Source organism: Lolium rigidum, chromosome 5 (assembly GCF_022539505.1).
Source record: "Lolium rigidum isolate FL_2022 chromosome 5, APGP_CSIRO_Lrig_0.1, whole genome shotgun sequence".
In the NCBI taxonomy this organism is placed as follows: domain Eukaryota; kingdom Viridiplantae; phylum Streptophyta; class Magnoliopsida; order Poales; family Poaceae; genus Lolium; species Lolium rigidum.
In genome coordinates this window covers 256,476,136-256,539,857 of record NC_061512.1, presented here as the reverse complement: position 1 = coordinate 256,539,857, position 63,722 = coordinate 256,476,136, and the positions used below count along the sequence as shown (strand labels likewise).

At 46.9% G+C, this 63,722-nt stretch overlaps 3 protein-coding genes across 7 annotated transcripts; all 3 read right to left on the bottom strand.

The window, feature by feature from the left end:
• Positions 1 to 9,005: 9,005 nt before the first annotated feature.
• LOC124657503 (pentatricopeptide repeat-containing protein At3g23020) lies at positions 9,006 to 12,875 on the bottom strand. Its single transcript, XM_047196046.1, has 3 exons — positions 9,941 to 12,875; positions 9,624 to 9,850; positions 9,006 to 9,304 (listed from the first exon to the last, which is right to left on the bottom strand). Exon 1 carries the CDS (start codon positions 12,873 to 12,875, stop codon positions 10,422 to 10,424), a length of 2,454 nt encoding a protein of 817 aa, XP_047052002.1. The 3' UTR covers positions 9,006 to 9,304; positions 9,624 to 9,850; positions 9,941 to 10,421.
• A 15,687-nt stretch (positions 12,876 to 28,562) lies between these two features.
• Positions 28,563 to 46,660, bottom strand: LOC124655009 (mucin-12-like). Of its 5 annotated transcripts, none has more exons than XM_047193981.1 (17): positions 45,702 to 46,660; positions 45,549 to 45,600; positions 38,314 to 44,487; positions 37,492 to 38,202; positions 37,164 to 37,394; positions 36,406 to 37,023; positions 35,870 to 36,280; positions 35,194 to 35,727; positions 34,412 to 34,978; positions 33,441 to 34,283; positions 33,060 to 33,263; positions 32,716 to 32,790; positions 32,080 to 32,568; positions 31,699 to 31,902; positions 30,708 to 31,448; positions 30,407 to 30,610; positions 28,563 to 29,733 (listed from the first exon to the last, which is right to left on the bottom strand). In XM_047193981.1, exons 1-17 carry the CDS (start codon positions 45,858 to 45,860, stop codon positions 28,787 to 28,789), a joined length of 13,164 nt encoding a protein of 4,387 aa, XP_047049937.1. In that variant the 5' UTR covers positions 45,861 to 46,660; the 3' UTR covers positions 28,563 to 28,786. The 5 variants fall into 5 exon arrangements, with proteins under 5 accessions (XP_047049937.1, XP_047049936.1, XP_047049935.1 ...); XM_047193980.1 differs by having other exon boundaries at positions 32,080 to 32,790; positions 34,412 to 34,479; positions 34,534 to 34,978; XM_047193979.1 differs by having other exon boundaries at positions 32,080 to 32,790; positions 45,702 to 45,887; positions 46,185 to 46,660.
• A 107-nt stretch (positions 46,661 to 46,767) lies between these two features.
• LOC124655010 (serine/threonine-protein kinase STY46-like) lies at positions 46,768 to 53,681 on the bottom strand. The gene is made up of 16 exons (XM_047193983.1): positions 53,294 to 53,681; positions 53,096 to 53,210; positions 52,069 to 52,157; positions 51,813 to 51,932; positions 51,554 to 51,608; positions 51,287 to 51,397; positions 51,146 to 51,199; positions 50,869 to 51,044; positions 50,680 to 50,787; positions 49,980 to 50,053; positions 49,711 to 49,886; positions 49,303 to 49,398; positions 48,081 to 48,161; positions 47,931 to 47,984; positions 47,266 to 47,400; positions 46,768 to 47,188 (listed from the first exon to the last, which is right to left on the bottom strand). Exons 1-16 carry the CDS (start codon positions 53,542 to 53,544, stop codon positions 47,108 to 47,110), a joined length of 1,776 nt encoding a protein of 591 aa, XP_047049939.1. The 5' UTR covers positions 53,545 to 53,681; the 3' UTR covers positions 46,768 to 47,107.
• Positions 53,682 to 63,722: the final 10,041 nt, after the last annotated feature.

Here is a 63,722-nt window from a genome sequence, read left to right as displayed (position 1 = left end):
GGTTTACTGTAGCTCGTCAGGACGTTGTCGACAAAGAGACGGATTTTTGTCGGTTAGCACTTCGCTGAATAAATTATCAAGACTTAGTTTTAGCTCCAGATTCCGCAAATTCAAAATCACGCATCCAACAAAATTCTTCTAATACGCTCTATTCACAAGCGAAAGTATTTTTCGGTTGCAACTAGAGAAAGTTTCAGTTGCAATCTTACTTGCGAATGGAGAAAGTCTTAGTTGCAACCCACTTGCAACAGAGACTTCCTCCCTAGTTGCAACTGGTGAGACTCAGTTGTCCACTTGGTAGTCTCAATTGCAACTCCAGCTGGAAAAAGTCTTAGTTATAACCTCACTTGCAACAGAAAAACAACCTCACTTGCAACAGAGAAAGTTATAGTTGCAACCCTACTTGTAATTGGAGAAATTCTAAGCTGCAACTCCACTTGCAACCGAGACTCTCTCCCCAGTTGTAACCCCACTCGCAACTAGAGATAGTCTCAGTTGCAACCCCTCTTGAAACTAGAGGTAATCAACGTTACAACCTCACTTGCAACTAGGACATGAAAATAGATATTCGGGGTTATCATGGATTCCAAACTATTTCTCTCTTAGTTGTAACTCCACTTGCAACTGGGCAACAACTATCACTTGCGACCCTATTTGCAACTAGGACAAAAATAGAAATTCAGGGTTAGCGTAGATTTCGGAGTATTTCTCTCTCATTTGCAAGTTCACTTGCAACTGTGAAACAACGGTCAGTTGCGGCAACACTTGCAACCAAGACAAAGAAAAATTCAGGGTTAGCACAGATTTCGAGGCATTTCTCTCTAAGTTGCAACTCCACTTGCAACTAGACAACAAATATCAGTTGCGACCCCACTTGCAATTGGGACAAAAATAGAAATTTAGAGTTAGCACGGATTCCGAAGCATTTCTCTCTCAGTTCCAACTGCACTTGCATCCGAGCAACAAATATCATTTGCGACACCACTTGCAACTGGAACAAAAATAGAAAGTAGGGGATAGCACTAATTTTGAAGCATTACTCTCTGAGTTGCAACTCCACTTGCAACTGGGCATCAAAGGTCAGTTGTGACCCCACTTGCAACTAGGACAAAGAGAAATTTAGGATTACCACGGATTCTGAACCATTTCTCTCTCTTACAACTCCACTGGCAACTAGGCAACAAAGGTCAGTTGCGACTCCACTTGCAACTGAGAGAAAAATAGAAATACGTGGTTAGCATGAATTCTGGAGCATTTCTTTCTCTGTAGCAACTCCAATTGCAACTAGGTAAGAGAGGTCCGTTGTGACCCCATGATGACGCGTAAAGCACACGCCCGTTGGGAACCCCAAGTGGAAGGTGTGATGCGTACAGCAGCAAGTTTCCCTCAGTAAGAAACCAAGGTTTATCGAACCAGTAGCAGTCAAGAAGCACGTCGAAGGTTGATGGCGGCGGGATGTAGTGCGGCGCAACACCAGGGATTCCGGCGCCAACGTGGAACCTGCACAACACAACCAAAGTACTTTGCCCCAACGAAATAGTGAGGTTGTCAATCTCACCGGCTTGCTGTAACAAAGGATTAGATGTATAGTGTGGATGATGATTGTTTGCGAGAAAACGAGTAGAACAAGTATTGCAGTAGATTGTATTCAATGTAAAAGAATGGACCGGGGTCCATAGTTCACTAGAGGTGTCTCTCCCATAAGATAAATAGCATGTTGGGTGAACAAATTACAGTTGGGCAATTGACAAATAGAGAGGGCATGACCATGCACATACATGATATGATGAGTATAGTGAGATTTAATTGGGCATTACGACAAAGTACATAGACCACTATCCAGCATGCATCTATGCCTAAAAAGTCCACCTTCAGGTTATCATCCGAACCCCTTCCAGTATTAAGTTGCAAACAACAGACAATTGCATTAAGTATGGTGCGTAATGTAATCAATAACTACATCCTCGGACATAGCATCAATGTTTTATCCCTAGTGGCAACAACACATCCACAACCTTAGAACTTTCTGTCACTGTCCCAGATTTAGTGGAGGCATGAACCCACTATCGAGCATAAATACTCCCTCTTGGAGTTAAGAGTAAAAACTTGGCCAGAGCCTCTACTAATAACGGAGAGCATGCAAGATCATAAACAACACATAGGTAATAGATTGATAATCAACATAACATAGTATTCTCTATCCATCGGATCCCAACAAACACAACATATAGCATTACAGATAGATGATCTTGATCATGTTAGGCAGCTCACAAGATCCGACAATGAAGCACATAAGGAGAAGACGACAATCTAGCTACTGCTATGGACCAATAGTCCAGGGGTGAACTACTCACTCATCACTCCGGAGGCGACCATGGCGGTGAATAGTCCTCCGGGAGATGATTCCCCTCTCCGGCAGGGTGCCGGAGGCGATCTCCTGAATCCCCCGAGATGGGATTGGCGGCGGCGGCGTCTCTGGAAGGTTTTCCGTATCGTGGCTCTCGGTACTAGGGGTTTCGCGACGAAGACTATATGTAGGCGGAAGGGCGGAGTCGGGAGAGTCACGGGGGCCCCACACGCTAGGGCCGCGCGGGCCCCCCCTGGGCCGCGCCGCCCTAGTGTGGCGGCGCCCCGTGGCCCCACTCTGTCTTCTCTTCGGTCTTCTGGAAGCTTCGTGGCAAAATAGGCCCCTGGGCGTTGATTTCGTCCAATTCCGGGAATATTTCCTCACTAGGATTTCTGAAACCAAAAACAGCAGAAAACAGCAACCGGCTCTTCGGCATCTCGTTAATAGGTTAGTGCCGGAAAATGCATAAATATGACATAAAGTATGCATAAAACATGTAGATATCATCAATAATGTGGCATGGAACATAAGAAATTATCGATACGTCGGAGACGTATCACCCCACTTTCAACTGGAACAAAGAGAAATTCGGGGTTAGCATTTCTCTCTCACTTGCAAATCCACTTGCAAATGGGCGGACATATATCGTCTACTCGAGGAACAAGAATATTGCGCCCAAAGAACTAATCTCGTTTATTCAGGGTTAAAAAAATTGTGTTTGAGAACAAGAATATTGCAGCCAAAGAACTAATCTTGTTTATTCGGTGGCAAGAAAAATTGTGTTCAAGAAACATATCTCGTTGACTCAGGGGAACAAGATATTGCGTCCAAATAATACATCTCGTATATGTAATCTCATCTATTCAAGGAACAAAAATATTGTGTCCCCAAGTTAAAGAAAAGTGACTTAACTAAATAAATAAATGTGTCTACAAAATGTTAAAGAAGCAAAATAGGAAAAAGAAAGCGAGTGAAGGAAACATATATGAAAGGGATAAAAATGAAGAACGAAAAAATTCTAAACTAAATCCTATCTAAGACTAGAAGCAAGCATACCTATGAATGAGAAAGGAATGCTCAGGTAAAAAAAAAGCAACACTCAACGAAGAAACACCGAAACCACACCTTATGTAATTAGGGTAAAAAAAATGCAACGCTCGGCCAGTCGTTAAAAGGACTTTAGTAGACTCAAAAATAGTGTAGTTATAGATAATAAAAAAATGAAATGAAAATGTTAAGGTAAACAAAGCGGCCTGCTCGGTCACTCAATGAGTGATATCGATGCGAATGAGACACGTGCTGCAGCTATTCAATTCGAGCATCACGGGAGCTGTTGCGTGGCCGTCATGCAGGAGGCAAAAAGTGTGAAAGAATTGACCACACTTGAGCCTTTTCCAATGCATATATATATATATAGTAAATATTACAATCCTAATCATAAAGGGGAAATCATACAAATAAGGACTCTACATATTACAATCCTAATCATAAATGGGAGATCATACAAATAAGAACTCTCCACGATTTAGGGGATTAGGGGATATGTCACGATACGTGACATATCTGTCTAACACTCCCCCGTAGTCACAACGGGAAGAGGACGGACGTTGAGACTGGACCGAAAATCCACAAACAACGGTGATGGGAGACCCTTCGTCAAGATGTCGGCGACATGGCGAGGCGAGGGTACATGGAGCACGCGGACCTAGCCCATGGCCACACGATCACGAACGAAGTGAAGGTCGATCTCGATGTGTTTGGTACGCTGATGTTGGACGTGGTTCGTCGACATGTAGACGGTGCTAACATTGTCACAGAACACAACCGTGGCGGGAGGCGATGGCCGATGAAGCTCGTGGAGGAGTTGGCGGATCCAACTAGCCTCGGCGACGGTGTTAGCCACAACGCGGTACTCAGCCTCGGCACTAGAGCGAGATACTGTGTGTTGCCGCTTCGAAGACCATGAGACGAGGTGTCACCGAGGTAGACGCAAAAGCCCGACGTGGAACGACGAGTGTCGGCGCAGCCAACCCAATCGGCGTCGGTGTAGGTGACCATAGAATCCAGCGATGAAGAGTGAAGCTGGAGTCCATGAGAGATCGTGCCCATGACATAGCGCAAGATGCGCTTGATGGCCGCCAGGTGTTGCTCGCGAGGGTCGTGCATGTGAAGACACACCTGCTGAATGGCGTACGCGATGTCCGGGCGCGTGAAAGTGAGGTACTAAAGAGCATCGGCGAGACTCCGGTACTCGGTCGGGTCGGTGACAGGGGAACCGGCGGTGGCGGCGAGCTTCGGTGACGTGTCGACCGGTGTCGTCACGGACTTGCAGGCGGTCATGCCGGCTTTGTCCAGAATCTCCATGGCATACTTGGCTTGCGAGAGATGCATTCCGGAGGAGTCGCGGGTGACCGCGATGCCGAGGAAGTAGTGAAGGCTGCCCATGTCCGTCATGGCGAACTCGGAGCGGAGGGAGGCCGTTATCCTATCGAGTAGGCGCGGCGAGGAGGCGGTGAGCACGATGTCGTCCACGTAGAGGAGGAGGAAGGCCGTGCCTTCCGAACACCAAAGAACGAAGAGCGAGGTGTCGGAGCGCGAACACGTGAAGCCGGTCGAGGTGATGAAGGTGGCGAAGCGTTGGTATCACGCGCGAGGAGCCTGCTTGAGACCGTATAGGGAACGGTTCAGCCGACATACGTGCTCGGGACGGGTGGAGTCGATGAAGCCGGTGGGTTGTCAACAGTAGACGACCTCGGCGAGCTTGCCGTGGAGGAAAGCGTTCTTGATGTCGAGCTGGCGAGTCTCCCACTTAAGGGAGAGCGCGAGGGAGAGGATGACATGGACCGTCGCCGGTTTAACAACCGGCTGAACGTCTCGTCGAAGTCGACACCTTGCTCCTGGGAGAAGCCACGAAGCACCCAGCGTGCTTTGTAGCGGTCGAGGGAGCCATCAGGCTTGAGCTTGTGCCGAAAGACCCACTTGCCGGAGACGATGTTGGCGTTGCGCGGAGGACGCACAAGGTCCCAAGTGTCATTGCCGAGGAGAGCGCGGTATTCCGCGGTCATGGCGTCGAGCCAGTTACGATCCTTGAGAGCCGCACATGCAGAAGTCGGAACCGTTGAGTACCTATGGATAGAAGCAAGCAGGTTAAGCCGCTCACGGGATGCGACGTGGATGTTGGAGGTGCTGCAAGTGCGATGCGCAGGCTGGGGCGCCGACGAGGGGGCACGCGGTGGTGTAGGGGCACGCGGCGGCGAGGGCGCGCGCTGCAGCGAGGTGGCGCATGGAGCGGGAGCAGCCAGAGGGACGACGAGAGGAGGAAGATCATCGTCAAGAAAATCATAGGTCGCAGCGGAGGGGAGCTGCGGTGAGGCAAAGGGAAAAGTCGACTCGTCGAAAACAATGTGGTGAGAGATGAGGATGCTATGAGTGGCAAGATCCATGCAGCGATAACCTTTATGATGCGGAGAATAGCCAAGAAAAATGCAAGCACTAGACCGTGGTGCGAGTTTGTGAGGCATGGTAGAGGTGGTGTTGGGATAACAAAGGCAACCAAAAACGCGAAGAGATGAATAGTCAAGGTGGGTTTTATAGAGAGAGAAGTAGGGAGAAGGAGCAATAATGGTTTTGGTGGGGAGGCGATTGAGGACGTGAGTGGCGTGGTGAAGACCTTCTACCCAAAAACGCGGCGGTAAACTAGCCTGAAATAAGAGAGACCGCACAATTTCGTTAACAGTACAAATGATACGCTCGGCTTTACCGTTTTGTTGGGAGGTGTATGGGCATGAGAAGTGGATGTGTATGCCATGGGCAGCCGCGAGTGAGTGGAGTTTGGCGTTGTCGAAGTCACGACCGTTATCACACTGTATGGACACAAGAGGCAAATTAAATTGCATATGAGCAAACGCGCGAAAATAGGCTAGAGTAGCGTAGGCGTCTGATTTTTGGCGTAGGGGGACGGTCCATAAAAATGAGTGAAACCATCAAGAATAGCCAAAAAATATTTATTGTCAGAAATGTTCAAGATCGGTGATGTTCAAAGATCACAATGAATTAACTCAAAAGGGCGAGTAGTCCTGGTGGTGCAAGAAGAAAAAGGCAAACGTACATGGCGTCCAAGTTGACAAGCATGACACAAAGTACTAGTTGCTTTATTACAAGGTAAAGAAATATGCTGCGAAAGATGACGATAAGCGTCATGACCGGGATGACCAAGGCGACGGTGCCAAATATCGTGGGTGGTGGCGGCAGCGTTGAGAGCACGAGGCGTCGGACGCTGAAAAGAATAAAGCTCCCCCGTACTATTGCACCGAAGAAGCTCACGTCGGGTAAGAAAGTCCTTCATAGAAAAACCAAAAGGGTCAAAATCAACAGAACAATTCAATTATTAGCCGTAGTTAACTGCTAGACAGATATAAGATTCTGAATGATGCGAGGAGTGACAAGGACATCACGAAGATGAAGAGGGCGATTAGAGAAAATAGAAGGAAGAGATGCATGCCCAGCCGTGGAGACGGGAATGGAAGAACCGTCGCCAACCGTGACATGCCGATAAATAGGGTGTGGAGAAAGAGAGGAAAGGATACCGGCGTCATTGGAGAGGTGAGCGGTAGCACGGCTGTCCATGACCCACTCTGAGGGGGTTGCTGCAGCGTCAGGTTGGTGAAGTGCTGCGCGAGGGCGGAGGAGTCCCATGATTGCGCCGTGGCAGGGGGCGCAACACCGTATCCCGCAGCGCCGTGCGGGGCGGCACCGTATGGCGCAGCGCCATGCGGGGCGACGCCGTAGTGGACGGCCGGGCGCCATACATGGCCGCACTGTAGGGGCCGGAGGGACCGGCATGGTGAGAGGCGATGTAGGCATGGGCGGGAGGGCCCGGGCGAGGTCCGGGGATGCCATGGCCGATGGCGGACTGCTGCATGGGCCACATCTGGATGGCGCCGGTCCACGGGTTGTAGGGGTTGGGCATGGGGGGAGCACCACCGGCGGGGCGGTAGCCCTTGTTCTTGCCCCTGTTCTTGCCGTAGCCGCCGTGGTGTGGGTTGGGGCGCGAGAGGGCGCCACTGCAGTCACCGCTCGCTCTGGGAGGGCCACCACCAGTGGTAGTGGGTGGAGCGGGGGCCTTGGCGATGAAGGCGGAGGCGGAGGTGTTGGGGGAGCGATGCACTACCTTCATCTCCTGTAGAGGCAGCATATTGTGGAAACTGAGGAAGGTGGGAAACGGCGTGAGGAGGGGGCGATGTCGGCGACACTATCAAAGCGCTCGTGAAGGCCCTTGATGACATTGGTGACGAGGTCCGAGTCGGAGACCGGGGTGCCGACCTCGGCCAGGGCATCGGCCGCCGCCTTCTGCATGTTGAGGTACTCGTTGACGAAGCGATCCTCCTTCTTGACGTTGCGGAATTCCTTGGCGAGGTAAACCTCGCGGGTCTTCTTGTTGTCGTTGAAGAGGCCGCGGACAGCGGTCCATACCGTGTACGCAGTGGCGGCGGGAACGTCAGCCGCGGTCGAGGTGTGCATGACGAGGTCGACGATGTCCATGGCCATGGAGCCGTAGAGCCAACGGAGGACCGTCGCATCGAGACGGAGCCATGTTGCGTCGGTCGAGGGTGTCGCACGGGTGAGGTGATCCTCGAGGGCGTAGGTGGTGACGGAGTTGTTGAAGAAGGTGCGGCACTTGGGGAAGACGTTGGACTTGAAGTCGAGGACGGCAGGGACGAGGGAGCGGACGCTCTAGATGGCGGTGGCCTGCGCCCATAGATGGGCGTCGGGGTGAGGGGTGGGAGGCTCGGACGGCGCCATCAGGAGGAGAGGAGCGACGGCCGGCGGCAGCTAGGATTTGGAAGGAGGGAGATGCGGAAGCGGGTTTAGGAAAATTAGGCTGATACCATGTGAGAGAATTGACCACACTTGAGCCTTTTCCATTGCATCCCACTCGGCCCGTACGACATTAGTGAAATAATTTAGAGGATGGGATGGGACACAGGATTGCTGATCCCATCACATTTGAAATTTTATTCTCAGCACATGGGATTGTACACGTCGGTGATCGATCGCCCCAGGCCAATGAAGAAGCAAATTTCACCTTTTTAATGGAATTCTTTCCAACCAAAATTTTGGCTCTACATTTCATCCGACGTTTTTTATTGAGTGAAATGCATCTCCGGTCCTCGAAGTTACCGGCGATGTCTAAAACAGTACTAAAACTTAAGATTTGCAATAGGAAGTTGTTCTGTATGTCCACCTACGGTACTAAATACGAGTTCCTACCGCATACCAGGTTGATCCACGATCCTGAAACTTGCCCCATGTCTAATACGGCCTGAAACAAAAATGCTATAAGCTTTGAAATTTCATATCTTTTATGTTGTTTATCCTAAATTTATAAATTGTACCTTTCTGGAATCCTTTTGAAGAGTAGAACAGAATGACACCCTTAGTTTCCAACTTTTAGAAATTTTAAGCTATCCAAATTTAAAATGAGAATTTTGAGTATTTTACATATTCAAATCCAAAATTTTACCAAATCATATATTTATTCAATTTCAAAGAAAATATTGCACTAGCCGTTCAACGAAATTACAGGTCATAGCGTTACAGCTCAGTTTCTTAGTACGACACAGGCTGAAGCTTCAGGCAACCAACTTCAGGCTAACAAAGCAACTGGACGGGAAGAAAATAACTGGGAAGTAGCATCATTACAGCTCGTCCAGAAGCATCAGGCACGCAGGCCATGTCATCCTTCATTTTCAATCACCACTTTTTCCTCCCTTGCCTTGGAGCTGTGATGCAGCCACCAGTCGCCGGGTCAGTATTTCACGAGTGCGAGGACTGGCCGTCGCCGTCCTCGGTTTCTTCAGTTGCTTGGCTGAGCTGATGCTTCCATCTTATGTTCCAGCAGTCGGATCCGAGGGAGTAGAAGAGATGGCAACCATCGTGTCGGACAAAGCATACAAGCTTCCTTTCCAAAAAGGAGAAGCCTTTGTTAAACGACAGGTAAAATGGTATGGTTATTTGTGTCATAATTAAAATCAACTATTTATTTCCACAACTTGTTGCTATTGACGTCAAAAGGTAAATGTTCATTTTTCTAATATCAACATCATGAGGTCCCATTAAGCTAAATGATATCTGTTATGACCTTCATAGTTAACCACAGGCAAGCCATCTGTGACTTGTCAGTAGATAGCTCCGATTGCCCATGCTGGGAATTTAATTGCTGAACGAAGATTTATAAGTATACTGGCCAAGCATGATTTGATTAAAGTAACCCTACCTGCATAAGAGAGTAATCTGCCCCTCCAGCCCCCAACTCCCTTGATGGTCTTGTCAATTACAGGTTGTAAGTCTTCTTTCCCGAGTTTGCTAAAATGTAAAGGAACTCCAAGATGTTTCAAGGGAAAGGACTCGCTTTGCAACCGAACATCTGAGATAAGATATTAATTTGTTCCTCAGGCACATTGATGGACACTAAACAACATTTGTAAGAATTTATTCTCATGCCTGACATTTGCAACAAAAGTAAGCCATTAACAAACTTGCTATTTACTTGTAAACAAGTACTACCAACATTACTTTGTGAGGGCAACTTACTTTACATCGAAGAACACACTTTACCTCTCCCTTGAACAGATTGTATCTCAACTGAGTTCCAAAATTCGTAGGAGTAAATTCCAGACTCATCCCCTCTTTCGATTTATAGACTGAAGGGCAGATCGCCAGTCTGATCATCCATTCTCCTGAATTCACGAAGCTTCTTTCAGCAGAATAACATCTGGGAGTTAAAAGACCTCTCTGAAAGTTTGATGCAATAAATGTAATTTAACACAACTGGAGATGTGCCGCAATCGTGTTATATTTCTGCTGTAATCTAGCAGGATACATGTCGGGATACATTTCTGAGTACTTGAAATCCATCAATTAATTAATAAGCACGTACTCATTTTGAGGATGACATGTGTGCTCTCCTTGCAAAGCACAGCACATGGATCATCACTGTGGCATATCAATGAAGATCCTGAATCAACTGAAATCTGTTATGGACTTACTTCTTCTGTTATCCCCTTCAGCTACTTCAGAAACTGTCGATGTAATAAGAATGTATCCTTGTACCAGAATCTCTAATAATGCGTCGAGAGGTAGTCCCCTCTGACCTTACAACCAACGATAATGCCCTGTTCCACTGATTCAAGCAATCCTGAGTGTGACTCCTTCTGAGAGACTCTAACTTTGCAATCTCAATACACGAAACTCCTTTCAGTAGAATAACTTTTAGTGCCTTGAAAGTTGCATCATTTGGCGGTGTGCTCGATGCCAACATCTTCTGAAATATTTTCACAGCCTCCTCCACTTTTCCAGCAGATACGTACATTTGTATCACAGAATTATAACTCAATGCTAGAGTTAGAAGCCCCAAAGCTTGCATTTCCTTAGAGATCCTGTGAGCCTCATCGTAGCGAGCAACTTTCTTGTACAAGCACACCATCATCGCATATGAAAACTCATTTGCACTTCCCCTAACCTTCAAACCTTCAAAAACCTCGCGTGCTTCGTTCACCATACAATGATCGCTGTAGAGGCCAATCATGCAGTTTGATGCATAAAGGTTGCCATCACTATCTAACGATTTCAGAAGCTTGTATGTTTCTTGCGCCTCTGCGATATACCCTGCTTTCGTGTAGAGTTTGATCAAAGAATTATAGATTGAAACGCTCTCACATAGACCAGCTTTCGTCACTAAACCAAAAAATGCTGCAGCTTGCTGGACATTTCCGAGTTCAGCATATGTATCAATTAAGGTAGAGTAAACATATGCATCCGCGTGGACCCCTGAAGTGACCATTTCTCTAAATATGCATTCAACCATGTGTAAGTTGTGATCCTTAGCAAAGCTAGTAATTACCACAGAATAAGGAACACAATCAATCGGCATTTTAGCTGCTTGCATCTTCCTGAAGTAATAGAGGGCTTTCTCTGGCAGTTTAGCGGTTGACAGGAGCTGAATGAGAGAACTGTAAGTCAAGTAGTCAGGTAGCACACCATACCTCTCCATGCCAGCAGCTATCTCACAGGCCTCATCAAGCTTGTCTGCTAACCCATATGCCTTGATCATAACATTGCACACGGAAACACTAAGCATCTTCCTCTCCACGCAACAGATAAAAGCCTTTTCTGCGAGGACTATGTGCCCTTTCTCCCCAAATGCATCAATATTTGCAGCAAAGCACTCCGAGTCCATCTGGTTACAGAACCTCTCAAACCAACGCCACGATTGCTCAAGCAGCCCAGCATTTACATACATCCTCATCACAGCTGACTGCGTGTACTCATCGATCCCCAGACCACTCTCATCCATTTCTTTAATAAGGGCTTCCGCTTTAGCGAACATTCCCCTGGTAGAGTACCCATACAACAGAGTGCGGCAGCTCACGACATCTGGTACCAGTTTTTCGGCCTTCATCTTACAAAAGTAGTACTCCGCAGCATCAATGTCATTGCTTTCTCTGTACAGCCAGATGAGTATATTGTAAGTCCTAGTGTCAGGAAGGCAGTGGAACTCCTCCATCATCCTCACCAGCGACGCCACATGCTCCATTCTACGGTGTTTACCCCAAACATGGATCAGCGTGTTGAACGTGACGACACTCGGCGCAACACCTTCCCTCAGCATCTGGTTGAACATATCCGACACTTTCTCGAGCTGCCCGGCCTTGCCATAGGTATCGATCAAGGTGTTATAAGTATACAAGCCACAGCGACCACGTCCTCCCAATTCAGAGGACCATCGCCTGAAGAACACCTCGGCCTCCTCGTACTCTCCGGCCATCTTATGCGCATGGAGGACGGTGCTCATGGTGACCTCGTCAGGCGCCAGCCCCCGCTTGCACATATCCGCGAGCCACAGCAGCGCGGCCCTCTCCCGGCCCCCTCTGCAGTACACGCCGATGAGCGTGCCGTACGTCGCGTTGTCCGGCGCCACCCCGCAGGACCGCATCTGCCGCCACAGGCCGACGACGAGGTCCCACCGCCTCGCCCGCCCGACCGCGCAGAGCACGACGTTGTAGTGGATCGCGTTCAGCTCCTGGCACCTCTCCCCGTGGAACCAGCGGAAGATCTGCATCGCCCGCCGCCAGTCCCTCTGCTCCTTGAGGAGGATGGTCCGCTCCCGGCCGCTCAGCGTGTCCCTCCACGGCCGCAGCGCCTCCCCGACGTCCCGGCACCGGGCCAGCGCGTCCAGCATCGCCGGGATCGACCCGCCGTAGCCGGCCGGCGCGCGGTTGCTCTTCCTCCCTTGGACGGTGGACTGTCTGGTGGTGGTGTTGACCCTGGGTGGAACCGCCGCCGCGCTGGGGTATGTGTCCACGGCGGTTGTTCTTAGAGGAGCCGAGACCGCGTTGGTCTGGAACGTGAGGCATTTGTCTCTGCGGCTGGCGCTGTGCGCCGAGGGGGCGAGATTCGACGGCGGGTTCAGCGGCGGCGGCGGCGGCCCGGGGGCGTGGTGGAGGAAGCAGTCGCACGGGCTCAGCATCCCGCCCGGTGCGGAGCTTATCCGCCCTGAAAAATAGCCTGACGTCAGCGCTGCTGGGCATTTCGGTCCGGAGGTCGGGGAGGCCACCAGCGAGGATGAGAAATTGAGAAGGGAAGGAGCTCGTACCTCGAAGGCCAGCAGGAACGGGACGAGTGGCAAGAGGGGAGCGGCGGCGGGCGGGCGGGCGTGCGTGCGTGAGGGGCGGCGCCGAGGTACGGCGCGGCGGCGGCAGGCGGCGGGGGTCAGCAGGAGATGGTGAAGTTTCGGGTGCGGATGTGGATGGGTCAGGTCTCAGGTGAACCGAATTCCCTCTTTGGCTCTTTCACGGCTAACCGTTACCACCTCTGGCTGCACCATGTATCTTTTACGCTGGATGGTGAATGGACGGCCCAGATTTGTTGACTGCTATCATATACTACTTTAGTTCATTAAAATCAGTTGGTACTTCAGATTGTTGGGATTTGACTATAAAACTATGTTGTGCATACAACACTAAATTTCATCTTTTCAAACAGGTATTTTACCCTAGGTAAATTTTAGCTTCATTTGATAAGATTGAGCAAAATAGAAACTACCCAAACTTAGGAAACCACCCGAAACTCCGAGGAGGTAGTCTTGTTAACCAACACACAAAACACACTTGACGGAGAAATGCTCTTCACGTCAGATGCTACCATAGCCTTTGATGACCCTTCACCGGGAGGATTTGGCGGCATCGCCTGCACCCCACCTTTAACAACAGCCGCCGCCGGCCCCCTGAGCCTGCGGATGCTTATGCCCACTTCGCGGAGCAGCCTCCCACATCTTCTCATATTTGGCCTCATACTCATAGGTTCGAGATGACAGATTAGATCCACCATGCAGATCCCTTTGCCAAACATATCCCTGGTATCATTGGTATTGTTGGAGCGACCAACAAAATTATTATTCCCAGTTATTCTGATTGTCACCGTCGTACCCCATTGATACCTTCTACCACCCGCTCCACCACGGTCACCTACCAACGTCGATGAGGAGCCAAATCAAGCACCCAAAAAAATGTTAATTTGTGCTTATATTGGACAAAACCACTTGAGCATAGGATCTCGAATCGCCCGCAATCTCCCCAGCCACCACTCAAAGGAATCGCTCAAGGAGAAAATATGAGTGTTTGGAACTCTAGGTTTCTCCCTGGGGTGTGAGAGGAGAGAAGTGAGATCCCGATTTACACATTTTCTTCCGTATGTTGGCCAGGAACCGCTTCCATGCGGGACAAGCAACTCAGAAATCGACCGAGAAACTCCATTCTTGCTGCCAATAGGGGCCCTATCCACAGTACCCGACCCCGTGTTTGGTTTCCCGCCATCCTGGCTTGTCCCGATGTTCGTATTCTCGCACTGCTTTGGATGCCTCCGCTCGCTGCCGCGCCCTAGTGGCCCGATCCGACATCCCATACCCTCGTCGCCGGTGGGAACTCCAGCCTGGAGGTGCGATGTGGAGGAAGTCGGGAGAGAGAGGAGGCATGTGTACGAGCGGCAGCAAGAGCACTCGCACTCTGCCATTGCAGTTTTAGTAGTACTACATCTATCTATAAAAGGATGTCAAAAGGCAGGAAGTGGTGTTTTGGCTCCTGGGTGCGCATGCTTCCTTTAGTTTAAACTACAACTTTGATACATTTTGAAATGTCAAAAAATTTCAAACAAAAAATTCACGTGTACATCTTGACGTGCTATATACACAGAAAGTCTTTCCATGAAAAATCAACTTGTAGTTTGAGCTGTGTAAAAAAAGACAAAATTTAGTGCTAAAAATAAGGCTTTTTCTGAGACTTGTTTTGTCTTTTTTACATCAACCATAAAAAATATCGGTTTCTCGCGAAACTACACAAACACATATAGATTATCGAGATGTACATGCGAAATTTTTTGCTAATTTTTTTTGATAATTAGAAATATGTTTTTTGGGTGGAGGGAGCATATGCACCCATGAGCCGAATTGAATTTCCGTGTCAAAAGTTTTTCTAAATTTGAATGTATTTAGACACTATTTAGTGTATATATACATTCAAATTTAGATAAATCTTCAATATTCATTTATGAACGACCGAGGGAGTATTAAAAGTCAGATAGGAGACGGTTGTTTTCAGCAGCAATCAAACCAGCCACCATGTTTCAACAAATACAAACAGATATGATTCTGATTATTTTTGCATACACAAATAGAAAAAAAAATTTGCGGACATCGAATGGAAAAGTCAGCTCTCTTATAAGTTTAAGAGATGGAGAAGACATGGATACACGCATGCACAGATTTATCATATCAATGAGACCTCCACAGAAAAGTTCAAATCATTATTGATTATTTATTCATTCAATACATAAAGGAGTGCTTAAGTACAACATATTTAGTCACGACGGTACATCGACGAACAGATAGACGACACACACACACACCCTAATAGGCACGCGCACACAAACAAACACAAATACAAACACATGCACGTACGTATTTACGCGCAAACAGGTGCAAGCAAGCACCGCATTCGCTTGCAAGTTATATCTCTATCTTCGTTGCCTGGTCGTAGCAGGTCTTGAACGCGGCGTTGCAGCTGTTCGTGCACGTTTGGGTGTCAGTGTTCTCTTTGACGCAGCTTTGGGAGCACAGCGTGAAGTCCGCCTGGCAGCATCTGACCTTGCACATCGCGGCAGACACCATGCATGGTGGAAATGCCAAGAAGGACACGTTGCGGCAATCGTTACACTTTTGGACGCAGACCTCCGTTCCCGCGGCGATGCTCGCGGCGAGGCAGAGGGCAACAACGAAGGCAGCGAGCTTGAGAGCGGAAGCCATGGATGAAACTAGGGTGGAAGATGGGCTGCTTGGGTGGAGATGAAGGATGATGGATCTGCAGACGATGCCGCTATTTGTAGGCTGGGCGCGCGGAGGGGTCGTCGGACTCGGAACCGCGATAGCAAGCAAAGTGCCAGCTCTTTAATTTCCCTCTCAACACGTAACATTTTAAGAAAAATTACTCCCTAGCTCAATATCGAGCCTTTAGTTTAAATTTGCCTCGATATTTATTATGGATCGAAGTGAGTAGTATACATGTTTATCTCGATACGACTGTTTCATGCTCCTCCGTTACTCGTGTAATAGTAGCAAAGCTACCATCTATTTTATCCTCTCCTTAAGTTACATTTTTCTTTAGAAAAAGATCACTCCTACTTGTCTCGTACTCCTCCACTCGTGTAGCACGAGCAAATCTGCCAGCTCTTTTTGTACCGTAAGTCACTCCAACATGTACGCCCGGGTCGCCCGCGCGATATCACCGTCCCTTTTTAATTAGCGTGCATGCTCCTGTAGCCGATTATTGATAAGAAATCATAATTTCCTGCTCCTCCATCACTTTTATAATACTAGCAAATTAAGCTACCAGTTTCTTCTCATCATTAAGCATGTAGCATCCGCAAGTTTGCCCCAGTTTTTCTGCAACATCCACCTCACAATTTTTTTAATATGGTAATCGGATTGTTAACAATGCAATTACAGGGAAGTTTCCTTGAGAGGAGCAGTTTTTTTTTTTAGAGGAGCAGTATTGACGTTGCAGGTTCAGCATACAGTTCACACAAATTACAATCACTTTCGCCAGAAAGCAAAACCGCAGTGTTCGTACAAAAGGAACGGACCAAGTTCAAATCAAAAGGGGCAGACAAAGTACATGACGATGTCACCACCGCAGGATGACTAAACAGAATGGGCCTTATTATTATCTGCAAGACAAATAGCAACAAATAAACAGTACATAAAGTTTGATTTTCAAACAGGCTTCTCCGTGATGTTATTCAGTACCACACTGCAGGATCGTGTGTCGACCGACGAACCATGCCGCTGTAATTCATGACGATGGAGAATTTTCATCTTTATTGGTAGTGTCATCGCTTGAGTCGTCCAATTTGCTGGAGCCTGCGTCTATACTCTGAACACTAGAGGAAGATTGTTCTTCCAGCTTGTTCAAGGTTTCTGCGAGATTGAATAGTGTTACCTACATTGCTTGATGGGAAATGTCTTTCTTCAGGTAGCTCAGTTTCAAAGGCTGGTGCCTTGGTTTCACCACCTTGAGTTTTGCCTTCAGTTTTTTACTTGTTTCTTGGATTCTTCAGAGGTTCTCAAGCTGCTGTCCGATTTATTATCTTCCTGGATCCTACCTGATGCATCTTTAGTTGATTTGGAACCAATGTTTGTGTCATTGATCCGCAGCCGAATCCCCAAAGCACGAGAAGGATTGATAAGGAAAGAAAAAAGGGGACGGAGGAGGGACGAGCCATGTAGGAAAGGCTGGAGTAGCTGACTTCTCCTTTCTTTTAAATATCCACTTATAGCGAACAACCATCTTTTATTTAGGCAAGCGAATAATATTTTATGTGTCATTCTTGCATAGCAGAAATCCATTTCTCGCGATCAACAGATACAACGACCTCAGCATATGTATCATGTTCCATCTGTTCAGCACAGCTAAAAGTATAATGAACAAGATTACACTCTTCAATTAAACAAGGCCGTGGACCTTTGTTATACCTCGGTCTATAGCAGCAATGAAACTATTTGTTTGCTGCAAAATAGGTGATGAGTGCTGAACAAAAATGTTATCATTTTCAGCAATATTATTTTCTTTCTCCTCCACGTGCTCCATCTGCAGACTAATCCTATGTCGCTCTGCAGATGAACTGTTATAAAACATGACAGCCTCATTAAACACAATATTCCTGCTATGCAAAACTTTTTTAGTTTCGGGATTACATAACTTGTATGTCTTAACTCCTGAACCATAACCAATAAACACACACTTAACAGCCCTAGGTTCTAGCTTTCCATTATCAACATGAGCATAAGCAGTGCAACCGAAAACTCTCAATTGTGAATAATCAGCAGGTGAACCAGACCATACGTCAATATGAGTTTTCTTATCACGCGAAATGCAAGGTGACCTGTTTATGAAGTAACAAGCGGTGGAGGCTGCTTCAACCCAAAAACGTCTATGCATACCAGCATTGAACAACATGCAGCGAGCCTTGTAGATGATGGTTCTTTTCACCATCTCCGCCACACCATTCTGTTGAGGAGTGTATGAGATAGTGTGGTGTCTGACAATACCTTCGTTGCTGCAGTAATCATTAAAAATAGTAGAACAAAACTCAATATCATTGTTAGTATGAAGCAATTCAACTTTATTTTCTGTTTGCTTCCCTACCATAACTCTTCACTTTCTAAAGGCATCAAAAACATCAGATTTATGTTTCAGAAAGAAATGCCACACTTTTCTAGAGTAATCATCAATGATAATAAGCATATAATTGGCACCACCAAGATTCCAAGAGAAGCCTTGCGGGAAGAGCCCACATCAGCATGCACATAATCTAAATCCCTTTAGTGGTATGAACAGAAACATTGAATTTAACTCTTTTATGCTTAATAAAAATGCAGTGCTCACAGAACTCAACTTACTCAAAAATTGCAGCCATCTATCAGATCTCTCGTGTGCAATTCTGTCATGCCATATTCACTCATATGTCCAAGGCGCATATGTCATGGATTAGTTATACTAGGTTCACCACGAATAACAACAACATCAATACCAGACAAAGTGATACCTCTAAGAACATATAATGTTGCAGCATTCATATCACCAATCATATGAACGAGAGAACCTTTTGGTACCTTCAGAACTCCACGTGAACTGAAGTGTTTGTACCCATCAACATCAAGGGTACTGAGAGAGATCAAATTTCTGGCCATGTCAGGTATGTGTCTCGCATCTGCCTGTGTGCGTGTCATGCCATCATGCATCGATCTTGATTTGAATGGAGCCAATGCCCACGATCTCACGTAGGTTGTTATCTCTTATACGCACAACATCTCCACTCTGCACAAACTCATAAGAACTGAACCAGTCTTTGTTACAGAAAATATGAAACGAACATGCAGAATCTAGGATCCACGTACTCATCATTACCAGAAACAGAACCAGCAAAGACAACTAGGCAATCACCATCAAAATTATCACTGAAAACACAACGGCCTTACCATCACCATCAGATTTGTTTAACGCTAGGTAAGTACCTTTTTTCTCCTTGTTCTGCAGCTTCCAACAATCATCAATATTGTGGTTAGTTTCTTACAATACTTGCAGAACTTAATATCTCGCCCCTTGGACTTTGAGCGACATGTGTTGGTCTTGCTCTTATCTCTGTTGTAGTTGTTGTTTCTTTGCTCGGTCCTTGTTGCGGTCAGAAACCCACCGGCGGGCAGCGACGGGCAACACCGTAGAGCCGGGAATCTCCCAGGACTGCGGCTGGCCCTGGTCCCTCCGAGCGACGGCCCGCAAAGCCTTCTGCACGCACGTCCGATGCCGATGCAAGGGCGTGCCACCTGACCTATACCTGGTCAGGAAGGTGTTGGATGATGCCTCGCTTAGTTTCCTGCATGGCATACACGTAAACGTTAAATACGAGCCTCGATCGGCTCTCAAGTTGTCCTGTGAATCGGCTCAAAGAGCCGATCCACCCATGATGCGTACGAGGTGTACGATCGGATGGTGGTCCTGCTTGATCAAGATAAAGCTAAAGCGACCTACTACGATTTGGGGTTTTCACCGCATAATCGGAACATCCTACTCGTGATCGAGCCTCGCGGCCACGCACGGTGATCGTAAACCGACCCTACACAAGGCCTAAAAACCAACACGAAGTTGATCCTCGGAACATCCCGTCTAGGGCTAGCAAACTACACCCTACGCGCCACTGGATCCTTCGACCCGTTTGTAAGGCCTAACAATGCAGATATTAAACTAATCCTTGAGGAACAAGGAGCAATCATAACGGATCGGATCTACTAAACAATGATCAAGCGGGGTGCCGCCCTTACACCCAAGATAGGCGTAAGGGCGGCTAGATGCCTAAGGGTTGCACGACGATAGCATATGATACGAGGAACAATGCTAACCCTAAAACATCTATGATAACTACGTTGCTCGCCATCAAAAAGGCTTCAGTACGAGCAACGCATGAACGACGAGTAAACGTGTGCTGCCTAGATCGCAAGATGCGATCTAGGCAGCATGATGCTTACCCGGAAGAAACCCTCGAGACGGGGAGTTGGCGATGCGCCGAGATTGGTTTGTGGTGAACGTTGATTGTTGTTTATTTCATAAACCCTAGATACATATTTATAGTCCGGGGGACTTTCTAATTCAGGCATGCACCTAACCGTGCACGGGTAAAACTCTAACTTCTAAATTAAGATGCGATCTACTATAATACGTATACACGGGCAATTTAGCCCAACTTCTTCGTGTCGGGCCGCTTCGCAGATCCTCCACGCGTATATCCTTCAAGCCCATCTCACTTACGGCCCATCTCCCGATTTGGCCAAAATCCGGTGATAACACATGCCCCCTGGTTTTGGTAATGATAATTTCAAAACCACTCGTTTTTCCTCCGAGGGGTCATGTCGTGGCAGAGCGGAACCGTCGCAGTATTTTTCATCATGACGACTTGCCTTCCCAACTTCTCTCGCACGATTTGACAGCTTTTTGGCACCACCTCCTCGAAAACTGTTCGAACATTAAACCTCCACTCCATCTTCTTTTATTTAACCGCATCGAACGAGTTCTCCTCCTCATCCTCTCCGCATTAGCACTCCAAAAGCCCTTCCGCGCCACCATGTCTTCTTCTTCCTCCGCCTCATCGGGACTTTCCATCGAGTCCTCTTCCTCCCACGAGCCGACGCCAGAACGGGACCCACAGGAGGTCCATGCGGCCAACATCCGCCGCGCCATAGAAGCCGGGGAGGAGCCCGGCCATGACTTCTCCATCTGGTCCGAGGACGACAAGTCCTCGACGGACGGGGAGAGCGACCTCCGCTTCCTCACCGACGGGGAATCGGAGGAGGAGAGCGATGACGATCGCTTCTCCTGGGACGACTTCACCTCCTCCGAGGAGGCGAAGGAGGAGGAGGAGGAGGAGGAGGACGACGACAGCTCCTCCGACGAGCCGCCGGCCAAGCGCTTCTGCCCCTGGTCGGGAAACCTCAGCGACTTCGACAGTGACGATGACGACGCTGACGAGGAGGACGAGGACAACGAAGGTCCTGCTGGCGGTCGCTACAGCAGCGACGACGAGCCCGCCGGGAGTAGCGCCGACAGCGGCGACGACGGCGACGATGAGGGCAGCGACGGCCCGTAGATAGGGCCCTTAGCATAGGATCAGTAGTAGATGGGGCAATGTATCCCCTTAGTACTTCCTTTTGAGAGCAATCAGCTCTTTATGTAAGAAATCTTATTTATCAATGAGGAATTTCTCCCAATTTGATTTTGCCGATTTCCTTCATGCTAATTCTGCCGATCATCACTTAGCCAATGCTCAATGAGCCGATGGCAACGCATCGGTCTCTCATAATCCGTCCTTCGTCTCTTCGACCACGGGGTGATCGCGAACTTGGTCAAAACTCAATAAGCCGATGTCAACGCATCAAGCCCTCATGATCTATCCTTCATCTCTTCGACCAATGAGTTCGAGTTCTGCTGGATCACCACCCTTGACGAAAATCGCGACGCAGGACTAGCCGATGGCCACCCAATCGGCTTTCAAAACAGAGCATCCACCAGGCCAGCTGCCCCCCGAGTCTCAGTCAAGGCGAAACAGAGACGAGGACACGCAATTCAGACAAATGGACCTGGGTTCGATCATGTCTGAGAGAACTACCATGCAGAGACAGCCAGAGCCGATCACCCCTCCTCCGTTGAAAGCCGATATTGCAGATGATCACACAACGGCTCAGAAATAGAACTCCTCTGGCACAGAAATAGAACTCCTCTGGCACAGAGCTGGAGGTCCTTGTGTTTGCACATGCCACTGGTAGATCCCATGAAATTTGTGCTAGAGTCGATGGCCGTGCATCGGCTTTGTTCCTTATGAAAAACTCTCTTTTTTTGTTTTTTACGGGCCGATTTTTTCTATCTATCGGCCCCCAATGTTTTACTGCACATGTATCGTACATGTTTATCTGATTAGGTGCCCCCCGAGCCGATTCTGCCAGGTAACTGCTGATATCGGCTCTGTTAGCCAAGGCACTAAAATGTGAACGTCGGCTCTGTTAGGCAATGTAACTGCTGATTCTAGCGCATCAGCCGACGCAAACCCATTGCCCATTGGATCGACGTTGAACCCAGGCAGAATGAATGGTGAAGATAATTTTGGCCGATTGCTGGAATCGGCCTCCATGTTGCTTGCTCGATGAAGGTTTTTGCAATGTTCCTCCATAAATCCTTGGGGCCGATCACCTGGATCGGCATCGCCACGTTCGTCCAACGATGTTGCTTTTGTTATACGGTCAGGCCGGTGGATAAAACTAGCCTAACCCCGTCCTTTGTCACGTCGATGCGCTCGCAGTCGTCCAAATTGATGCCTGAGAGTGGCTCTTGGCCTGATGTCTCCCAAACGTTCATGCCAGCCGTTGAAATCTCGGCTGAATCATCCGCGTGGACGACTTCTACTTCATCTCCATCCCACTCGTATTAGGCATTGGTGCATCGTGGATGGAATGCAACGATTGGCGTGGATCCAATCTCTCCCTAGTAGGACAAGCATAGGAGCTCTTGTCGTCGACAATAAAGAACGTCGTAGGGACAATTTTCCTTCCTACGGTCAGATCCACGTTCAGAACACCTTGTGCGTCAGATGCTTGGCCGTTGAAATCGCTCAGCGTCACATTGGTCTTGATCAGATCCGAGCTAGAGCGCCCCAACCGACGTAGCATGGAGTATGGCATAATGTTAACTGCCGCTCCGGTGTCCACCAACATCTTGTTGACAGGCTGCCCATTGATGTAACCTCGTAAGTACAGGGCCTTCGGATGCTCGTAGCTTCTCTCTCGTGGCTTCTCAAAGATGACCGGCCGTGGGCCGCAGATCAAGTTGTGCCACGGGTGCTTCGTCTAATCTCGGAGCACTAAACTCCGTTGGAAGGATGAAGACCATGTTTGTGCCGGCCCGATGTCTCATCATCGGCTTTCTTTTGTCCGGGGCGCCACTCTTTCCTTTGTGGCCGACCTTCTTCGTCCGGGGTTCGCTGAATTTTAGCGGCCGGATCAGGCCGCGCCTTCCTCAACGTGTGCGGGTATAACCTTTCAGCTTCCTCCAACCCACGTAGACGCTGAACCCTTCGCTTTTGGGAACGGCTGAGCCCATCGGGGCACCACCTTGGCCGATGATACTTGTCTTCTTCTTCATCATCGTCCTCTAGTTCCTCGAGATCTTCCACCCGAGCGGACTCAGCATGCTTGTTCCGAGGCGGGAGAGGCCCTAGACGTTTGAACACGGACACGTTAGCTGCATCCTTCTTCTTTGTTTACATTCTGGCGGTTGCCGATTGTAGGCAATCGGCTCATTCCCGAATCCCAGCAGTGTCTGAAGAAGGGGCAGTCCCAGTGCCTATCCACGTCGTCTTGCTCTCTCGACTTTTCCTTGGCGTGGCGCTCATATCTCTCCTCGTCACGATCATGCCGACGGCGTCTCCTGTCGTCCCTAGCCAGACGATCCTTTTCATCATCGTCGTTGTACAGCCGGTGTTGGTCATATTGACCCACATACTTGTTGAGGAGGTGATCAGAGAGAGGTCGCTGATATCTTACGTTCCTCACTTCTCCCTCTGTGATGTAGCGCTTGCCATCTTGACGGAGCCGATCGCGTGGAGCGGCTTCCTCCGTGTCCTTGCTATGAGAGCAGCTGCCCTCATCTCCGTCCTTACCGCAGTGGTGCCCAGTGTCCTACCATGTTGATACTGCACGAGAAATCTGGCTGGCACCCTCCAGGGTAAGTGCACTCCACCATGTTAACGGCGGGGAAGGGGTGTGTATCGACCTTCATGGCGTACTAGCTGAAAATTAGCCGCCCTTGTTCTATCGCCATTTGGACCTGTTGACGCCACACCCTGCAGTCGTTGGTGGCGTGGGTGAACGTGTTATGCCATTTGCAGTATGGCTTTCCGTTCAGCTCTTGCACCGTGGGGATCTTGTGGCCTTCGGGTAACTTTAGCTGCTTCTCCTTGAGTAAGAGGTCGAAAATCTGCTCAGCTTTGGTCATGTCGAAGTCAAACCCTTTTGGAGGACCTTGTGGCTTAACCCACTTACAGGACACGGGGCTTGCCCCCCGAGTCCATTCAGCCACTGCTACCTCTTGATCTCCCGCAACACCTTCATCTCCATCTGCCTCAACCAGGACCACCGCACGCTTGAATTTATCCTGGTAAACATCCGGGTGGCGCTGTTCATATGCTCGACGGCCTTCGCACCATGTGCGCCGGTGAAGGGTAGTCTCGCTTGGGAGGCCACGTCCTTGATCGATGATGAGAGACCCACCACCGCCAACTCGACTGCTTCTTTTTCACTTACATGAACCGAATAGCATCGGTTCCTAATGGTCCTGAAGCGCTGGACGTATTCTGCCACTGTTTCCCCGCGCTTCTGTCGTATTTGTGCTAGATCGGCGATACCAGCCTCGGAAGCCTCTGAGAGATACTGTATGTGGAACTGTTCTTCCAACTGCTTCCAAGTCCGGATTGAGTTTGGTGGCAGCGACGTGTACCACCCAAAAGCCGATCCTGTGAGGGACTGTGCGAAGAACCTCACACGCAGCTCGTCTGATGCTGAGATCGTGCCCAGCTGTGCCAAAATATCGGCTCACATGCTCGATGGAGCTGGAACCATCTGATCCACTAAACTTTGTGAAGTCAGGGAGCCGATATTTGGGTGGTAGCGGGATCAATTCGTACTCGTTGGGGTACGGCTTGGTATAGCCGATTGTCCTCCTTTTCGGCATCATGCCGAACCGATCTTTCGAGATTGTACAAATCTGATCCGCGGTGATGGCTGCAGGCGTCGAACTCTGAAGATTCGCCGGAGTGGCATACTTAGCCAGCCATGCTTGCTTTTCCAACTCGGAGCCAACTGCAGGAGCTGAGCTCTGGAGGTTTGTCGGAGTGGCATACTTAGCTAGCCACGTCTGCTTCTCAAGATCTGCTCCCGACGTTCCTCCTGCTGTTCCAGAAGTCCCTGCTGTTGCAGCCTGGTTCGAGAGTGCCCAGCTACTGCGGTCCGCACGTATGCGCACGTGTATCCGTGCGGGATCTCCTTGGGCGCCTCATGCAAGAATTGGTAGTCACTAGGGTCACCACCGATCTTGTAGACGACGTATGCCGATGAACTCGGCACTTCTGGTGCTGCCAACGCAAACGGCAGCGGTGGACGGGACTGGAGTGGCATCTCTCCTTGGTAAGTCCCCAGAGCTGGTCCTGACGGAGAATACTGATGGATCATGATTTCTTGGATCACGCGCAGAGCGACACGCTCCAATGTGTTCACCAGGCTCTCAGAGTGGCGGTGCAGCGAATGAGCCACCATGAAGTTGATCTCCTGACGCAGCGACCTGGTGCGTTCTTCTGACGGGGTGGACAGGTCCACTCCATCGAGTGCGCCTTCATGTGAGAACCCTTTCCACCTGATGCCGTGTGAGCGGGTTCTGTGAAAAGAGCCGATGAGGTCGGCTTCGAGGACTGCCTTGGTCTCGTCATGCTTCTTCTTGAGCTCTTCAGTCAGATCCTCGTACTTGACCGGAGTGCCTTCCGCCATCTCAGATGTAGATGGCGATGCGGTTGATGTCGAAGATTGTCCCACCGGGCGTGCCGAATGTGTTGCGGTCGAAACCCACCGGCGGGCAGCGACGGGCAACACCGTAGAGCCGGGAATCTCCCGGGACTGCGGCTGGCCCTGGTCCCTCCGAGCGACGGCCCGCAAAGCCTCTCGCACGCACGTCCGATGCTGATGCAATGGGCGTGCCACCCGACCTATACCTGGTCAGGAAGGTGTTGGATGATGCCTCGCTTAGTTTCCTGCATGGCATACACGTAAACGTTAAATACGAGCCTCGATCGGCTCTCAGGTTGTCCTGTGAATCGGCTCAAAGAGCCGATCCACCCATGATGCGTACGAGGTGTACGATCAGATGGTGGTCCTGCTTGATCAAGATAAAGCTAAAACGACCTACTACGATTTGGGGTTTTCACCGCATAATCGGAACATCCTACTCGTGATCGAGCCTCGCGGCCACGCACGGTGATCGTAAACCGACCCTACACAAGGCCTAAAAACCAACACGAAGTTGATCCTCGGAACATCCTGTCTAGGGCTAGCAAACTACACCCTACGCGCCATCGGATCCTTCGACCCGTTTGTAAGGCCTAACAATGCAGATATTAAACTAATCCTTGAGGAACAAGGAGCAATCATAACGGATCGGATCTACTAAACAATGATCAAGCGGGGTGCCGCCCTTACACCCAAGATAGGCGTAAGGGCGGCTAGATGCCTAAGGGTTGCACGACGATAGCATATGATACGAGGAACAATGCTAACCCTAAAACATCTATGATAACTACGTTGCTCGCCATCAAAAAGGCTTCGATACGAGCAACGCATGAACGACGAGTAAACGTGTGCTGCCTAGATCGCAAGATGCGATCTAGGCAGCATGATGCTTACCCGGAAGAAACCCTCGAGACGGGGGAGTTGGCGATGCGCCGAGATTGGTTTGTGGTGAACGTTGATTGTTGTTTATTTCATAAACCCTAGATACATATTTATAGTCCGAGGGACTTTCTAATTCAGGCATGCACCTAACCGTGCACGGGTAAAACTCTAACTTCTAAATTAAGATGTGATCTACTATAATACAGATACACGGGCAATTTAGCCCAACTTCTTCGTGTCAGGCCGCTTCAGAGATCCTCCACGCGTATATCCTTCAAGCCCATCTCACTTACGGCCCATCTCCTGATTTGGCCAAAATCTGGTGATAACAGTCCTGCCCCGAACCTGTAGTGCTTCTTCCTTAGATGACGACCCCTCTGCATGCACCACAGATTTTATCTTTTTCCTCTGCTGGAGGGCCTCATAAACTTCGTCAAGGGTTAGTTCATCACACGGCTGTATAATATGGTGTCTCGAAAATTCACAAAGGAATTAGGCAATGATACTAACAATAGAAGAGCGAGATCCACATCATGATACTTTACCTCCATAGACAACAAATCAGAAACAATCTCTCTAAAGATCGATAGGTGATTCATCATTGACGCACCTTCTTGCAAGTTGTGCGAGAACAATTTCATCTTCACATGCATCTTACTAGTTAGATCTTTGAACATGCAGATCGATTACAGTTTCAAGCACATCGCCGCTGCAGTTTTCTCAGCCAACACTTCCTTCAAAATAATAGTGGATAGATGAAGTTGAATCAAAGATAAAGCCTTACGGTCCTTCCGCTTTTCTTCGTCGGTCCAAGTCTTTGCTTCTTTCTTACCAAATCCATCGAGCGCTTCATCCAGATAAAAGTTTGGGCGAGAGCCCTCATCTTCACTTGCCACAGAGAAAATTTCGTGGTGTAGTCCAGCTGCGATAGATTGAACTTCAAGAAAGATATGTTGTAAACCCTAGATTGAAACACGAGTTCTGATGCCACTTGTTATAAACTTGACAAGCAAATAACGAAAAACAAAATGAAATCGCAGTAGAGACACAAGATTTAACGTGGAAAACCCCTCCAACACAGAGGAGGGGAAACCACGGGCGCTGGCCAGCAAATACTTCACTATCGGGGAGTGTTACAAACACCGTGGGTTATCTTATAATCTGATAAACCCTAGCCGGCGGCTTACAAAAGGTATTTCACTAGTATTTTCTTAAGTTCAGATCTTTTAATGGTATGGATCTGATTTTCCTTTTGAAAATTTCAAAAACCATACCAACATGATTTTTTTTTAATTTGGAATACCTTGTATTCGGGAATGTGCAAAAATGAAAAATCTAACATCTATAGCAGTGAATAGTGCAAAAAAATTAAACCTTCAAATATATTAGATTTTATAATTTTTTGCAGCCCCAAATATAAGGTATCTCGAGTTCAAGCTTTGCACGACGGTAGAACCGAACATTTTTCATATCTAGAATTTGTTTCACATCATTTTGAAATTTTACAATGCCATTTTTAAAATTTGAAAATATTGTACTACATGTAGCTGGGGCTACAAAAATCCACTCCCCTACCACATCCCGCTTCATTTCCACCCAGCTTTTCTTCCAAAGCAGCTTTCAGAAACAAAAACAAAATAAATAAAAAATACCGTCGGATCAAATTTCAAGATGTGGATTCACCTAGTTGGAAAACTCGGCGTTTTAATAGTTTGCCCGATTTGAATACCTCACAGGAAAATCAATTGAACAGGACAACAAAACTGGCGTTCACAGTTGAATTTTGTTTGAAATGGACAAGAAATGGACAGAGCTGAAGCTGCAAAAAACTGCAGAACGTTCAGGAGAATGCTACGTATATTAAAAGATAGAACAAGATAGAACAGATCCAACAGACATTACATCGTATTCCACTGCTACGTATGCATAAAGATTACATCAGTGGATAATGTAAAAAAAATACATGAATTAACAAGCAAGTTGATTAAGCAAGTAACAGATAAATGCTAAACATGCCCCAGTGTGCGGAAGGGCTTGGACGTGACCAACAGATAATTAGATTATTCACAACGAAAGTTGGTTGAAAAGAGCAGCACCGCCGTCGCAGTTTCTTTATTAATATTTAGACATAATACAATTACTTTCACGAACGAGTAAGCCACCATGTTCAACAAAAGAACGGATAAAGTACATGAAAATGGCATCCTCCAAGGATGACAACAGAATGGGCCTTATTATTACCAGAAAAAAGAAGCAACAAATGAAGAAGCGAGAAACTTTGAGTCTCCAAACAGACTTCTCGTTCATATTTATTCAGTACTACACTCCAGTATCATGCGTCGGTTGACTGAATTTCATGGGGATGGAGGATTATCATCCGTATCGGCAGACCTCATTTCATCGGTTGAGCCACCCAATTTGCTGGAGTTTGTGTCCCTGTTCTGAATACCAGAGGAAGTTTGTTCGTCCAGTTTGTACGGGGTTTCTGTCTGAGATTTACTACTGACACCCTCATTTCTTGATGGGAGATCTCTTCCTTCAGGCAGCTCAGTCCTAGAGGCTATTGCCTTGGTTTCACCACCTTGATTTTTTCCTTCAGTCTGTACTTGTTTCTCGGATTCTTCAGAAGTTCTCGAGCTGCTGTCAGATTTCTTGTCTTCGGGGATCCTACCTGGTGCTTCTTTAGTTTGTTCAGAACCAGTGTATGTGTCATTGCTCCGTGGCTGAACCGCAGGGACACGTTCTCTGGGTTGTTCCAAAGCATCCATTTGAGATGGTACATTGTTGTTCTGATTCGTACTTTTCTGGAGATTCGTGTCATACAGCTCGTCGGGTCCAATGACTCGTGCCTCGGTTTCTTCAAATTGCTTTTCATCGTCCAGTGTTGATTCAAAGACATCTTGGTCAGCCGGTCGTTGGTCTCTGGATCCTTCAGCTGCCTGTGTGCTTTCCTTGAGTGGTGGGGGCAGAATATCTCCAGATGTTGAGATGTTTGGGTCTGTAGTTCCCCTGGCTTCAACAATGTTGTCTTCTTTAGATGATCTACTAGTGTTGGACCTTTCAGTTTTCTGGTTAGATTTTTCTTCAGTTGATGTTCCTCCGAGGCTCTTTTGATAAAATGGTGATACTAAATCTTCAGAGAGCGGTGCTTTAACTGCATTATTTTCAGATTGGCCAGCTGCTTGGCTGGCTGAGAGACTGACATTTGGTACTGTGTTGCCCTGATCACCTTTGACCATAGTGGGTTTCCCATCAGTTGACAAGTCAAATGAAGCTTCAGGAGGCTGAACTGGATCTGCACCTATAATTTGAGGATTATCAGTTGTTCATTGGTTCTGTAATTACTAATTAGAGACTCTTGCCCTAACAGTATGTATGAACTATGAACATGGATTATGAGTCTAACGACTAGTCTATGAGTCCTAACTTCTAGCTTGTTCGACTCGTCCAGCGGTCAGAGCGACTAGTCGATGGACTAGTCTAGACATAGTACTGTGACAGTAGTTCGTACTCGATCGACTCACTCATGGACATGAACAACTGTCCAGAGGTATCGGTGGATAACTAGTACTAGGTTATAGCATTATTATGTTCAACGTAACTTGTGTTGAACATAATGATGCGATAATTTAGTTACTAAATCCCCTATCTGATTGCTATATATGATAGTATTTTGTACTAACTACTGTCAAAGTACATGTCGACTAGTCGAGCACTAGTCTAGACTAGACACGATTAGTCTATGAGTCGGTACCCCAACGACTCGGCTCGACTCTTCGACTCGTAATCCTTGACTATGAAAGCACAGTACCACTGTATATGGATTATCCCTGAACAGTCATAAGTTCAGTGATCAGGGATAGTTAGGAGTCTGAACTAGTGAGTTCATCAATCCTCCATTGGTGTTGTTCAGCCGGATTTCTCATAACTTTTATCTTCTGAGGTAAAACAAATATCCATGGTAAGTGCTTTACCTGTCATAGGAAGAAGTGGTTTCGCTGGCTTGGCGAGATTAGCGTCGGAGCTAATTTCTTGTCTTTCCACTGAAGGGCGTGCAGTATCTGAACTTGCGGGCTCTCTCAAGCCTGCTTGTGGTACATTGGTTTGATCAGCATTAGCAACATCTTTCCTTGATACGACAGAGGAAGACAACTGTGGAGATTGAGTTGAATCTTTATCTGCAGTACATCAATGGTTAGTGTTAACAACAATGATCTGCGGAGTATTGCTTAAACAATTTCTGATCTAAAATGGTCAAACAGAAGGTGCATATACCAGTGGCTGCTTCACGTGGTGCGGTACCTTGCCGGGAATCTGGAGCTGGTGCTGGGCTAGTCATAGATGTCATGGTTTCTTGATCAGTGGAGGGCAGTCTTGGTGAATCGACATTTTCCAAGAAAACAGCAGGTACATTCAGAGATCCTGCAGGAGGCTGTGCCCGTGAATCACGGAAAGAACTTGTACCTGGCCCATTATCAATTGTACGGCCAGCATCACCACTGATTGGTGCTGAATCAGGCCTAATCCTTTTGGGCTCGTCAGATCCATTGTCTTGTGCCTCAGTTTCTTCAATTTGCTTTTCGGTGTCCTGCATTGACTGAACGACAGTTTGGCCAGTCTGTTCCTGGTTTCTGGATCCTTGAGCCGCCTGCATGTTTTCCTTGGGTGGTGATGGTCGTACATCTCCAGATGTCGTTAAGATGTTAGGGCTTCTGATTCCACTGGCTTCTATGCTGTCATCTGTAGATGATCTAGTGCTGGGCTGGTCCGTTTGCTGATGCTGCTTCGATTTTTCTTGAGGTAAGGTTCTTTCAAAGTTCTTTTGTGAAAATGATGATACTAAATCTCCAGGGAGTGGTCCTTTAACCGCACTATTTTCTGATTGGCCAACTGGCTGGCTGGCTGAGAGACTGACATTTGATATTGTGTTAGCCTTCTCACCTTTTATCATATTGGGTTTCTCAACGCTTGATAAATCGAAGGAAGCTTCATGTGCAGTCTGTACTAGATTTGAACCTATAATTTGGGGACAAAGGTTTCATAAACAAGTAATGTCTAGGAAGGAAAACAGTGTTGTATATGGTTTATACCTAAACTGCTATAGGTTCAATGAGCAAAGATCATTCGTTAGAATTCTCAACTTCCGAGTTTCTACATTGTCCTTAGTGTTGTTCAGCATGATCTCGCAAGAGTTTTTAACTGCAACTTTGTGGGCTAAAAAACAAAAGGCTGTATACTGAATATGTTTAGGGCATTACGGTTTTACCTTCAACAGAAAGAACTGGTTTCTCTGACTTGGCGAGATTAGCATCAGGGCTAATTTGTTGTGTTTCCACTGATGGGCGTGTAACATCTGAAGTAGCCGGCTCTCTCAGGCCTGCTTGTGATACATTGGTTCGATCAGCATTAGCAACATCTTTCCTTGATATGACCGAGGGAGGCAACTGTGGAGAACGAGTTGAATCTAGACCTGCAGTACAGCAATGATGAGCATTAATATTGAAACAAGGATTAATTTATTTTGTGCAAAATTTTCCTGATCTACAATTTTCCAGTAAAAGGTGCATACAATGTACATACAGAAAAGACTGATTATCTAATGGAGTAAATTTAAGTTTAACAGTGGCTGCTTCACGTGGTGCAGTACCTTGCGGAGCATCTCGACCTAGGGCTGGGCTAGTCTTGGATGTCATGAGTTCTTCATCGGTGGAGGGTACTCTTGGTGGCTCCATCTTTTCCAAGAAAACAGCAGGTACATTCGGAGCTCCTGTAGGAGGCTGTTCCTGTGAATCCCGTAAGGATCTTGTGGCTGGCAGATGACCACTTGTACGGCGAGTATCACCACTGGCTGATGCTGAATCAGGCTTAATCTCTTCGGGCCTGTAAGATCCGATTTCTTGTGCCACATTTGCTTGAATTTGTTTTTCGTTGTCCTGTGTCGACTGAAATACAGCCTCTTCAGCCTGTTCTTGGTTTCTAGATCCTTCAGTTGCATGCATGATGTCCTTGAGTGGTGAAGGCTGTAAATCTCCAGTTGTTAAGATGTTAGGGTTCGCTGTTCCACTAGCTTCTACGCTCTCATCATTAGATGACCTAGTGCTGGATTGGTCAGTTTGCTGCTTCTGCTTCGATTTTTCTGCCGGTAATGTTCTTTCGAGATTCTTTTGAGAAAACAATGATACTGACTCCTCAGAGAACGGTCTTTTAACTGCACTATTTTCAGATAGACCAACTTCTTGGCTGGCTGAGAGACTGACATTTGATGCTGTGTTGGCCTGCTTACCTCTGATCATAGTGGGTTTCCCATCGCTGGACAAATCAACGGAAGCTTCACGCGGTTGCTGAACTGGATCTGTACCTATAATTTGAGTACAAGTATTTCCATAACCGTTAGTTCTATAAGTAAAGACTCTTGGGCTAACAGTATATGTATGAACTATGAAGTCGCAATAGCACTGTATATGGTTTATCTATGAACATTTATAAGTCCAATGATCAGGGATCGTTGGGAGTTTGAACTAGTGAGTTTGTACATTATGCGTTGGTGCTGTTAAATGTGATAGTTATTTCTAAGAGTTTTTTCTGCAACTTTGTGAGCTAAAACAAAATCTTCTGCAAGTGTTCTACCTGTCATGGGAAGAAGTTGTTTCCCTGACTTGGTGACAGAAGCATCAGGAATAAATTCTTGTATTTTATGTGAAGAAAGTGTAGCATCTGAACTTCCGGGCACTCTCAGGCCTGCCTGTGGTACATCGGTTTGATTAGCATCAGCAACATGCTTCCTTGATACAACAGAGGGAGACAACTGTGGAGACTGAGTTGAATCTCCATCTGCAGTAGAGAAATTATTTGTGTTAAAACAGTGAAACAATGATTAATTTATATTTTGCCAAAGTTGCCCGATCTAAAGTGATCCAATAAAAGATGCATACATCGACCGTCAAGAAAGACTGATTATTTACGGGATTAAATGTATGTTAGCAGTCGCAGCTTCACATGGTGCCATACCTTGCTGAGTATCAGGAGCTGGTGCTGGGCTAGTCATAGGTCGTCTTGGTGGCTCTATCTTTTCCAAGAAAACAGCAGGTACATTCAGAGTTCCTGGTGGAGGTTGTGACTGTGAATCAGGTAAAGAACTTGTGGTTGGACCATCACTACTTGTACCACTGATTGGTGCTGAATCTTCAGGCTCATCAGATCCATTGTCTTGTGCCTCTGTTTCTTTAATTTGCATTTCATTTTCCTGTGTTGATTGAGAGACTACTTGGTCAGCATGTTGTTGGTTTCTGGATACTTGAGCTTCCTGCATGCTTTCCTTGACTGGTGGCTGTTGTATATTTCCAGATCTTGTTAAGATGTTAGGGTTTGCAGTTCTGCGGGCTTCTATGCTGTCATCTTCGGATGATCTAGTGCTGGACCGACCAATTTTCTGCTGCTGCTTTGGTTTTTCTTCAGGTATAGGCGTCAGGAGTTCTTGATCAGGCACATCAACATTTGTACGATGGGTATCACCACTTATTGTTGCTGAATCAGGCACACTGTCTGAGCTTCCTGCTTGGCTAGATGGATGTGGCACCTTTTCATCAACAGCACCACGTGCGTCGCGGTTTGGTCCTTCATGCTCTTCATAAGCACTTCCAGCACGAACTTGTTGGTCCTCATTAGGTGGTTTTGCTAATTCACTGCCTTGAAGATCGAATGGAGTTTTTTCTTTATTTGTGGAAGGAGTTACTCTTCCTTGACCAATTATTGTCCGTGACTCATCGGTTTGATCGGATGAAGTAACAATACCTTTTTCTTTTGTTGGCTCAACAGAGAGAGGCTGTTGTGCAGAACGAGCTAACTCTTGAGCTGAAATGCAATAAACATACTTATTACTGGCATAATAGTTAATTCAAAAGTAATTTGTTGCGCCCAATCAAGTATAACTTGCTAAAATTACATTATTTGTCCACACTCAGAGGAAAGAGCTTGATTACCTGGCAAAGGCAAGTTTAGTCTGTCAGGAGCTATTTCATCGGATGTTGTACCAAGCATGGTATCTGGTGCTGATGCTGGGACTACTTTAGGTGACGTGACCTCTTCATTAGCAGAGGGTGGTTTGAAAAACTCAGGTACATCCTCGTTGGATTCAGGGTAGACTAGAGACTCATGAAGTGGTGGTGACCTAGTTAGTCCATGACCATGTGAAGATCGTGTAGTTGGCTGTTCGCCACTGCTAGGATTAACATCAACACTCTTTGGTAGAGCATCAATCTTTGGATCTGAACTATGTGCTTTACTTGAAGGTGGAGTTGTCTTCTCGTCGAGAGAGCCTCGATGCACACTGGGAGGTGATCCTTCACGTGGTTCAGAAGCACTTTGATCATGAGAAACATGTTCTTCCCTTGAAGATGGTTCCTTGTTGCGATCATCATCAAGGACACTTTCTGAAATACCCGGTGCATGCCTAATGTCTTTCTGGCCAGTAACTGGTTGAAACACTTTGCTTTCTTCAGATTCAGCACCAGTAGACTCTTTTCTCGACTCAACAACCGGAAGTGGTTCTGCAAAGCAGAAAGAAGAATTGAATATTATTGAAGTTCAAGAAATGGCCTTACTTGTGAGTTGTGATGAAACTGTTAGTTTTGAGGAAAGTTCTTGTTCCAGAGTAGGAGTGCCGGAAGGTACACTGTTTCTCCAGACCAAAGAGAGGACACTTTTTCTCAGGGCCATGCAGCCGTAAATATATTAAAGAAGAAACTAACAAGAGGATACTTGCCTGATGGAGCTATCCTTTGATCAGCAGGGGTTACTTTACCAGTTGCTTTCAGAGGCCCAACTTCACCAAAGGCATCCGCAGATACACTTTTAGGATATATGGAGTCATACAGAGCCTCAGGAGGTAGAGGTGCTTGAAATGCTTCCGGTGTCTGCTTCTTTTGTTCATTTGTAAGTCCCGTGACTGGCTCATCACCACTGGTAGGAATAACATCATCACTGAATGGTGCAGAATTAAGTCCAGTCTCTAAAGTGCGTGCTTGGCTGACCAGAGGTGGCCGTCTATTTTCATCAGCAACAGCCCGATGTGCATCAGAGTTTGGACCTTCATGTGAATCTTGTTTACGGCTCGGTATAGTTGGTCTAGTCAACTCACTGGATTGATGAGTGTCAGGACTAACTTCCAGAACTTCCCCTAAAGATTGACCTGTGTGTGGTGCAGGCATTATGGTTTGATCAGATGCATCGACATCTCTCTCTTCTTTCCTTGATTCAGCAGAGGAACGCAGCTGTGTTTGACGCTCTGAATCTTTATCTGAAATGCAAAAAAAAAGAACTTAGTGTTGGTTTTAAAAATAAATAAAAAACAGGCCCCTAATTAGCTTTCCACTTGTATCTAGCATGATAGAAGGTACGTTCTTTTGGCCAAATGAAGTTAAGATCAATTAGTGAATTACCTGATATGTCAGGTTTCTCTTCATCAGGGGATAATCCAGTTTGCGCCATACCATATTGGACATGTGGTGTCGGGCTTGTTGTATGTGCCATGGGTTCTTTGACAAAGGCACCATGCGGATCAGGAGTTGGTCCGTCATTAGGTTTAGAAATGTGTTCAAAATGAGGAACTTGCTGTTGCATTGGAGTCGACCCAGTGGTACGTTGATCCTCGGGAGTGATTTCCTGAAGCCTCTGTGGAACATATTGTGAACCTGAAGATGGGTCTTTCATCTTGGTTTGTGCAAGAGCTATGTCTTGTTGACTGAAGATTGTCGGTGACGTCTTGGCTTCATTAGGTGCAGCAAAAGTAGTTTGTTCTTTTGCTGGTTCACTCGAGGAAGACTTTTCTGTGGGATGGGCAGAATCTTGATCTGAAATTCCAAAAAGGATGAAAAAACTATCAGAGCAGTCAATTTTTATGAAGCTTCTCTTGTGTCAAATCAGCTAGACTTGCTAGAAGGTGCACTGTTTTCCACAGTTAAGAAAACCTGATTACCTTTCAAGAGTAACTTCTGTCCGGCAGGAGTTACTTCCCGTGGTGCACTACCAAGATGAGTGTCAGGAGTTAATGCTGAATTCATGGCTTCTTGATCTATAGATGATGGTTCTGGTGATTCGGCTTTGCCTAAGGTATCAGAAGTTCCATTTTGGCTGGATTTAGAGTCATATGGACCCACGAGAGGTGGTGGTGCTTGAGTTTCTGCATGTTGTTTTGTGGGAGCCTCATCACTGCGGTTTTGTGTGGGATCAGGTCTTGGGTCTGAGCTTTGTGGTTGGCTAGATGGTAGTTTCGTGGTATTTTTATTGATGTCATTATGAGAATCATGGGTTGGACCTTCAGAGAGTACAAAAGAAGGTTTAGCGCGAGAGATCTGTCCTTGGTTTGGAAGTGACTCAACAGTGTGATTATCATCAGGAGCAACCTCCTGAAATTTCCCTGAGGATGGAGATTTTGATGGTCCTGGTATAGGCGCTATGTCTTGTTGACCAATAGTTGTTTGTGGATCATTGGTTTGATAATCTTCAGCAGGAAAAAGTGGTTGTGCAGAACGAGTTGAATTTCTAATCTCTTCATTCCTTGGCTCAACAGAGGATGTCAGTTGTGTATCTTGATCTGAAACGCAAAGTAGCAGCATGAGTAGTAGCGGAATATTAGTTGATGGTAATTTTGGCATCTTAAGGAAGTTTTTCTATGTCCTTATCTGTAGGATGGTGCACTTTACAGCTTACAGGCACACTAAAATAACTAATTACCTGATGAGGTGAATTTCTGTTCAGCAAGGACTACTTCGTCAGGTCTACCACTTTGAGCATCAGAAGGTTCTTCGGCGGGCACAAAATATGAGGCTGGATCATCTCTCATGTCATGTGTGTGTTGCTGCCCAATGTTTGTTGGCAGTGTCTGTTCAGCTGCAGCAACAATAGTCTCTCCTTTCCTGGTCTCAGCTGGGGAATGTTGTTGGACAGAATGAACTGAATCTTGATCTAAAACGTGAGAAGCAATGTCAGTGTTAGTAGGATAGATAGCTCTAAGTATGCTATAAGGTGTAATGTTTTCCAACATGAAAGAAAATCTGGTTACCTGATACGGTGGATTTCTTTTCAGCAGGAAATACTTCATTATGTCGATCCTCAGAATTTGTTGCTTGAGCTGCTGTAGGTGATTCTGCACCCTGACCAGGCGAAATTCCTGGCTCATCACCGCTGGTGGGACGAACATAACTATCGTCTGATGTCTCAGGCCTATATTCTAAAACTGGTGCTTGCTTAGATGGATATTTAGTTATGTCCTTGTCATCTGCAGCACCGTGAGCATCATGAGATGGTCCGTCATGCGGTTCAGTAGAGGATCCAGCATAGGAACCTTGTTTTTCACTTGAGGGAGATGGCACTGTTAACTCATCAGGGCGATAATTATCAGGAATGGCTTCCTGCAATTTTTCTGAAGCGATTTGGGTATCTGAAGCTGGAGAGCCACCTGTGTCTGGTGTACGTGTCATGTCTCTTTCACTAGGGATTGTTTGTGGTGTATGGGAAACTTGTTCATAACTTGGAACATGTGGTGTTGGTGAATCATCCATAGAAAGATTATCAAGAGTGACTTGCTGGATTTTCCTTGTATCATGGTAGGCATTTGAGGATGGTACTTGTTTTGTGATTGGTGTAGATGGCCTTGATTCTTGACGAAAAATTGTCTGTGGTTTCTTAGTTTGATCAGCTGCAGAAACACTAGAATCTTCTTTCCTTGTTTCAACAGAGGACAGGGGTTGTGCAGCACGAGCTGATCTTTTATCTGAAATTCATGAAGCAAACAATTAGCTTTGATGATATTTCAATGTTCCTAATCTTCCCTTGGTCTTAGAAGGTTCACATTTTACTCAATGCTTAAAGAGTAATTAGTCACCTGCTGGAGCAAATTTGTGTTCAGCAAGTTGGGCCTCCAAAGTTGAAGCTGATCCAGCTGTAGGTCCCATGCCTCCAGTTGAGGATGGCTTGGCAATTTTGGTTTCGTCCAAGGCATCACTAGGTACACCTTGGGGTGATACAGAGTCACCTGGAGCATCAAAACGTGTTTCTGCTTGAGCTGATTCAGGTGGTTTCCCCCCTTGATCAGGTGCTAATCTTTCGACAAGCTTATCAACACTGGTAGGTCGAGCATTCACAGGGGTTGCTGTTGAACCGGGCAGAGAGTCTGAAACTTGAGCTTCACTAGCATCATGAGTTGACAAACTGGCATCTGGGACATTTTCATCAATCATGGCTGAATCATGTTTAGCTTTCAAGGCCTTCCATCTTTGGGCATCAGATGTGCTAGCGAACTCGTTGTCACCAGTGTCACGAGCATCAGGAGATGCTCTTCTGGTAGGCACTGAAGGAGGACGAGCATGCAGGGTTGGTGCTTGCATTTGTACTGGCTCTCCATCTCTTTCAGCCATGTCAGCTCCAGCGAATGATGGTGGAGCATGCTGAACTTCAGGTGTTTGAGCTCCTGCTGGTGCAGATGGTACCATTCTTTGTTCTCTTTTGACACTCTCATTGGCACCCTGAGCACTGGGTACCGATTGTTGACTCATTGGTGTTGGCTTCTGATCAATGGTAGGCACACCCAGCACACTATCACCAGAATTAGGGGTTACACCTTGTATTGGCGCAGATGCGAGTCGCCATTTATCAATGGTGGATGGTTTGCTAGACAAATCTCCATCAGGAGTTGGTTCAGTGGCATGTTGGACTTGGGAAGTTGGTTCTCGGCCTGATAGGAGTGCTGCTCCTTTTGGATCATCAAGAGTGTCTCTTTTAACTGGCTCTTCAGTAGTATGGTCACTGTGAGCTTTTGCTCTGGGTGGAGTTGGAGGAGTTGATTTCTCTTCAGAAGTAGATGGAATGACAGGACCTTGTTGATGCTTTGGTGTAGAGCCATCTGCTCTCACAGAAGTTGGGAGGGTTTGAGGTTGCTTACGGCTGTCTGGTGCAACCAGATGGTCCTCCTGATAAACAGAAGGCATTCTCTCCACCTTGGTAAGGCTCAGAGAATCTGCAGGTTGTGCTTTGGATGATGCTGATCGACTTTCCTTGGGCATCTTCCTAAGCTGCTCGGGTGAAAATACTTTTTCGCCCATGATGGCCTGATTATCATCTCCAGCTTCTGACTCTGATGGTGAGGATCCCAAACCTTTCTGACGGGCAGATGATGATTTCGCTTCCTCTTGAAGATTTGACTGGAGTTGTGTTGGAGCATCTTTCCATTGCTCAGCAGTTGGTGTTCTAGATGATCTACCGGTGTGTTGAGCATCTTGTGCACTCACAGGTTGTGTTGTGGGCAATCTGGAGCCAGGGTCTTTTGTTTCTTCAAAGGTGCCTACAGGTTTCTTGCTGGCACCTTTAAAACCTCGAGAATGCTTTGTCTCATCAACGAGCGACTCTTTGGCTCCCTTAGTAGCACCACGGGAATCTTCAGCTGCTGCCTGCTTTAATGGAGAACTAGTTTGCAGATTATCCAAAAGTTGCTCAGTGGACGCAGAATGCGGAGTCTTTCTTTCTCCATATGAGTCTTCAGAATCTCTGGACACCATTTTCTTTGGCGCAGAAAAAGTTTCTCTACCTTCTCTGTCTTTGTCCCGAGCATCTTCTTCCACCTCTGCTTGCTCTGACAGAGGACGAGCATTTCGCGGAGTGAAAGTAGGTCTTGCTCCGACAGATGATGCAGAATCAGGAACCTTTGTTTCTTCAGTGATGTCTTTAGTATCTTCAGCCCCAACTTGCCTTGGACCAAAAACAGTGTCTACACCTGGCCTAGTGCTATCTTCAACAAAAGGACGAGTCTTGTGGAATGCTGAAATTTTGCTAAGAGAATCTTCTGTCTCTTGTCTTGATGGAGTAACAACTGGTTGCCGAGCACTCAAAGGTTGCTCCCTAGATGGCACTGAATCAGCAGGCTTTGACTCTTGAAATGAGCCACTAGCATCTCCAACAGTTGTCTGCCTAGGTGCTGAATCAGCAACCTTTGACTCTGTAAAGATATCCCTAGCATCTTGAGCTTCTATATGTGTTGGTTTAGAAGCAGCGCCTCTAGGTTTCTTGCTGGTTTCCTCATCTTCTTCCACCTCTGCTTGCTCTGACAGAGGATGAGCATTTCGCGGAGTGAAAGTAGGTCTTGCTCCGACAGATGATGCAGAATCAGGAACCTTTGCTTCTTCAGTGATGTCTTTAGTATCTTCAGCCCCAACTTGCCTTGGCCCAAAAACAGTGTCTACAGCTGGCCTAGTGCTATCTTCAACGAAAGGACGAGTCTTGTGGAATGCTGAAATTTTGCTAAGAGAATCTTCTGTCTCTTGTCTTGATGGAGTAACAACTGGTTGCCGAGCACTCAAAGGTTGCTCCCTAGATGACACTGAATCAGCAGGCTTTGACTCTTGAAATGAGCCACTAGCATCTCCAGCAGTTGTCCGCCTAGGTGCTGAAGCGGTGCCTCTAGGTCGCGTGGTGGTGTCTTCATCACTTGGAGCATTTCTTTCAGATGGTGGAGTGCGGCCAGGATCATCTTCAGTTGCTACTTTCTCCGTTGGAGTATTTGTAGCTTGCCAAGTATATGAAGATTGTTCTCTGGGCAACCCAAAATCACTGGCCTTTGTTTCTTCATAGGTGCCTTGAGTATCTTGACCCACCATTTGCCTTGGCTTAGGAGCACCACCGGAGCGTTTGGCAGTGTCTTCAACATAGGAGTCTCTCTTTTTTAATGGTGAAGTTGCACGAGGAGCTTCGGTTGCTTCTTTCTTCCAAGATGGAGCATAATCTCTCCGAGTATCCAAAGGTTGCACTCGTGATGATGCAGAATCAGGACTTTCTGTTTCTTCAAAGGTAACTTTTGATTTCTTGGTGGCGCCTTTGACATCAGGGTATGTCTTTTGGAATGATGCACTTGTGTTACGAGCATCAGGAATTTCTTGCTTTTCGAAGGAAGCAGCCACTCGAGAATCTGAAGGTTGCTCTATGGATGGTGTGGAATCAGCAACCTTTGACTCTGTAAAGATATCCCTAGCATCTTGAGCTGCTATATGTGTTGGTTTAGGAGCAATGCCTCTAGGTTGCTTGCTGGTTTCTTCAGCTCTTGGATATCTTTTGGGGGATGATCGGCTCACACTAAGAGCATCTTCAGCTGCTTGCTTTGATGGAGTAGTTGGAACTCGCCGAGCATCTTGAGGTTGTGCTCTAAACTTACGAGCTTCTGCTTCTGCTTCTTCAGAGGTGTCTTCAGCATCTTGACCCACAATTTTTCTTGGTAAGGCAGTATCTCTAGAATGTTTGGTGGTATCTTTGGCATCAGCATATCTTCTTTCTAATGGTGAAGTTGCACCAAGTCGGTCTTCAATTGCTTCTTGCTTGCGCGAAGGAGCATCAGTTCTCTGGTAATACAAAGGTTGAGCTTCAGGTGATGCAGCCTCGGCAAACTTTGTTTCTTCCAATGCTTCTTTAGCATCTTCACCTGCCATTCGTCGTGGCATAGAAGCGATCTCTTCCACTTCCTTGATGGTGCCTCTTGTGCCAGGATATCTCTTTTGGGTTGGTGCTGTTGTGCTGTGATCATCAGCTACTTGATGCCTTGGGAGAGCAGGATGAGCTCGCCAAGTATCTGAAGGCGGTTCTCTGGTAGACAAGGAATCACCAGCCTTAGTTTCTTTAAAGTTGTCCTGAACTTCTTGAGCCGCCATTCGCCCTGGCCTAGAAGCAGCATCTTTAGAATGTTTAGTGGTATCTTCACCAGCAGAATATCTTTTCTTCCATGGTGAAGCAGTAGTTTGGACATCTTCAGCTGGTCGTTGTTGTTGTGGAGGAGCGCCAGCTTGTTGATGATCGAATGTTTGTGCTTCAAATGATGCAGAATCAGTCATCTTCATTTCTTCAGAGGCATCTTGAGATATCATCTGCTTTGGAGCATATCCTGTTTGCAATGGTGCAACTGAACCATAATGATCTTCATCCAAAAATTCCTTCAGTGGACGAGCATCAGTCAGACCAGAACCCGATGGATGTGCTTTGGATGCTGAAGATTCCCCAGTCTCTTCTTCAGTGCTGCCTTGGGTATCATGACGTACTGTTGACCTTGATGCAGGACTTTCCCTACCTTGCTTGATGAATTCTTGAGCAGCTGGGTATGGTGCGGTTGCACGGCGAGGGCCTTTAGATGCTGCTTGCTTGGATGGAGGAGCAGCATGCTGTGGAACATTGATAGGTTGTGGTCTAGATGATGAAGAGTGGTAGGTTTCTATTACTTCAGAGGTATCATATGCATCTTGAGTCCTCCGCCTTGGTGCAGATGCAGTTTCTCTTGCTTCCTGGGCGATATCATGAGCATCATCATATGCTGTTTGGAATGGTATAGATTGAGTATCTTCATCTTTTACACGCTTTGTTTCCTCGGCATGTTTTCGTGCATAAGAGGACAGTACAGCATCTGTATTGTCAGACGATGCTTTGTCCTCCTCAGCAATTCCTCGAACATCAGCAGTTTTTTGCCAAAGCATAGAAGAAACATCTTTTTTCTGATCAGTGTATGGTGTTCGAGGTGTCATTCCCGGTCCTTGAACCAGTTGCCTATCCATGCTCACTGGTTCTTCAGCAAGAGGATGAGTGATTATTTGCTCTGAATCTTGTGATGAGCCATTTCGCACATCTTTGCCAGGTTTTACTTGCTGAGTAGGCATTGAATAATCAGTTTCTCCCTTTAGATTACTCAAACCAGCTGCAGTACGATGCCACTCCTCAGTCTGCAGTTTCTGATGTGCTTCAGTTGAACCATGCTTCCCAGGAGACGTATATGTAGCTCTCTGATCAGTAGATCTGCCGTAAATGGTTTCAGTATATCCATCAGATTTCTTATCCAGGGTATCAGCATTGGTGGCTGTGTTGTCAATCCAGAAATCTGATGCACCAGAATCTTCTTTGGCTGATCTTGCACCGGTTTTGACATGATCAGTGGCATTGCTGGGACCATCAGTTCCAGAGATCCTGTCCAGTACTTCTGAAGATTTTTGTGGAGTGGGTTCAGTATAAGGTTCTGCTTCATCAGTATGGCTGCTTGCCTCGTAGAAATTAAAGACACGGAGGTTATGAGATACTTCTTTGGATGAACTTCGCTTGGAGTTACCAGGGAGGTCTATTTCAGTGGCTTCAGAAGGAAGTGAGAGACCTCTAGTTTTAGACTTATCAGCACTTGTTCTAGAGGGATTTTCAGCAGTGGTAGGAGAGGTGGCTGGGGTAAAGGAGTTGCTTGTACTTTGAACAGGAATGTGAGAATATCCAGGAAGTCTAGGAGTACTTTGGACTGGGGCTGCTGGAGTTTCTCGATGTGTAGTAAAAACAGTAGTGTGTTTGCTTTGGACAGATGGAGATTTATGAGTGGTAGGAGTAGATAGTGCCTCAGCAGGGAAAGTTTTGGTAGGAAAAGGCTTCTCCACTTGGGAAGCCGTGGGAGATGTCGAGATAATATCGACAGGAGAAGGAACCAATATTGTCTGAGGTTTTGTGCTGGTTTGCTTCCGAGAGTCTAGACGAATCTTGCGTCTGGTGTTTGGAGGACGCTCTCTAAGCCACTGCCGTTGCTGCTGCTTCTCAAATTCCTCCTGTTTGCGCTGCTGCTCCACCACCTGTATATCCGTCAGCACATTCTGCCACGACTTCCGGGTAGAAATAGCATTCCACCACCTCTGCACATTCTTCCTCGAGTCATATAGGTAGGCAAACTTGTCAGATTCCGTGATGTAGTGGGAGTTTGGCAGGTGTACTAGGTCGGCAAGAGTGAATTTGTTCCCAGCAAGGAATTCACTGTCACCCAGCCTTTGCTCATAAACCTCCAGAACTTCTTCTAGCTTTCTCTTCTGCAAATCAATATCATCATCTTCTTCAGCAAGGGGAAAGGCCAAGTGGCAGAACAAGGATCTGCTCGGAGGGTTGAAATTATGCTCTTCATGGTGGAGCCATTGCTCGATGGAAGCCCTCTCAAGGGAATCCTTCCCAAGGAGGAATGGATATCCCTGATGGTCATAAGTTTCTGCTATATAGCGGCAGATTTCTCTTGATTCTGCAAGTGAAGACAAACATAAATTTTCAGTAAAGTGTAAATCAATCATCATTTTTACAAAGCCTTGTTCAGTAGCACTACAAAAGTACCAGGAGACTGGGACAAAGAGTGAACCCCAAGGGGAATTGAAATTTAAATGTCTATTTGAATATTGATGACCCTGTTAATGGCAAGATATGTGCCACCTGCTAGTAGAATCTATAGCACACTGACATGCTGAATGCTCAATTTTCTTATTTAACACTGAATCCATAGCACTGACGATATTTATCCTGCAGATTTTATTTATGAATTACAGGTCCTTGCAACGTAACTATGTCAACCTAGGATTTAGCACTTCATAAAATCTGTAGAGATCAATTCTGCTTGATGTGCCACCTGCTAGGAAAATCTATAGCACACTGACACGCTGAATGCTCAATTTTCTTATTTAACACTGACGATGTTTATCCTACAGATTTTATTTCTGAATTACAGGGCCTTGCAATTACACGTAACTATGGCAACCTAGGATTTATCTACCCTCAGCAATGTCAATATTTATGAAAGAACTTGAGATTGGGTAAACCAGCTATACAAAACAAAGAAAATAAATCCACAATATATCATCTAGCTTCTAAGAACAAATCACATCAAAGGTAAATAATAATGTTTATCTGATAGATCTGTCCCCTAGTAAACAGGAATTTCTATGTTCTATCATTTTTATGGAAGTTGTATATCTGGAGTCTGCTTTTATGGCAGAGTCAATCATGAACATAGTTCTTTCAAAGCATAGTGTTTGGAACTTCCCGTGAAAATTCACTCTGCTGCTTTGGAACAAACTAGTTGACACTTGACAGTCAACTGGGACAAGCATGAAGAACTAATTACATTGATTAACTATCATTGCAAAATGAAGGGGGATATGGTATGGTGAGTGACTGAAAATGGAACCTGCATATTCCAGGAGTAAAATGTTTTTAGCAGATTTATAATGAGTGCCATACCATCTGGGTTCACTTGTTTCTAATACAGATTCCAGGAATGCTGATTGAATTTCATAAAACTGAAGTAGTTACCTTCTAGGAATGTAAGTCCGTCATCGAATGGAACTGGAACATGGCTCGATGCCTGTAGAGTGCACACGAAGAAAATATAACAATAATGCTAAACGGCTAATGATCTTCAAGAGCAAATTACGTACACAGTTAAGAATTAGAGACACCAAGTACCTGAAGTCTAAGTAGGCCCTTGAAAGAGGAGGTTGTCTGGGTCTGAAACTTGATATCCTTCTCATACAGGCATGCCAGCACCCTTGACACATCTGGTAAGATGATAGATTTCTCATGATACACCTTCACAATCGGTGCTCCAATACCAAGCCCTGCCATGGTGGCTAGAGCCTCCGGTCACCAATGCTGAAATGACGTGAAGTAGATGTATTAACTCACTCATTGCCTGATAGGACAGGTTCCATGACTCTCTGATCAAGCAAAGAGAAGATGCTTAAAGTGGGAAAGTAGAAAAGGGAAGCGATTCAGCAGGAGAACAGACCAAAAATGAGCGAACACAAGGATGGGCAAGAAGGAAAGAAAGGTAAAAAGAAAAGGCTAAAGGCAAGCTATGGATCTATCTCCCAAATCAGGTTTTGTAACATCAATATAACCTTATAAAAGCTTTTAGCATTCAACATTTAGGAAATGTTAATATTTTACCATCCAAAATTAGAAAAGTGGCTCTTCAATCCAACAGGCTGGGGATCTTCTATATCCTTGTCATGCTTCTTAATACATGGAATTTGTCCAGGGAAATGCAGTCAGGCACTGCAAACAAGACATCCAGCCACCAAAAGCTATTGTTTGTAGGAGGAAGCAAATGTTCAGTTCTCGGGTAATATAACCATAATAAGTGATGTGACCTTGTCAAGCAGATGATCGGAACAGCGTTTGTTCTGCCTTGTTTAGTAACTTGTCAGTAATATTTGATGTGTTTTTCAGCAGCAGATTTTGAAATTCGTACACACGTCATTCCTTGAGTACGACGTGAAAAGAGTGACTACACGCTGCAGCACCACTTTATTCATTCGTCTGTCCTCTCATGAGACCAGAAAAGTAAGCTAACAATGCAAGTTCAGCATCAGAAGCGTTATACCCCCTACAGGGAGACATCGCCAACAAACTTTTGCAGGCATTGAAATCTTGGCGCGATGGAGCAGCCAACTTCAACTCATTTTTGTTCTGAGCAGAGTTGGGCATGCATGTGCCTTGCCACTTCGCAAGACAGTAACACACCATGCACTGATACAAATCACCAGGATAATCATGTATAAAGATAATCACAATTAAAAGAATCACAGCACACCCTAAACTAGGCTTATTATGTCATGTGCAAGTTACAACCTGTTAGAAGAATCAGATTAAATAATGTACAATTTTTGCAAGCACTCTCCTACTATGTTACACCATGTGACAGAACACACCGGAAGTAATAAGCAGAAAAAACTATCTGCGGCAGCCAATGTGCGAAACTGCAGCCGAAAACTTTCCAGTTCACTGCAGAAGACAGCACTGGGTATGCCGAGGAACAGGCGCTGATCTTCGCTCAGACCCATCCAAATAACATGTACATTTGCGCCGCTTCAGTGTCCTCGCCCCTTTAAAGCCGAAAAGAAGCCCCCCAAGGTTTTCTCCTTGGGTTTGCCATTATGCTCCTCTCCAACCTGCAAAATCACCACTTCGGTAAGAACGTAAAACTTGATGCATTAAAGTAAGCCGGTACGGAGTATCGGTCACAAACCTCCTCTGCGATTTTCTGAAGAGTTCCTAGTATTTCTGAGAAGTCTGGTCTTTGAGCGGGGTCCTCCTGCCAACACTTCTGGAGGAGCTCCGCAAGCTTTGCATGGGCATTTTTTGGTATTGTAGGCCTCAATCCCTGAAATGGAAGCTTGCCATGTCAACAAGATTCGTAATGTAATTATATTTTACTTTTGTCTTCCCATTACGAGGTACTAATGTCTATCAGCAGTCACAAATTTCATAAATAGTACTAGAGGGCTCTGGTCAGGCAAAGTGGTAAACAAAGCACTAATGTAAGAGAGCCCTCATTCTGCTAGTGCGTTGGCAAACCTTTTTCATGAAAACATGTTAGCACTGTTTATATCTCAAAATCCAGTGACATGGAACATAAGAAACTCAAAACAAGTTATATTATTATCCCTGTGCATTAGTCCAAATAATCCACTCCCTCCAATCCATATTGCTTGCCACTGAAATAGATGTATCTACATTTAAAATGTGTCTAAATACATCTATATTAGTGTCAAGCAATATGAATCGGAGGGAGTACGAGGATCGTTGTCATGGTACTGTGCGTTTGATATGAAAGCTGAGTAAGAATGTCATCCCTGAACATAACAAGGAGACAGGACTGATCATGAAGAAAAAATGACGAGGAATGTTTACCTTCTGAACCACACCTACAGCTGCTTGTAATGGTGTCAGGTACTCATAAGGAATCTGCCAGCAATAGATGGATAAACCAATGAACAAACTGTATACAAAACAATGCAATTAGCATAATGAAGTATAGTGACAGAAGAGTAATGCAAGTACCTTCCCAGTGAGCAGTTCCCACATCAAAATTCCAAAACTAAATACGTCGGCCTTGTGGTCGTAGGGCTTGTGTTCTATAACCTACAACAGATAAATTTTGTAAGGTGATAGACCAATTACAGGTATTATTACCCTGATGCACTCTATTTCTTGAATTCATTGCCGCTAGAAGGAATCAATCCCACTTGGATTTACACTGTATATCATTAATAAGACAGAGAGTAAGATAATAAATTTGTTCTGTCGAGAAGATAGGAGGAAACTATCTAGTCCTGATTACCAATGACTGTCGTCCGCATAAGATTTCAAGGGCTTGGTAAGAAATTGTTCGCAAACGATTTAATAGGAACACAATGAATTCCCCTCTTGTATCAAATGGAAAAAACACTAAATTTGTTAGCATGTCAAGCAGTCATGGACTGAACTCGGACCAGTCTCCTATCTCATCTTTCGATGTGATTCAGAATATTTGGTCTGACCTTTCCAGCCAGATGGTGGATTAGTGATACCAAAACTGAAGCTTCTAATATAATTACTTCTTCATTATGGTTAATCTGGAAAATGAGGAACAAATTACATTTTGGTAAAATATCATGAATTATTAGTTTATGTGTGTTTTGGCTGTGCTCAGCTTCTCAAGAAAGGGAAGCCAGTGTGCCCAAATTTGAAAATCAAACTGAATCAACTTTAGAGGTTCATGGGCATTTGGTGCACTGGTGATCAGGTCCTGAGAACGTTCTTGAATTGCATAGTACCGAAGAAAAGAAAGTTCCCATACTTGGAGACGAAGAGCAAACATGAGAAAATTTGCGACTGGTGCTACATTCCACTCATTACCCACTGACGGGTGAACATCTAAGTAAGACTACGCCTAGCAGCCTTGCGTAGGCCTGATAGCGTTTTATTTTTGGTTTCACAAGTTGCTATCCTCAGGGGATATGGCTGTGGCTTATTCCCAGGACTGTAGGTTGCTGGTGCACTGAAGTGCTTTGAATCACAAGTTCTCAACTGTTGATCCTTGTGGTTTCTTCTTTTTCAACAAAAAGTTAGTGTTGCAATGTTTCCTACACTGTTAATCTGAAAAAATGAACTTGGAGCTTGGGTATTCGTGCCAGCAACTTCTGATGGACATATCTACTCTTTACAGCTTATATTCAGTATGGGCATTATACAGTAACCAAGTTGGTGATAATGGGAGCATAGTTAATTATAGAGAAAACACCTCTGGGGCCATCCAACGGTATGTCCCGGTTTCTGCAGTCATTACTCCAGACTGAACTTTAACACGTGCAACACCAAAATCAGCGACTTTAACCATCTGTAGAAGGAGCAAACAGTTAAGAAAACTTATCCAATTCTCCTGAGTAAATCATGCATTGAATAAAATCACAATGGACACCCAACAAGGATGGAGAATATTCAAGATTCCCAGTGACATTGCACTTATCACTTACAGACAAGATTTGCTAGGTACAACAAAAATCCAGATCAAAATCCACAACTTGACACCTGTTATTTTTGTATGGAACATCTAAAGTGAAGCCATATCTATGTGTTTGGGCTAAGATTTACTGAAAATTGTTTCCGAGAATGGATGCATCATGAATAATAGAAAGTAGAGAGCACTTACCCCGTTTTCATCCATAAGAAGATTGGCAGTTTTCAGATCCCGATGAATAATATTGTTTTGGTGCAAGTAGTTCATGCCTTTTGACACATCAATTGCAACTCCAACTAAAGCAGGGAGCTTGAAGGCACCTTTGTGTTTATGGAGGTAATCATACACACTTCCACCAGACATAAATTCTGAACGAGTGAAGATAGGTTCAGTAGTTAGTACTGTTACTACCATAACAAGAAAATGGAACCTTCAAAGGATAGCCTTTTGTTTAACCATACCTGTGACTATGCAAAGCCTTGGGGGTTTGGTGCATGCACCAATAAATTGCACAACGTTCTTGTGACGAACCTTCCTGAAATCCAAAATGCACTCCATAAACTTAAAACTTAACGGAAAAGAACAGAAAAGCACTAATGGAAGACACTGATCCAGGAGGAGGATGCTATTAACATGTAGATATCAGTTGCATAACTTGCAGTATGAGACATCAGTTAATAAGACATCAGTTAATAAGTAAAGGACTGACAGAATAAGATGTTGAAAGGTAAATGGCAGCAAGAAACCTTTGTCATCTTAGCATCTCATAAGTAACAAATTTTAGCAGTGAAAATATGACAGACAGGAGCATCTGAGAGATTAAAACAGATTTTGAAGCAAGTATTCATTGTATAACAGAAGAAAGTGAACCATGGCATAGCCCGGATGACAAGCACGGGTTGACGCGTGCATGCCCGCCTGGGTCCAAGGCTCCATGCTCGCCATACCAGGTTTTACATATAATTCTTCCGATAAAAATAGCGCGGATGGTTTCTTTCCCTTAAGACATTTATTTTTATAACAGAAGAAACAAGACTAAGTGAGATGATGTAAATACAAAGAAGAAAAAACACAGGTTTATGTTGGTATACTGAAATGGTTTTAATACAAAAGGTAATCGTTCCTGTAGTGCAGGAAAACAGATCATATGATGTAACTGACCGCATAATATAAACCTCCTGGGCAAATTCACGCTGCATGTCCACATTGACCCTCTCAGGTTTGAGCACTTTAATAGCGACATCTTGACTACAATAGGTACCCCGGTAACTGAAAAGAGAAACAGATTAGTTACATGACTACAGGAAAACTCAAAGTGGATTTTCATGATAGCAAGGAACAAACACTCACAGATCACCATATGATCCAGATGCTACTTTATTCCCACAATTGAGTAGTTTCATATCAATCTCCCATTCACTGGCACTATCTGTAGGTATTTCAACATGATCAGCTGGTGAGTTCTCCACAATCTGCATATTTTCAACTGGAGAAGACCATGAATGAGATGTAGACCACGTGTGTGTCTGTCCAATCAAGCCAAAGCAAAACATGAGTATGAAGAGATCAAAGATTGTCACAACTAGGTGAAAACATAATTGCAATAAACTATGTGTCTCTGGTTCACCTCCTCCATCTTGCTCATTTCTTTCTTTACTTCTTGTACTAAATCCTCTGTTTCCTAAGTAAATAAACAAATAATTAAATGTTGAACAGCGGGTAGAAGACAAAATTATAGGTACGAAGACAAAATGGGGTACTGATATACCTCAGAGTGCCAGCCAACAACAACGAATACGTCGAGTGAGTAGCCATCATTTGTCGAAAATGCATGTGCTTCTTGAATGTTGAGACCAATTTCACCAAGCAGACATGTCAGCTGGGGGTATCAGAAAACACGATGTCACTAAACAAATGTATAAAAGAGAATGTTCAGACAACTTGTATTCATACAAGTTAGACAGCATGAACTATATTATTAACAAATAATATATATCCCAAAAAATTTCACAAATGTACAGAGGTCCCCATTTACCTCACTGAGAAGCTTTGGTTTGTCAATGGTGGAGAAGGTGATTTCATGCATGGGTCTGAAAGGCAATCAAATACAAGCAACTTATTGTCTGCAGCAGAAAAATGGCACACCCAAAAGGAAGAAAAATGCAATAATTAGAATTTCTCATACATTCTGTACTGTGTTATCTAACAAGGTACGTAATGAATAATGATTCAAACAAGGAAATACTGTGTGAGAATAAAACACAGGGCAGAGGCAACTAGCAGCGAAGCCTTACCTGTACAAAGATCGAACATTATCTGAGGTGCTATCATGATCTTGGCCTTGAGACTTGCTTGCTTCAAGAGCAAGGGCCTCAAGGTTTGTAGATGAACCAAAGGCAGGAGGAGGGTGGATGCTGAACACAAACAGTATATATATTATGAATAAAGGAGAACTGAGCCAGTAGTAGATATATACTATTTTGCAATAAATGGCAACAGGGCAAGATATTGGTTATTCCCAGTTAGTAAAAAGGTGAAAGGCGTAGGTACCTTTGTTGCCTGTTTAAGAGCCTTGAAGCAACTTCCCCTGCAGTGTGTGAATCAGCATCAGTCTGGTTCCCATCAAGAACTGGAGACACCTAATGAATCAAGACTCTGAAATAAGGGTAATGAATAGCAAATAGTAGGTCTTCACATATGATTGCAGCTACTTGTACTGATAAAAGGAAGAAATGCACAACTTATAGAAATAGAAGAAAGCATCGGCACTGACAGCTGATTGGAGAGCGTAGGTTCTAAGTTTAGTGGTCACAACCAATGAAAATGTGCTACTCTTAGAGGGAACCGTGAAGGCTTCTTCTAATCTCATTTTAAGAAAGTTCTTATTGGATCCCATCAACTCTTTTGACCCCTCACTTTTGTAATATAACAGACTTTAACAGTCCAAGTCTCCATCAGTCGAGTAAATAACGAGAGTACTTAATTGTGTTACCATTTAGACCATCGAAAACCCCTATGTGGCAATTCTCAAATACAGTGGTGGTGGGACACTCATAGGGCTTCTTCTTACAGCATAAACAACTGTTCTATCAGCAGCAAGAAGAAGCAGTTGGTGCTCCTGACGATATAAACAACTGTTCCATCAGCAAGCTGTTGGATCCAGAAGTGGTAATACTAACTAGCAAGTGCCAACGAGCTTATCCTTCAGAAAAATACCAATTCACTTTAGAGTTGTAAAATGCCCCCAATTTCCCAGATGAAAATCCGTGTTACCAATCACCGAGAACGACTAGTAGTTAACTAAGCTTCTGTGCCTGATGGGATGGAGACGACTACGGAAAGGAAACCCCAATCGGGAAAAACCGAACCCCCGACCAGGCACATATGATAATCAGCCGCACAGGTCAAACCAACCATCTGCGGAGCAGTATAGAATACTAGTAGTATAACCGAGGAGCAGAAGCGAACTTCGAGTCGTCTAACACTACAGCGAGCGAGCGATCGCATTCCTTCCCGAAGCGCCAATCAAGCGGCGACGAACGAAGCAGTAGTAGGGACTAGGGAGCGTGTGTCTCACCTGCACGGCCCGCACCGAGAACGCCGGGCGCAGCGCCGGATCCTTGGCCAGCCCCAGCAGGCGCTTGTGGGTGAGCACGTCCTCCGCCCTCTCCACGTTCACATCCATCGCGTACCTGCAAACCACACCCCAAAATCGAAGGTCAGTCAGGAGTCTACCGCCGCCGCAATGAGATCGAGAGGGGGCTGGAGCACGTACCGCGCGGGCAGGCGGTTGAAGTGGCACCAGAGCTCGTCCTCGAACCCGGGGGACTGGCCCTCGGGCACGCCGCCGTCCTGCAGGCGGCGGAGCACCTGCGTGTAGACCTCGAGCTTGTGGCGCTGCTGCTGCTGCTGCTTCCTCGACTGCGCCCCCGACGCGGCCGACGACGGTGGGGACCCCGACCCCGCCGCGGCGCCCGCGGCCGCCGCATGGCTCCCGCAGCTCTCGGCCGCCTCCTCCACCGCCATGGTCAGCCCACGCCCGACCGAACTACTCTGGGCCTCGCCCGATCTCGCGGAATTGGGAACGCTGGCGCGGCGAGGGGAACCGCAATCGTGCGCCGCCGATTGATTTTGTGCGGAGAGGAAAAAATGGAAAGCGAGCCGGGGGAGAGGGGGAGAGAGATTTTGTGGATTGCTGGTGGCCTCAGTGGTTTTATATACGGCCGGAGTTTTATCAGCCCCCGAAATAAATAAATTCGGGTCAAATTGAGCTTTGTCGGGCCCGGCTGTGCCCAATTTGCACTTGGGCTCGCTCGGTGCGGTGCATAGGAGTATTTAAGATGAATTATTGTGTGTTTTTCTAATCCTAGGCGAAGCTGAATTGGGCAATGCCAGGCGTGGGAGCCGTCCAATTCGAAAAATATTGTACTAAGCCGTTAACTTTTGTTCTAAATTATCAATGGATGTCGGAGACCTGGGCGAATATGACGTGCGTACTGGCTACTCTAATACTCTGCCATGTGTTTTAGGGTTGGGATGAACTTGAATGTCAAGTGAAGTTGGATTGTCTCGCTCGTTGCTTCGGCATGAGGCAACCAGCAGCTGCTTAAACCGTTTTTATTCTCTTCCATGGGTTTCTTCAGTATTTTTATGGTGTGATTTGCGGCTTTGAATGCCTCTTAATGTGTTAGGGTTATGATTACGTAGAGTGAGATCAGGAGACGAATGAAAACGTGGATGATAGGAGAACCAACCTGTGGTTGGATGGTTAGGAAGCAGCATGTAGCACTGTCCACCGAAAGTTCAAATCCCGATTTGACACTTTGAGTGTCTCATAAGCGGAATATTCTTCGATGGGAGAGCGACGTTCCGTCGACGATGGCGGCGCTGTGGTGACTTCGTCAATCTCAAGACCCGCCGGATCAGTTCTTCAACGCAGTCTCTTGGAGGTGCTCATAGGGGTAGGGTGTGCGTGTGTGCGTTCATAGGGGTGAGTGTGTGCACGTATGTATGAGCGTCTTTGATTGTACTGTGTTTCGCAAAAAAAAAAACGTGGATGATAGAGGAATGAAACGTGGATCACAGAAGAAGCACAGCTAGTATTGTCCAATACTAGATAGGAACCATCTCTCTTGTGACATTTCCCAATATTAGCCCCATTGTCGGCCAACATTTCATAAAACCACAAAGCCGTGTGGGTTCTACTTCTATTCCCTTCATTCGCGATTATCTCGTGTGTTCTGGGTGTAGTCCAAGTCAGAATTTGTAAAATTTGACCAAGAATAAAAGAAAAAATATCAACATTCAAAATATAAAATGCATATAACTTAAAAATGTACTATATGCCAATTTTAATACGGTAGATTTTATACTCCCTCTCTCACGGTTTATTGGCATGCGCGGACCCCTAGATCACAAATTTAATCAAGTTAGCATTAGCTATATATTATAAAAATTATATCATTAGAAAGTTTAGATGTTCTATTTTCTAATGATATAATTTTTTATTATATAATAACTTATATAGGTTAAATTGGTGACCTGGGGATACGGGGAAGACTAGTAAACTTAGACGGAGGGAGTAGTGTATATGTTGATATTTTTTCCAAGATATTTGGTCAAACTTTTGATTAAACTCGGAACGCGAGGTAATTGTAAACGGAGGGAGTACCTTTGCTTCAATTCTGTTTAATAAAAAAATTGTGAAATTCAGTTTTACTATTTAGTTATGTAGCCGCTTTTTATCCGGGCTACCCCATTTATCGGAAAATTTGTTCATGTGTATGCATTCTAAGATTTTGGGAGCGAGCTGCCATGTGGGTCATGATTGTCAGCCACCTCGAAGTTTCCCTCCTACCAGTCTTTTTTGTATGAAACAATTCCTCCACTAAACGAACTAGCCTAGATAAAGGTTACAACTTGGGTGGGGGTGGGGCCGGTGTAAGTTGTTTGAGTGAAGGAAAGAGTCACACCAGTTCCTCTGTAGGTCTAGGGAGGTGAATGTGTTCCGCAAAAAAACATGATGGGAATGCCTCGTGTACCTTAGGACCAGGATACGGTTGGAAAATTGCACGAAATATCTCAAAAGGCATTTTTAAAAGAGTACACATTTTCACTATGATAAGTTAATTCGGATGAAAATCGTTGAAACGTGAACCTTGTATCAGAAATTAATTAAAAGAAGGGGTGTAAACAGGAGTTCAATTTTAAAATTCCCAGACTTTGCTACAATAGACATGGAGTTCGTTTGGCGCGGCTTATCTCGAACTTGTTGAGCGACCATGTTAAGGACACATGTGCGCACATCGGAGCTTGTCATGTTTAGCTATTGCCATCGAAAACCGTTTGGCTATGCGATCCATAACAAGAGTTAGTTATCCCATCTTCGCCCATTGTCAGTGTTGGCCCAACAGATCAGTGCGTTCGTCGTTGGTGTTCTTTCTCATTTAACAAATGTCTAAAACTTTGGATTAAGAGTTGGTGGTGGAATAACTAGGTAATCCGGAACTCTCTTAACTTGTATTCAAGCGAAAAGAGGGAGTAGACTTTCCTCTTTTAGATGAACTAATTTGAATGGGATGGCGGTCCTGCTGCGCTCAGGCTCGACGGCCTGAGCTTCTTATCCCTCTTTCAGTGGGGGATCTTACTGGATCTCGGCGTGGTGGTCAACGCTGCCGCTCCACCAAGTGGTTTTGTCCCCGGTGGGAGGTGAAGACGTACTCGATCGCGTTTGGCGATCTTCTCTAGGGTGTTGTGTGCAAAAATTAGGAGCTCATGTGCTAATCTTCTATTGGGATCCTTTTTGTAAATGTACACCCACCGCTGATGAATGCAGACTCTAGGTCCTTCGGGGCCTTTATCTTTTCAAAAAAAAAAGAATGGGATGAGGCAGAAAGCAAGGCAAGGAGCCGGCCGAGTGTATCCACACCGAAGAAAGAGTGTCCAGGTATACACATTCATAGATTCACTGCCCATGTATTCTTACCATTAACTTGAGTGGACGATTAGAACGATTGTGTGCGTACAGTACAAGTTACTCCTAAATCATTTCAGCATACGGTTGTACACACACGAAATGGTAATAAAAAAATAACAATCCCCGGAGCTGTGCTAGTACTGTTTTCCGCATAAGCTCGAAACCATGTGCTGTCCCATGGTAGCTTCCAACAGAATGCAGAACCTTTTCATAAAGGTGCCCTGAAACGCTGGCCCAAGTGTGGCGAACCGAGAGCTTGTGGGCGGCGGCGCGCCGACGGAGCGAGCGGAAACGAATATGGGGCGTGGTGGTAATATGCCCCGGGCGCTGGCGCGGCAGATGGTAGCCGTGAGTGGTGCGTGGTGTACTTTTTATTGCGTGGATAAGAAGGATTGGTCAGCTCCCGCTCACTCGATCATCCCCACCCACAAACCCAGACTGTCAACCGCATCAATCAACAGCCTAATTAATCAGCCAAGCTGATTCTGGCAATACTTAATGATTGGACCTCATTAGTATGTGTATTCTAAGCAGTGACATGTTGTCAGGCTCATTCCTCTCTTAACCCTCGTGTGGTTAGTTTGGAGGATATGCTTTATTTTTCGAGAAATCCACCAATCTACTAATAATCATCAACAATAATATAAATAGCCTAAAAAGTAAAGAAACTACAAATTGGTACTCGGACCACCTAGCGACGACTACATACACTAGCCTGAGTCGAAGGCGCGTCGTTGTACTCGCCCCTCCATCGCTGAAATCAGGCAAAGCTTATCGTAGTAGAGCTTGTTGTAGTAGACAGACTGGAAGTCCTGGTGCTAAGATCCCAAAGGACCAGCGCACCAGAGTAGCAACCCTCCAATGATGACAAATGTAGATCGGAAGAGACTGACATGAAACCACACCACCAAACACGAAAACCGACCGGGTCACAGGAAGTCCGACGGGCACACAACTCCAGGCGTCCTCCATCAACGCTAGATGCACTACCAGAGCGAGGTTAGGGCGGGGAGGACCTTATTCTGACTTTAGGATGTAGCCGCCGCCTCACCATCCCAAAAATAGACAGAAAAGCAAACTAAATTAAGAACGGAAACTCCCCGCCAGCGAGGAACCGTGGTCCGCCACACCTCCAAGTCCCCAAGGCCACCAGAGGCGGAACGCACCAGCGGGATTACCGAGGAGGAGGACGGAACCCTAGATGGATTTTGTGGCTTCTCCCGCCTCTTGGTTGTTTCGTTGCACGTACCGGTTCGAGGATATGCTTTGTTGCCAAAAGAAAAAAAAAGTTTTGAGGATACGCTCTGAGCGGAAAGATTATCGATATATACAGCAATACAGCATGCGTCACCTACATAAACGGTAGGTACTCCACATCGGAATCGGAAAGCATATCCCAATCTGCCCAAGTCAGCTAGCTAGCTGGTGTCCGAGAACCGATCGATCCTAGTACGTACTCCCGACGACGTCCTCGTCCAACCGAGAGAAAACCAACGGCGACAAGCTTCCAGCTTCGGCACCTGCTACTGTTCCAGTGTCCCACTGCATGCATGTGCAAATAGAACATGTGCTTCAACTGGTCACTGCCAAGCTACCTAGGTTCTCGATCGCTGCGGAAAAACGGAATGGAAATCTTTCAGCTGAGAAGCGCTGGTATGTTAGCGAAAGATGCAGTTATGGATAGGCTGGGTTGATTGGTCAGCATGCACCTGACCTGTTTGGTGTGGCTTTTTTTGGCTTTTGGCTTTGGCAAAAGCCACAAAAAGCACCAAAGCCAAAAGCCAAAAAAAGCCACACCAAATACCCCCCTAGTCACTCACCACAAAGCCAACCTGCCCACCGGAAGATCAAAACGCAAGCACACTCTCCAGCTCTAGGTGTTATCGCAGTTTGACAAAAGTAGACATACTTCAACATGTAGTTTAATTATCCAAATATGCAATAAGTATTTAATTAAAGCCGGATAGAGCAGTAGTATTTAATCAGTGGAAGTACATTTTCTGCTAGGCCACCAAAGCTTTCTTTAGAAAGAAGACTTTGTATACCACCATTATGAGCCAGTTCTTGGGAGTAGTACAAACGTGGTTTGACGGTTTGAGCGGTTTAGGCTTAGTTTATTTCTATTTACTAATCCGGGAGTGGAGATTGAAAATGTGAAGGAAACTGTGGTTTCAACCGGTTTCCCACGGTTTGGTATTTTGCCCGCCTCTACGTGCATATTGTGTGGTCGATTTTGAGGATATGCTTTGGTCTCGCACTTGGATATGCTCTGAGCCACCAAACAATGCATGTTTCTTAGATAATTTGCGTGGATAAACTCATTCATAATTCTGAAAGATTGCCACCACTTTTAAAAACAGTTAGAAAAATAGGCTCCAGTAGAATTCTCAAATAAATTTTAATTCTTTTAAAAAATTGATAGAGAAAAAGAACCCCACTCTTCCTAATATACTACTCAATTTGCTCACTCCCAAAAGGCCAAAGCCACGCGCGAGAAATTGCAACCGCCGGGGTGAAACTCTCCCTCCTCCCCCCCCCTCCTTGCTTCGCTGCCACCGGCACGTCGTCCGCCGCTCCTTAACCGGCCGTTGCGTGTTTCATGCCGACGAATAAGACTTGTAGTCAGAAGTTAAAGATTATAAATTTTGATTAAATATAAATAATAAAAGATAAACATGTACAACATGAAACAAATATATGATGAAAATACTACTGTAATATTTATTTGGTATCGTATATAAATATTTTTTTTTTGAAGCTTTCACCGGGGGGGAGAGAATCCCCACCTGAATATATTGCATCAAAGAAGCATTACAAGACCAGGCTCTTGTCGACCCTTGCGGGTTAACATTGGTCAGGATACATGAGTTTGTTACAACTGAAAAGGGAAAAGGGAAATGGCATATGCACTTGGTAAGCACTATCTAGCCAGCAATAAAGGCGACTATCAGCAGAAGACAACCACATGCACTAAGCTGAGGAGTGAGACTAAATGCCATCGAAGTGCATCACAATTCCGAGACCTTGCAATTGCACCACCACTCGCATGCTTAGCAGCCATCCACGAGCTGGCGATTTGGAGCAAGAACGGGTCAACGAGTGTTGTCAGCTTGGTCGAAGGGCCTCGCTCCACCGAGACGACATTGCAGACACGAAGCTCGCTGGCAAGGATTGCCGTCACTGCGAGGAGTTTCTGACAACGCCTTCGAAGGGCTTTGCAAGACCGAGATTCCACTGGACTCCACGAACCTTGACCAGGAACTCTGCCATAGGGACAATCTGCATCACTTGCGAGGAGGCGCACTTACGCCGCCGAAGGGTACCGATCAGCCGAGACTGCACTAATATCACGAAGCTCGGCACCAAGGCATCAACCATCACCATAGACAGAGCCAACTTGCACAGCAGATAGACATCAAGAAGTCGAGCGCTGCCATTGAAGCTTTCACAGCAGACCGAGAGGAGGTATGAGAACACCATATGGCAGCACTGCGAGGCATCGCCTCGCTGCCGGATGAACCCAAATGTTGACCAGCCGAGCAGCACGGGTTTTCATCGCGACGCCTTGAAGAAGGAAAAACGACGCCCAAAGGCACCTTCATCGCTGGGCTTTCGCCTGGCACCACCACTGCCGGTGGGTCGTCTGAAGCACAAGGCCGAGCCTGGGCGAAGACAGGGGTCCATCGCGACGCCTTCAATAAGGGAGACGACGCCCACATGCGCCGTCGTCGCTGAGCTTTCGCTCGGACCTCACCTGTATGTCCACTGAGAGCTTGCGAGGGTGACTGTGAGAATGGCACAGCTCCAATAAACCATGCCTCCAGCAAGGTTCGCGGCGCCGGGAGGCGCCGTCATGGTCCGCTCACGCATGAAGCGTGAGCACGGGTTTCCCCGGGAGCATGCAGCGAGCTCACGAGTCGTCGCTGAGCAGAGACCTTCAGGTGCGCACCAGGTTGGAGCAGAGGAGGAGCCGAGGCAGAGCTGGGCCGTGCGACATCGGAGCGGAGGCCATGGAGGCCGAGCCGAGGATGGACGTGCCCAGGCGCGGCGCCGAAGCCAGGGGAGCCCCCCATGCGCGCGGGAGCAGCACGGGGCTCCATGGCCGAGCAGTGCCGTGCGACAGCATAGCCTGTGGTTGCCGGTCGTCGTGGCGGAGCGCGCCGTCTGCGCATATGCCAAGGCCGAGCCGTGCGCACACGGGGACTCCGCAGCAGCACAGCTGGAGGCCGGCGAAGGAGCCGCGCAGGATCTCCAAGGCGAAGCCTCGCGCCGCTGGCGGAGAGGGCCTAGAGGCGGGGATCTCGATCTACCTCGGCCGCACTTTGATTTGGGGCTGGATGTTCAGAACAGAGTTGGATTTGGGGGAGGTAACCGGAGGAGACCCCCGCTGCCGCCGTCCGCCGATGGACGGCCTCCTCCGGCGGCGGCGAGGGCTGAGGGGGAGGTGTGGCGGCGGGTTTTTTGGGTGGCGGCGCGGGTCGCCTCGGAGTCGCCCTGTGGGCGACCCGGAGGCGTTAGGGTTTCTCTCTCTCCTTTACCCGTATATAAATATTAATAATTTTGTCTATAATATTGGCCATATATACTTACGGTATTTTGATTTTTAACTAAATGTATATGTTTTATTCATTGGAACGAAGTGAGTATTAGTTAGCGGTAGTACTTAATCAGTGGACCTTGTTTGCATGTGTTTTTCTATGCACCACCATGCATGCCCTCGGATCCTTTCCTCTCACCCTCTTGCCATCGGGGTTTGAGGATATGCTTTGGTGTCTCTCAAAAACGTTTTTCAGGATATGCTCTGAGCGAGCTAATATATAATTCATCAACATGTATATTCTAGTAAAGGTCGCAGGTAGGCAAAGATGCATATACATACGGTGGGTGGGTCCGTACGTGGGTGACTGTGTTTCTACTCGCGATAGGTGTTCAACGGGTTTCCGTTAATTAGCTCGTTCGCAACGCACGTGTTGCTGTTTCCATGAATAAACAAGAAGATGGATTAGCTAAGGCGAATGGTTAAGTAGGTAATCCACATCGGAATCGGAGAGCATATCCCGATGATCTGCCCAAGTCAGCTAGCGGGCGGGTACGAGAAGCTTCCTCCTTGCGCCCCTCGATCGAGAGCTCCCATCGGGCGAGGAATGACGAAAGAAGATGACGCAGAAAACAAAGACTCGCGCGCGTTAATTGTGGATTATAAACGACGTCCTCATCCGACCGAGAAAACCAAGAGCGACGCCGCCAGCTCGTGGCGCACGCTCCCGTAGCCCCTGATACTGTTACTGTCGGTAAACAGCGTCTTGCCCTGCTAGCTACACTATGGACATTTTTTTACCGAGAAGCTTTGGTACGCCGTCTGGCTCTAGCTAAAATACTTATCTCAGATTTAGACGGAAAAATACGGAAGCTGCGGACAAGACGGATTGGTCAGCACTTGTTAGGGCGGCATCTCCAACGGGGAGACCCAAATGCAAAAAATTCGTCCGTTTGGGTCTTTTCTGACAAAACCTATCTCCCAACGGGGCAACCCAACCCAAAAACGGACAGCCATAAGGGCATCTCCAACGGGGAGACCCAAAAGAAAAAAAATTGTCCGTTTGGGTCTTTCCGGACAAAACCTGCTCCCAACGGGGCAACCCAACCCAAAAACGGACAGCCATAAAGTCCGGAGCGAACCCGTCTCAAATTTGGGCGGACTTTGCGTCTGTCCGGCTGGCTCTGGACGGCTCCAGACGTCCGTTTCTATCCACCCAGCCCCACACTTTCTCTCCCCTCTGTCTTCTTTTTCCCATGGAGATGACCGGCATAGCCACCGGATTTTGGCGGCACGGCCAAGCGCCGCCGTCGCCGATGCATGGAGAACGCCGTCGATGACTCCCCACTTTTTTTCATCCATGCCGGAAGTTGCTGCTTCCAAAAGGAGCTCCGGCGGAAACCTCGTCGACGGCGCGCAGGGCGACGGCCAAGGGCGCGTCCAGCCCTCGCGAGATGCAAGCGAGCCAGCAGCACGCCGGCGCACGTGCTGCCCAGGCCGAGCCCCTCCCCGCACCGCAATCCACGCCGGCCGCCCCGCGTTGCAGCTCTGCCCGCGCAGTAGCTCCGCCCACGATGAGCCACCACTGGCCACGACGCCGCACGTACCAGCCGCGTCGCGCGCGCACGCCTGCTCACCAGACGCGGGCACCCCTCGCGCGCGCACCAGCCGCGTCACGACGCCGCCTCGTGCCGCACGCCGGAGACGGCGCAAGACGGCGCTCGTGCTCCTCCGAGCCGCCCCGCGCGCCTAGAGGGAGAGGAAGATGGACGCGGCGGGCGACGGCTTCCTCGCCACGCAGGGGCCAGGCCGCGCCGCACCTCGGGCCGCCTCTGCAGGGGCCAGGCCGCGCCGAGGAGGCCGCCCAGCTACCGTGGGAGCGGCCGTGACAGGGGAGGTCGGCGGCGAGGAACGGGGTAGCGCCCGCGGCGAGGAGGGAGCGGATGGTGAAGGTCCTGACCGCGCGGGGGCTCGCCTCGCCACGGCCGCGCCTCTCTGGCCGCGCAGGGTCGCACGCCTCGCCATGGCCGCTAAGTCGCCGGGCTCGCCACGCACGTCCTGCCCGCGCCGGCCTCGCCACGCAGTCCTAGCCGTGCCGCGCCATGGCCACGCCGTCGCCGGGCTCGCCTCGCCCGCCACGCGGTCCCGGCCGCCTCTGCGGGGGCTCGCGCGGGGCTCGCCGCGCCGCGCGGAGGCTCGCGCCGGGCTCGCCCGCCACGGCTGCGCCGCCGCCAGCCTCGCCACGCCCGCGCCGTCGCCGGCCTCGCCCGCCACGCAGCTGTGCAGCGCCGCCATCCCCGGCCCCAGCCTAGGAGGAGGTCCTCGTCGACGGCACAAGCACTACAGCAAAAGAGGGCTTCGGTTTGGGTCGTGGGTGGCGTTGGGGAATAAAAATGGAGGAGGACGTGTGTGGGCGTCCGCACGATATCCGCGTGTCCGCCGGACGACCAAACGAATGAAAAACACTATCCTTTTGGATCGCTCGGTTGAAGATACCCTTACTGCCGGCAACGCAACAGTACAGTGAGCCGCTGCAACCTGCAGCTATGCTCCGCGATTGGGATGTGACGAGGGGACCCATCGCTTTGCAGCCATGCTCCGCGGCGGAGGATCGGATTGGAATCGAATCATGGAAGAAAGAGGCCTCTGACGCGGCGACAACTCGACTCGGCGCCGCCGTGGGAAAAGCGA

What these genes read in the sequence shown, in the direction of transcription:
- LOC124655010 (XM_047193983.1), bottom strand. Translation starts at nt 53,544, where the DNA reads ATGGCGGTGGAGGAGGCGGCCGAGAGCTGCGGGAGCCATGCGGCGGCC. An exon ending in TTCAACCGCCTGCCCGCGCG is followed by an intron (nt 53,211 to 53,293) that starts GTACGTGCTCCA and finishes TGTGGTTTGCAG; the next exon opens with GTACGCGATGGATGTGAACG. An exon ending in AAGGCTTTGCATAGTCACAG is followed by an intron (nt 49,887 to 49,979) that starts GTATGGTTAAAC and finishes TCACTCGTTCAG; the next exon opens with AATTTATGTCTGGTGGAAGT.
- LOC124657503 (XM_047196046.1), bottom strand. Translation starts at nt 12,875, where the DNA reads ATGCTGAGCCCGTGCGACTGCTTCCTCCACCACGCCCCCGGGCCGCCG.
- LOC124655009 (XM_047193978.1), bottom strand. Translation starts at nt 45,860, where the DNA reads ATGGCAGGGCTTGGTATTGGAGCACCGATTGTGAAGGTGTATCATGAG. An exon ending in CGGACTTACATTCCTAGAAG is followed by an intron (nt 44,488 to 45,548) that starts GTAACTACTTCA and finishes CTTCACTTGCAG; the next exon opens with AATCAAGAGAAATCTGCCGC. An exon ending in AGCTCCTGATACTCAGCAAG is followed by an intron (nt 33,264 to 33,440) that starts GTATGGCACCAT and finishes TCTCTACTGCAG; the next exon opens with ATGGAGATTCAACTCAGTCT.